This window comes from Lissotriton helveticus, chromosome 6, assembly GCF_964261635.1.
Source record: "Lissotriton helveticus chromosome 6, aLisHel1.1, whole genome shotgun sequence".
Taxonomy (NCBI): domain Eukaryota; kingdom Metazoa; phylum Chordata; class Amphibia; order Caudata; family Salamandridae; genus Lissotriton; species Lissotriton helveticus.
The window spans coordinates 261,748,175-261,820,263 of NC_136067.1; positions in this window are offsets into that span (position 1 = coordinate 261,748,175).

A 72,089-nucleotide genomic window follows, 5' to 3' on the forward strand; every position below is an offset into this window, starting at 1 on the left:
CTTCGCCATCCCTGGACACGTGTTTCGGGGTATTTACCCCTCATCAGCAGGGATTAGGCCGTGTTCTGGGGTTGCCGGTGGCTGCCAAATATTGCCAGGTTTAGTACCACTCAGGCGCGCAGGTGCGGGGTCCCAGGCTCGTTAGCCAACTGCTCGAAGGAGCTTTAACATTACAATTGGGGGTGGGGTCGCACACTACTCACACACCAGCGGGATCGCCCCTAAGGACTGTGGTAAGTGTAGTTCGTGTTCCGCGATGCATCTTCTTTCGATTCTCTGCTATCTTTGCTATCTTCGCCATCCCTGGACACGTGTTTCGGGGTATTTACCCCTCATCAGCAGGGATTAGGCCGTGTTCTGGGGTTGCCGGTGGCTGCCAAATATTGCCAGGTTTAGTACCAGTCAGGCGCGCAGGTGCGGGATCCCAGGCTCGTAAGCCAACTGCTCGAGGGAGCTTTAACATTACAATTGGGGGTGGGGTCCCACACTACTCACACACCAGCGGGATCGCCCCTAAGGACTGTGGTAAGTGTAGTTCGTGTTTCGCGATGCATCTTCTTTCAATTCTCTGCTATCTTCGCTATCTTCGCCATCCCTGGACACGTGTTTCGGGGTATTTACCCCTCATCAGCAGGGATTAGGCCGTGTTCTGGGGTTGCCGGTGGCTGCCAAATATTGCCAGGTTTAGTACCACTCAGGCGCGCAGGTGCGGGGTCCCAGACTTGTCAGCCAACTGCTCAAGGGAGCTTTAACATTACAATTGGGGGTGGGGTCGCACACTACTCACACACCAGCGGGATCGCCTCTAAGGACTGTGGTAAGTGTAGTTCGTGTTCCGCGATGCATCTTCTTTCGATTCTCTGCTATCTTTGCTATCTTTGCCATCCCTGGACACGTGTTACCTGGCAGATATTGGCAGCAATCGGCAACCCCAGTACACGGCCTATCCCTGCTGACGAGGGGTAATACCCCGAAACACGTGTCCAGGGATGGCGACGACAGCGAAGATAGCAGAAGATCGAAAGATGATGCATCGCGAACGCTTTACTACATTGACCAGAGTCCTTAGGGGCGACACCGCCGGTGTGTGAGTAGTGTGCGACCCCACCCCCATTTGTAACTTTAAAGCTCCCGTGAGCAGTGGGCTGATGAGCCTGGGATCCCGCACCTACGTGCCTGAGTGGTACTATACCTGGCAGATATTGGCAGATATTGGCAGCCATCGGCAACCCCAGTACACGGCCTATCCCTGCTGACGACGGGTGATACCCCGAAACACGTGTCCAGGGATGGCGAAAACAGCGAAGATAGCAGAAGATCGAAAGATGATGCATCGCGAACACTTTACTACATTGACCAGAGTCCTTAGGGGCGACACCGCCGGTGTGTGAGTAGTGTGCGACCCCACCCCCATTTGTAACTTTAAAGCTCCCGTGAGCAGTGGGCTGACGAGCCTGGGATCCCGCACCTACGCGCCTGAGTGGTACTATACCTGGCATATATTGGCAGCCATCGGCAACCCCAGTACACGGCCTATCCCTGCTGACGAGGGGTGATACCCCGAAACACGTCTCCAGGGATGGCGAAGACAGCGAAGATAGCAGAAGATCGAAAGATGATGCATCGCGAACACTTTACTACATTGACCAGAGGCCTTAGGGGCGACACCGTCGGTTTGTGAGTAATGTGCGACCCCACCCCCATTTGTTCCTTTTGTCTGAATGCTTCTTTTCTTCTTTTATACTTCTTGATAGTTCTACGTGGATTATGAATCACTCTACTATGGAACATTCTAACTCTAATTTATTTAAACTGCTTCTGTCTCCTGGTTAAACTCTTGACATTTATATTTTATTTTTCACTCTTCACATCAAGTACTTTTTCTCCTTTCTTAGTTGATCTCAAACTTTATTTTTGATTTACTTGATTTTGCTGTCTATCAAGTTCTCCACATAGTAGTTTAAAAAATGTGTCTATGTTATCTTACCAGCAGCTCTTTTCTCTTTCAATATTTTTTCCAAAGGTCCCCATTTTGTTTCTCAGTGTCTTTGTTTCCTTCTTCTCTGACTTTTAAATGGCATTTTAGCTGTTTGTTCTTTAATATAAATTGATGCCTGAAAGAAACAAATAATGATATTTATCTTTTCATTATGAACTATGAGATTACACAGTTAAAGTATTCACCTACTAACATAAATAGTAATAGTGTTAAAATATAGGTCTCTAAATGTGTATGTAACTGGACTAAAAAATACTTTAGTGTCTCTCTTAGGAAACTGATGGATATGTAGGTGTCTGTGCAACTGCCTTTGATACCAGTACATATATAAGCAGTGTCTGAATATGTGAGTGAATGTAAAACTCTGTCACTCGGTGACTGGGAAGACAGAGAGGCCCTATGCTTTGGAAACATGTATGTTAGTTGCATTATGGATAGTATTGTCTATGTAGTGCTTGGCATAGGGGTCTGCATGTGCATGAGTACGTTCCTAAAACTCAAAATGACACTTCTCAATCTTTGAAGCACAAAGCATCAAGCTATATGGTGTACCTACAACAGATCTCAGAGGACTTTTATTCCTACTGACACGTGCATATAAGACTTGCCAAGCAGCTTTTACATGCTAAGTGAAGCTTGTTGTGAGTGTAGCAATCCAGTTATAGTAGTGCTATGAGATGTTTAAGTAAATTTGCCAGTATGTGACTCTATGTTTCAGTACCTCAAAGGCTCTCTAAATGGGTATGCAAGTGACCTGACAAATACCTCAGTGTCTCTGTTAGGGAATAGATGGGAATGTAGGTACTTCTGCATAGATAAGTGCATTCTGATTATGTGAGTGAATGTATAAATATCTCCATCACAATATGCCTGGGTGACAGATAGGCTGTATCCTTTGGAAGTTTGTGTAAGTTGCATTATGGATGCTTGGTGTAGGGGTCTGGAAGTGCATCAGTAACTTACTACAACTCAAAAGGACACTTCCACATCTTTTAAGCACTATGCCTTAAAGTATAACTACAGCATATCCCAGAGAATAATTATGCGTACTAAAACGTGGATATAACACTTATCAAACAGGTTTTACATGCCAAGTCAAGCTGGCAGTGAGAGTAAAGAGACAGGGTCTGCATGAGCAGGCCTGATCCATGTTTAAATCGGTATTTGATTCGATGGAGGATGTGTTGTGACACTACTTGCAGACATATCTGAGTGAGTGCAAGAGTCCAGATATAGCAGTACCATAAGGTGTTTAAGTAAATGTGCCAGTATGTGACTCTCTAGTTTAGTGCCTCAATCGCTGTATAAAAGTGCATGTATGTGACCTAAGAAATACCTTGGTGCCTGTGTTAGGGAATAGAGTGTTCACAGGTGTCTGTGAAACTTCCTTTGATACTAGCACATACATAAGCAGTTTCTGAGTATGTGACTGCATGTATAACTTTGTCTGTCGCTCTGTGACTGGGAAGAGAGAGAGGCTATATGCTTTGAAAACATATATGTCAGTTGCATTATAGATGGTATCCTCTATGTAGAGCTTGGCTTAGGGGTCTGCAAGTGCATTAGTAAGTTCCTAAATCTTAAAAGGACACTTCTCAATTTTTCAAGCAGAAAACAGTGTACTTTATGGCATACCTACAGCATATCTCAGAGGACACTAATGTGTACTAAAAAGTGTATATAAGACTTGCCAAACAGCTTTTAAATGCTCAGTGAAGCTGGCAGTGAGAGTACAGGTAACAAAAGAATTAAATCTGGTGGTCTACAGAAGGGAGAAAGAACTGAATTATCAAATCACGCAGACAGTGCCAGCACCCAAAAATATCAAAAAGAGTAAAGCAAAGACCTTTGCGAACTAATTGGATTTCCATCAACTACCAAGAGAGGTCAGTGTTATCATCTGGATACCCTTCCTTTCTACCACTACTCCTCTAGTAGTAAGTAGTAGTAGTAATTTATTTAGCATAGTTACTTAAAACCAATGCAGTACAAAACAGATTAAAAGAAAATTTTGTTGAAACTACATATTCAGTAAAATCAGCATATCACAGACACATTTCCTCGGTTCAGTTATACACAGGATGTCTTCCTGGAGCGGTTAATTATTATTATTATTTTTTTTTTAATTTTTAAAGTTTGATTCTGTTTTCTGTTATAAAATGTTTTTGCTGTCCCGGTATCCTCATGTTCTTATGAAGTCAGCAGTGACAGTGGGTAATGTAATGTTTAGTCAAATCACGGCCCTTGGAGATTGGTTTTTTGGCATCTTCTTTTCCACTGCCTTCATAAATTTTACAAAACTGCAGTTCAGCTGAGGATCTTGGGATGAGAAGCAGGCGAGAACTGCATTCCTTCGTGTGCGTATCTCTCGTTGGTTGAAGTGATGTTTCAGCAAATATTTCCGTTCGTCCAGCAGTTTCTCGCAGGAGCAAATCAAGTGCAGCATGTCCTCTTGCACTGAGCCGCATAGCCGACAAAGGGAGCCAACTTTGGTTTTAATCCAGCGTGGGAAGTTTTGAATGCAGGGTAGCAAGCGTAACCTATACTTTAAGAAGCACATTTTGACGGATTTTGCGTAACTCACACCAAAGTAGCTCTGTGGTGCTATCGTTGAGTAAGTGTTCAGGGTCATCCAGCCGTGCGTTCTTTTTGAAAGGGCTGCCTTATCTTGGACCCACGATAGTTGTTTGATCGATTTCTTGACCAGCTTTTTGAATGTTGTATGGTTTACTGGGGTGTCCCAGAGCTGCTTCAATCCAGTATTCACCAGACTGCCTGTGAGGTACTTGGCTGCTGGTGAGGACGGATGTTGCGTTAGCTCCGTCCATAAATGCTCGTTTAATGTTCCATGTTTAGATTTCCTCACTTTGTCCCAGGCTGAGATGTAGGCTCCCTGTCTTGCCAAGAGTTGTTGTTCAATGCCGAATTCTAGCCTGATTTGTGCTGGTGAGGTTCGCTTGGGCAGGCTAAAAATAATTCTGTAAGCAGCTGTAATTGTGTTATCGAGGATCTTGGCATCCCTTCCTCTGAGTACCTCACTCCCATAGGTTATTGTTGGAAGGAGTTTGGCGCGTATCACTTGCGCCAGGGGAAGAAGAGAAGGACCAGAAAGTTTGCTGTTTAATGTTTTCAGTGAGATTGCCAAAGATAGCCCTTTTCCTTGTATGCTTGTTCTCTGAGTAGAGAACTGCCCGCCATTGTCGATCTTCACTCCTAAATATTTGTATATTGGGGTATCTCCGATTCTTATGTTGTTCCAGTACCATGATGTTCATTTTCTTTTATTCTTGCTGATGGTCATCGTCTGGGTTTTCTACAGATTTATTGTCAGCTCGTTTTCGTTTGAGTAACTGTATGTTGCGTTCAGTAGATGTTGGAGCTCTACCTTTGTGTGGCTTATTAAGACAATGTCGTCTGCATATAGTAGGCACGGTAAATGGAGTCCTCCTAGCTTTGGAGCGTGGGAGTTGCAGTTGTTTAGAAACGGAACAAGGTCGCCTAAAAACAGGTTGAATAAAGTGGGGGCCAGGACACAGCCCTGTTTCAGGACCTTGTTGGTCGGTATGCGCCTGGACAAAACTGACCCATCCCCTACCTTTATCTGTACCCAGGTCTCTGTATGAAGGTTGATCAGCAGATCCAACAGAGGTCTCGGTATCCCCCAGCCATTCAGTTTAGACCATAAAATGTTCCGATTTATGTGATCAAAGGCAGCCTTATAGTCTATAAAGCAGAAATGGATGGACATTTTGTTTGATTCTGCCTTGTCTATGAGCATGCCCATGGTCAAAATATTGGTCGTTGTACCTACTGATTTGGCAAAGCCTGTCTGGTTAACCGGGATTAAGGATCTCTCTGTGGCCCATGACAACAATTCTTCTAAGAGGATGCCTGCAAAATATTTTCCCTCATTATCGATTAAAGCCACCAATCGATAATTTTGAGGGGAAGCCTTATCTCCTGCCTTGTGGATCAGAGAAATGATGGAGCCCTTCCAGGAGCTTGGCAAGGTGTTATAGCGTCTTGTCTCCAGAAAAAGCGGTTCAAGAGCTGCTGCCCAGCCTTCCATGTCTTGTTTGTAAAGAATAGGCGGGATGCCATTCGGTCCCGGAGCTCCCTCACTTCTTCCTTTTTTAATTTGGCGCCGGATAGTATTTTGTAATTTCGGCAGATCATCATTTATAGTCTAATTATTGCTTTCTTTGAGGCTGTTGACCCTGTTAGGTGATAGTTTTTTATGAGTGACCCTCTCGCTGTCCGATGTTAACACATGGTTTTTTCCCATTGCCTGGTTAAAATGGGTTCCGAGAAACTTTGCCCATGACTCCTCTGTGATGTTGGATGAGACCCCGTGGTGTGTAGGTCTTATGAACGAGTTTATAGATTTCCAGAACCTTGCCCCATCGTTTCCTTTGATGTCAGAGTAAAGTCTTGCCCAAAGATTATCCTCCACGGATTTGTTTGCTTCCCACTTTAGTTTTTTTAATGTTGATTTTAATTTCCGTAGATGGTCCTGCTTTACTGTATCCATGGGTTTCTGTTGGAGTTCTCTCATTGTACGGTAAATTGATGTTTTTATGCCTCTGATTTTTACTTTATGCTCTTGGGTGAATTTGCTTGATCTATCATAGCCTGATTTTGTGTGAGGCTTAGGTCTTGTGGCGTAATTAGACATGTGTTTGTAAATTGTTCCCATTTGGCAGTTTCGCTTGATCCAGTGTGGGCCCGAAAATGCTGTTTTGCCCTTTCAACTAGGGTTTCATCCGTTGCTGCTGAGTATTTGATGTTTTTAAAATTAACAGTGTGGGCTGACTCTTTTGGTTCTTTGGACGGCTCAAAGTTTGGCTTTGGAGTTTCAAGAGTAGTTTCTTGGGGACAATGATCACTATCTCCGCTTCTGCCTATCCGATAAGAACTTATGTGTTGAAATAATGGTAGTGAGATGAAGGTATCATCTAAAATGCTGCTATTTCTTGTTGAGTGAAATGTTGAGGCCGGAGGATTGTCTCCGGAAGTCCTTCCATTTAGGGCCCTGATGTTGAAATGTTCCAGTTCTTCTAGGGTCTTGTTGCCTAGTTTAGTTTGTTTGGATATTTGTGACTTCCCTTGTGATGGAATGTCCCAAATTGAGTTTTGGGTTAGGAGCTCATCATCTTGCGTGACGCCCATGAGGTTGAGATTGAAGTCCCCAGTAAGCAAGACGTTAGTTGAAGGTCTTTCTCTTATGCATTCCTCCATGTAGTTGCATAGGTCTTTGACAGCTTTCCTCTTTCTTCTCGGATGAACATAGACGTTGATTAGAGTGAAGTCGGTATCAGCGATGCCTGTTTTTAGTTACGCCAGGGGAAAGTTTACTGCCAGAGAGGCTTTAGAGGATGGTCCAACTTCTTTTGCCATCAGGAAGCTTGTGACTGATACATAAGTTGCTAGGCCACCTTGGAGATGCCCATATTTAGCTGTCCTTTTCGCACCGGTGTAAAAGCGCAAGTATCCCTGAAGGTGCGGGGGATTTGCAAGCCATGTCTCTTGAAATGCCACGACATCGAAAGTTCTGATGTAAAGGAAGAACTCTGAATCAGATATTTTAGAGGCTAAGCCGTTGTTGTTCCACGAACATATTCTTAATAAATCATGAGAGCCCTCACTTGTCTTAGGACCAGTTTGTCAATTGTTGTTATTTAGAGTTCTGGCTATCCATCTTAGATCAGACAATCCAGCTGTTCGTATTTTTTCCTCACTAGTTCGTCTGGAGGTGCCGGTATGTTGGTCGTTGTTTATTCCAACTGGCCCTACCGCTCCTCTCAGAACTGAAGTTCTTGTGCTTTTTTCAATAGCTTCATCTGCCTCCTTTTCCACTGGGATTAGTATTTCTGGGTATCTTGGCTTTGAGTGTGGTTTTATTGTGATCCCCCAGTTTTTAAAGGTCTCTGCTTCGGCTTGTATTTTCTGAAAAAATTGCCAAAGATGTCCAAGTTGCTTTTGTTTGTTCTTTGCCCGTGCCTTCTTCGTCTATGAATTCGATGGATACCAGGTCAGAGCTTTTTACTTCTTCCAGGGAGGGAATATGGGATAGCAGCCGTAGGATGTTGCCTCTGTAGAGTATGTTGTGTCTTCCCTGCGAAGTGTAATCTGGAATAAACCATGTCGCGCCTGTTACATTTCTTTGTTCATTTGTGAACCCACTCTCTGTCTTAAATTGGCTTGATGGCATATGCTCTACTAGTCATGTTGCAGTTGAGTTGGTCTGATTAATATTAGCTGCAGTAACTCTTAGCTCTTGGCCAGGTGTGTGCTAATTTGGTACAGGCGGCTTGACCGGTTGGTAGTTCTCACCGGGCCAATTGTGGTGGCGCGTTAGATCCACTGTCACTATGGTTGCCTGTTCTTCTTCTATTTGTACGATCGGTCTTGCTTGAGTAATTATAGATAGTTGGCTGTCTAACGACCCTTTGCCAATCCCCATATTCTTTGGTCCCTGATTGTACCCAGGCTTTTTGCCCGAAGTGTGTTCTTGCTCAGTAAGTTGAGGACGATTAGTGCCAGACATCTTGCTGCTTTTTGGAGCCCGTTTCGAATTGGGTTCGAGAGTTATTTTGCTGGCCTCGCAGAGTTGGAGACGTGAATCTTGTAGTCCGGCTTCGGAGTCTTCTTGTATGATGTATCCAAGTATTTCCAAGTTCTTGATTTTTTTCCCCTTCCCGTCAGTTGGTTGGGTTGGGGCTGTTGCCTTGGCGGGGATCTCAGGTGTACTAGTGCCTCCCTCAGTCTCTGATATGCAAGTGCCACCCTCAAATTGAACTATGCTTTGTTCTGTGGCTGGTATATTCCCAAAGAGGTGCATAAAGCCTTCGCGATTCGAGTGTATCTTGTGTTTCCTACCTTTGCGTTTTTTAGCTCTTCTTTGTTTAGCATTCATGTTTGTGTGTGCTTGTTCTTCCTCCAAGTCTTCAGAGAGAAGAGGGACGGAAATACCAGTTTCGTTGGCCCCTGTTTCAGATTTGAGTAAGGGGGCTCTTGTTTTGGAGTTTCCTTGTTCATTAATTACCGGCACTTCCTTTTTCCTTGAGTTATCTATCTCTTCTTCGGAGATATCGTTGCAGGGGTTAGTTTGTTGGCCCTCGGCAGACCTTTTGAGCTGTGTGCACAGGTCGCTCAATATTGTTGGGAGTGTCGACAATTTGTCGATGATTGGGCCGCATCCGCATCCATCTCTGTTATACCTGGTTGCGTGTTGCGGCTGATCCAGCTTGTTTTGAAGAAGCGTATTTAGCGTGCCCAGCTTCCCGTCAATGGTGACCACAAATACAGCCAGTGTGTCCAGTAGCATTAATTGGGTGTCCATTTTGTCCGATTGATAGCTGAGGGCTTCTACCAAGAGTTGTATTGTTTTGAGCAGACTAGGCCATGCACTTTCCTGCATTGTGTGTTTTGGGGTTTCTGCATGGTTTTCTGAAGTAGTGAATCTTTTATGACCCCTCTCTGACGCTCCTGCACTCGTCGCCGGTTGTTCGTTTGTGCCATCACTTATCGTGATACGTGTATTGGTGCTTGTCTCACTTCTGCTTTTATCTTGGAAGTACACAGCTAGTAGATCTTCCCACTCATCCTTTCCCAGGTATGAGGATATTTCTATCACCTTTGACGGGGAAGTTGATGGCCTGTCTGTGTTTACTGTATCACTCCTAGGCCTCGATGTTCTGTTATAGACAGTCTCTTGTGTAATTTGAGTTGGAGTTAAGCCTCCTAGAGTTGGGTCATTCTCCTCCCAGTGTTCCTTTTCGGTGCTTGCGTTTGCCTCCTTGGGGTCGCTAAAGCACTTGGTTGCTTTTTGGCTTTTTGGTTCACAGTTCGTTGGTACGTTGGTTTTGCTGCATGCGCTGAGTATATTTTCCTCACAAGGTTTGTCATTAGCAGAGTTGCTGAGATATGTGAAGCTCCTGTAAAGTTTGTCTGAAGACAGGTTTTTTGCGTTGTTTGCCCTGTGCACTTGGATAAGGTTTGCTTTTAGCACAATTTTCGTTCTGGGCCTTGTCCCATTAGTTATAAATTCCTGAGTAATGCAACTTTTATCGCGCTGAGGGGTTGATGTCACATGTGGTGAGCCGCTAACTGTAGGGCTAGTGCTTCCCTTACTATAGTTGTCTATCAATGTACCAATGTACTGTGCTAGCTGGGGAAGGTGAGATGGTTCAATAGGTTGCTGTAGACCTGAAGATTCGTTTATATTCGAAAGTAAAGTGTCCCCCGCGTTTTTTAAGAAGCAAAACTTTGTATAGATTTTTGGTTGAAACATCGCGTGGCTGGTTTTTAGTTTGCTGCTCTTTTCTGCTTTTGTTGTCTGCTCGCTTCTTGGGCTGTTAGAGTCAGGTTTATCAGTTTTTATATTGATTAATGAGCATTCGCTCTGTGTTGTCTGCCGGGTTTTGGTCGGTGGTTCCCCTCTGATTTCCTCAAACGCTTTCGGCGTTCGTTTGCATTTTTTTTGTGCCTCCTTTGCCCATGAGGCATCCACGGACCCTCCCTGATCTCATACTGCTCGGCCTATCTGCAACCAGTGACGTCCGCTATACAACAAGCAGCGGCAGAGGGTTAGTAGGCAGGGCAGTGGGCAGTAGAGGGGCAGTAGGCGGTCTTGATATGCGTGGCTGAGGAAATCTTTGGAAATCTTTGGGGCGTACGTGGCTGGGGAGTCTTTAGGGCCCCTTGGTGATCCTTGGTGATCCCTTCCCCCCTCCTCAATCCTCGCAAAGGTGCAGCGACTTATCTCCAATTGCCAGCAGCCGCAGAGGAGTCGCAGGATCCGCAGGATGGCCTTGGCAGTATCCAGTAAAATCGGAAAATGATAGTGAGGTGTGAAGGTGAGGTGGCACAGAGGTTCAGCCCAGTGTTAATAAGTACCTGAAGCCAGGTGCCTGTTGTCCAGCGCTTGGTACACAGAAAGGGTCTTTTGCAAGGGTCTTTTGCAAGCCTCACTTATAGCTTGCCTTGCTTTGTTTTAGCTGTTTTTCGCTTTGTTTTTCTCTGCCTCTTATGCACTTATGCTCAGCTCGGCATTCACCGCTCTCACCCCGGGCTCCCAGCTCCCGGCAGCATCCAATGGCTCTCACCTGCGCCTCGGCTCCGTGGCTGCGCCCTCCGTGGTCTCCAGCTCCAGCGCTCGTGCTCCAGCGCTCGCAACCAGCAAGTCAGCGGGGTCGTGTCTAGGCGTTGGGGTGCCCAGCGCTGTGCAAGGGGATCAGAATGGGTCGAGTGATCCGACCCCCCCACGGGCACCTTTTTAGCGGTTTCGCGGCAGCTTCGCGGCAGCTTCCAGCACCCCCAGCCGCGGCTCCGGCGGCTCTGATAACGGCCTTGACAGCGGCTCCCAAAAACGCCGATCGCCAGCAGCGTTTGGAGCGAAACTCCTCCTCCAAGGCTGAGCAGGGCACGCAACAAGCAAGCACCACTACTCCTCTAGATCACAAAGGTGGGCCATTTGGATCGGATTTCGATCAGGTCACAGAATTCTCGACAGGAGGAGGTGAAAGAAAAAAAGAGAGAGACCATTTGCTCACCTAGTAGCAGGCCTCTACTATAGATATTAGATACTTTTGGTGATGGAATTATAAGTGCAGTGCATGTGAGTGAGGTTAAAAAGGATTTAGAAGAGAAAAAACTCATTTTAATACAACTATCTCTGCCAATCCTACTTTAAAAGTAGTGCAGAAGCAGCTTTGAGCACATAGGCCGTTTCACAATATTGTCAACATGTTTCAGCCTAGTAGGTCACTTGCCCAGGCTTTCTTCAGAACCTAAACAACAAATTATATTGCTACTGCATTACCAATTTGGTCATAGAACTTTTTTGTGTGTAAAGTTGTCATAGAATACAACCTTCTACATGATCGTTCCTCAGTACAAGCGGAGTATTCTTCACACCTTTCTTGTATAAGTTCTAAACCTCACCTCACCCGGTAACAACTCAGGTATGTGAGACCCCGCCCACTCCGTCGGTGCCTCGGGCTCTCCTGAGTAAATAGGAGGTGGGTGAGTGAGAGTACAGAGACAGGGTCTGCACGAGGAGGCATGACCTATGTTTAAAGGACTATTTGTCTGGAGGGATAATGTGGTTTTGTCACTACTTGCCTACATATCTGAGTGAGTGTAGGAGTGCACCTATAGCAGTGCCATGATATGTTTAAGCAAATGTGCCCATATATCGCTGTCAATTTTAGTACCTCAATGGCTCTCTAAATGTGTATGTAGGTGGCCTGGCAAATACTTCAGGGCCTGTGTTAGTGAATAGAGGGGTATGTAAGGGTCTGAGCACCTGCCTTCGATACTAATGCATTCATAAGCAACTTGTGAGTACTTGAGTGAATGTATAGGTCCCTCTGTTGCTCTGTGACTGTGAAGAGAGAGGTTCTATGCTTTGGAAACATATATCTCAGTTGCATTATGGATGGTATGCTTTATGTAGTGCTTGCCGTAGGGGTCTGCAAGTGCATGAGTAAGTTCCTAAAACTCAAAAGGACACTTCTCAATCTTTTAAGCACAAAGCACCATGCTTTCTGGCATGCCTACATCATATCTCAGATGGGAGTGATGTCTACTAAAACATGGATAAAAGACTTGCCAAATAGCTTTTACATACTAAGCAAAGCTGGCAGAAACAGTACACAGTATCTGCATGAGTACATGAGTAGGCCTGACCCATGTTTAAAGGACTATTTGTCTGTATAGATGACAAGGTCCTGTCACTATTTGCCTAACTATCCGAGTTAGCGTATGACTTCAGCTACAGCAGTACCATGACATTTTTAAGTAAGTGTGTTATGAATAGGTGGGATAGATCAGCCGGACATCTAAAAGACGGTGTATGGGAACAATCCAGCACCTATGCTGCTTGTAATACCTTGTACAAAAAAAGAGGAAATGATCGTCAGGTTTTCTGAGCACTTTTAAGACATTATCCCACAGTCACCTTCCCTGGGCACGCATTATGCAGATTTTACTCACTACCCTGAAATGTAAGTGCGAAAAAGCAGTAGATTCCCAGCTTGTGGATGTGCAGTTAGGGAGCCCTGGGTCACCAATGCCAAAGGACTCCAGTTATTGCAATTATGGCATAGCACACCTGTCTGCATTGAGAGCCTGAAACCTTATGACTTAGATTTCTTTGAAAATCATTGCAGTGTTAGATGTTCTCAGTTCTTCCCTTTTTTGTAAAATAAATAATCAAAAACTCTTGTGCACCTTTGCTTTTTAACCCAATTAGTTTTATTTCAGAGATGTGACACATGAAGGGCTTGGGCAAGCAGAGATTATTTTATGCAAATTAATATGAATTTATTTCTGTAGGAGCATAATTGTCAATCACTACAAGACGCCATTGCTCGTTTTTAACTCCTCTAATTTCTCCCAACCTATTAAGAAGGAAAATAAGTCTTCCAGATGGTGGAGTCTATCCTGACTTAGCCATTTGGAACATCACTTGGCCAACCCGTAGGCAGTCTTGAAAACAGTGTTGGAATGATTCCTATAGTGCATGGAGGACTGTTGTAAATCATGGTGGTCTTGTGTGGAATGTCATAGACAAAAATTTAATGGATACATCGATACTTGGGATTTGGGTACTGGCAATCTACTTACGCTTCAGAGGCATATTTGTAGTACTCACATGTGGTTGTTGTAATTCTATCCTGTCGCACCGGCACTCACAAACTTTTTCTGCTAGGCGGCTCCCCGCATATTGGTGAAGGTGACCCTAAAAAGGAACCAAAACATGGAACCATGGATGGATGACACTTCCATATGCATAGTATACAGTGACCCATTGACTCTCTCAACTAGCATGATCTAACTGTGTTTAAATTGTATTAAATACTTATTTTAAGTTTCTTTTTTAAATGATTTTACTCATGTTTACGAATGTTGTAGTGCTTTTATTGCAATGGTTTTTAATTAACTATGCTAATAAACTAAACTTGAACTTGAACATATGCTGTGAACCATCCCATGCCTGAATTATCTCCTCCACGTGGGCAGCTGACCTATTTTGTGTACACAACTTAAACTGATACCTTCAGGCCCCCATTCTGAGAAGCGCATTAATCCAGAATCAGGTGCTACCAGTTGAATCAGGGTTATAAGTCCATCACGTACGTCACATTTCAGAAAAATGGCACTCTGTATTATTCATAAAATTATTGTGAGAGCCGTACTCTCTTATCTAAAATATCTTGATCAACTTTAAGCTCAAAAATGTATTCCAATTATTGAGTTGTATGCAGGCCTGGGGAACTGCCCATCTCCCTAACATGTAATAAACTTCACTAATTCAGGATCAATTTGGCACGGAGTCACCTGTATGCACATGCAGGCCAAAAGGGAGTGATCACTGGGGGGGGGGGCGTGTGATTCAGATTCACGAACACTGATTCCTGTGGTAATTCCCCTTTTATCAAGGGATAATTTGGGTGAAAATCTGAATATCATGGTATTCCCACATCAGAAGGAGCATATATACCTTGATATGCACCTGACAAGCAGAATACACATTTTATGAGGACCATAAACAATCAACCTAATAAAACAAAATAATGGAGGTTAGCTATTTAAGGTCAAAGTGAAAGAGGTTGCGAGGGATTTGAATAGCATTAATTTGCAGCAAAAAAAAAAAAAAGAACAAAAGCCATGAAACTGATAGTATAACAAAGCTGGTAAAATGTCATTTGCATGACTCATAAGAAGCACAAGTCACTGAGCTTTATAATGCATGGTATTTTAATGTCCCAATTAAAAACATAATTAAATGAAGCGAATGTCTGAAAGAGTTACATAATTGATGTGTTTGTGATGACAAAAAGAAATCGCGTTATTAAGAGTGCTTCGATGGAAACGTCTTTGATTCGAGTTTCACTCAGGGTTGATAGGGAAGAGGGGCTTTCAATTTATGGAGGCAGGTGTAGTGTCCTGCCAGGACACAGTCTAGTTGTTTTAGATGTAACCCTACACTAAACACCCACCCACCACAGACGTCACTGGGTCAGGTGACGCTGTCAATAAAAGAGCCAGAGCGCACGTGCTCGTGGCCAGATCTACCATTCCCTAACTGGTGTCCCTGTGTCATGCTTTCCTACACCATGTGGGCCTAAGGCCCAACACTACATTGGCGACGAGGTCGGAGCCGTGCCCTAGCGTGCAACGGCCGAAAATCAGGGGGAAAAGGAGGAGAATGCTGCCGAGTGAGGAGCAACCCCCCTGCAGCAAGAGATGAGTAGCAGAGGCCCGCGGGGCGTGCACTGAGCCCCGCCCCGGGCCGAGGTGATGATGCCGGAGGTGACCGGGAGCCTACCCCAGCACCTCCCGTGCCCAGCGTGTGTGCCCCCCTGCCTGGGGCGAACAGAGAGCCGTTCGGAGCCCACCCGCATCGGCTGCCACCGAGCCGGACTGCCAACTCGCCAGCTACCGCAGGCAGTGAAGCATCGCCGACCGGAGCCCACCCGGATCGGCTGCAAGTGACCCCACCGAGGAAGGCCCGTCGGCCAGAGGTGAGCCCGGGCGATATCAACTGCCTGGGGGGCCGCGCTAGCCTGAAGCGACCCCCCCTTGTGACTGTATCGCAAGCGGTGCCCACCCGCATGGCGAGGACGTGAAGGAAAAGTCTAGCGGAGCCCACGGAGCCACCCGCATGACCAGGGCGCAATGCAGCCGAAAATGACCTTCATATAAGGCAGGACCGGCGGAGCCTACCCGCGGCCTGCCCGGAGCGCTCCCTGTCCCCGCCGCGTGTGTGAATGGTGGCGGTGGGAGAACAATTGAAAGCGGTGCCCACCCGCATGGCCTGCGTGCAACGCGGCCGACAACAAACCACGGCGAGGGTGAATGAACATTTGAGGCAAGACTCACGGAGCCCACCCGCGGCCTGCCGTCAGCGCCTCCTGTCACCCGCACTGCAGCACCGACTCCTGCAGCGCCTTTTGTCACCCGCACTGCAGCACCGACTCCAGCAGCGCCTCCTGTCACCCACACACGCAGCACTACAAGGCCGACACTGCAAGGCCGACGCTCCTCCCCCACCGGGCCACGTATGAAATGCGAGGCTGCTGGGGGGAGGAAGGAGAAACTCACCGCACAGGAGACAGTGTGGCCTGCGGCACCAGAACCAGCCCTGCGCAGTCCGTGTGGATTGAGGCCAGCTGCGAGGGGCACCAAAGAAACGGGCTTTTCCCCTCCCCTCCCTTCACGAAGCCCATGCAAAATAAAGATTTAACTTGCCCTCCACGAAGCCTGCACCTCCCTCAGATCGTCCACTGTCCTCCAGCATACCAGTGAAGCCGTAGTGGCTACAGCACCACCTGCACCCACGGAGCCCAGCACTGGCAGCACAGCTCCATCTAAGAACACCGAGGAAAGCTCCACAAAAGCACACCAAGAGGTGGACTGCTAACCGATCAATCCAGCATTACTGCCACCCAGTGGCCAAAAGGAAAAGCGCTCCTGCCACCAGAAAAGCATTGCACAAACCCAAGATCAATCAGCAGCAGCAAGGGGCAACAGACTGAATAGCGCCCCCAAGGAAAGCATCTAAACTCCCACAGCAAGTAAGTGCGCAACCATGCAGAAGACACCCACACACACCAGCAAAGAGTCTGCAGATGCCACTTCCAGCGCGACGTGGGAAAGAGGCACGAACGCCTCACTAAGCATCCAAGCACTGACAGAACATCCGGAGGAAACGACTGCCAAGCACTGGGAGAACGTCCAGGGAAAACGAGTGCTGAGGTCAAACGACGGAGAGAGCAGCGACGCCTTGTGGCCACAGGTGTACACCGCAGCATCAACCACTCCCGCCAACGGTCCAAAGCAGCAAGTCCCTGACAACAGCCAAAGCAGCAAGTACCCAACGTCTCACAACAAGCGTCCAAGAACTCCACACCCGCACGCCAGGACCGCGCAGCACTGCGCCGGAACGTGCCAGGAATCAGGAGCGCCAGAGTGACGCTACACAGCGACACGCCAACGCCACGGGACCGCACACAAAGGTCCCCAACAGAGACAGCGATGTCTCGCAGCAACCGGAGCGCCATCGTCAGCACGCATGGCAGCATGCACCAGAGTTGCACCAGAAGCGGTGACGCAACCCTCCTCCGCGCAGACAAAGCGCGCCAACGCCAAAACACCGTGACGGTGAATAGCGACCACAAAGAAAATAGCACAGCATGACAACTCATGCCCAAGATGAAAACCAACCACCCAGTCTGGTCACCAAGGAAAGAAAAGCAACAACAGAGAAGATACGACGACAGGTCTAGTCACCAAGCCAAGTGAAGACAGTGTCCTACCACATGGACAAGACCACGGGGACAACATGTAGAGGGCCCGCTACATGGAGAAGCCTGGTTAGCATGAGTAAGCAAGAAAGATGACCGGACCGCGTCGAGGAAGTGAACGAAGAGGAAGAATGGAGTAACACAACATCACTCCACAGAGGAAGAGAGAGAACCACAGCACACAGGAACATCGGTGCTGTCCAAGGAGCATCGCAACAGTCAGCACACAGAAACATCGGTGCTGGCCAAGGAACATCGCAACATCCGTGTGGATCCCAGTAATCCCTACAACCTGCACTCGAGGAGACCAACCACTGAAGAACTGCATGGGTGCCCCGTGAACCTGAAGCTTGCCGAAGCAGAGAATACCCGAGCACTAGACAATCAACCCTTGTGGACTACACAAGACTCGACTGTGGCCATGTCCGAAGTTCCGCAGCGACCCGCACAGCCCACGCGATCAAGTGGCAGTCCAGGGGACAAGGGCCTCGGCCGCATGTCCTGTGACAAAGGAATCCGGATGGGAGAGGTGCAGCAGTGGCAGCTCCACGACAGGCAACAGGAAGCATGAAGGCCCCAGGTAAACACCTGGCACCGAGAAACGGTCTGAAGAAGACACTGAACCCATGTCCTAACGGCAAGACCATCCTGGCGGATGACAGCAACACCCCGAGGACATCATGAGAGACTTGGCGGTGAGTCCGTTGGCAGTTCGGCAGCGACGCCTTTGCGCGGCTCATGCGAAGCCCGCACGGCCCACCCGGTCCCATCGTGTCCGGCAAGAGGGTCCTCCCAGCGTCTCTAGTGAGAGAAGAGTCCAAGCAGGAGAGGCCAGTCTTCGAGGCTCCAGTGAGAGAGGAGTCTGGCAAGGAAGGCCAGTCGGAAGTTATTTGGCCGGACGGAGATGTGAAGGTATCAAGATCAGCAAATCCAAAGAAAGACCTCTCATGCCATAGTCGTCTCCTACAACCAACAAGCGTTGTCATCCACTGGACTAGGAACACCTGCGAGACCCCTCAAGGGACACACCCATTCTGCTCCCAATGCTCCAAGTGATGAACACTGTATATAAGCGTCAACACAGCAAGACAAGGATGATCTGAAGTACACCGCCGAGGTAAAGCTCATCTTACTGACTTTGTAGTCCTGGAACTTTCAACATTCTCCCAGCTGATCGCCTGAAGAAGATCTGTTGGGGCTATCAAATGTTATTGTTCTGTTTTCTTGCAGGTTGGACATTTGCTTTTCCTTTCATTAAAGTTTGGGAGGAATGGAGTGTCCTGCCAGGACACAGTCTAGTTGTTTTAGATGTAACCCTACACTAAACACCCACCCACCACAGACGTCACTGGGTCAGGTGACGCTGTCAATAAAAGAGCCAGAGCGCACGTGCTCGTGGCCAGATCTACCATTCCCTAACTGGTGTCCCTGTGTCATGCTTTCCTACACCATGTGGGCCTAAGGCCTAACACTACAGCAGGGAAGGCATGAAGGAAATGGAAACAAGATCTGAAAATTGTTGGAATGCGGTTCATTATAATCACGAGCTAGAGTGCAAAACGTACAGGAATATTTGAAAACTATCAAGCCAAGACCAGAAATATTTGCGGAATTGGGAAATGATATATGGCGACGAAGTGGTAAGTGAGGCTAAAAGTGCGCCTAAATGGTTTCAGAATTTAGCATTGACTATTGAAGAATGTAATCGTTATAATTGTAAAAAGGGAGTGGTAGGGACCCGTTGGTACTTTAAACCATGGCGCTAGTGCAAAAATATGTCTCTGACTGTTTAGGTCGAGCGTAAGCCAGCGCGCAAACTCTGCGAAGATCTGTGATAGTTCAGTACGGAGAGAAGCTTTGCCCACTCCCCCTGCCATAATTTTTCATTGGCTTTTGTGTTTGTCCTTTGTAAATACTGGCTTATGATTCATTATGAGGCTTGTTAGTTCGTCCTTAGTACAGCCATGTCACCATTTGTCAGCGTCGGATTGGTAACGCTGGCATTCGGGCAATGCCTGAGGGGCCGGCGTCCGAGTTCTGCTGTGGGCTGCTTTTTTTAGCAGTCTTGCGGGCCATTTGGGTGCTGTCTCTATTCGATCAGCCACCGACTCAGTGGGTGCCTGAGTGGCCTTTCCATAAGCAGATGAGTGTCATTATCTCCGTTTTGCAACAGGTAGAGGTGTCACTCCCTTTGACTGGCTGGCCGGCCCCTTAATGTGGGCACATACTGAGCGGGGCAGGGGGCCTGAGTAGAAGTGGCCTCACTTGTTTCACCATTGTAAACTAACAATTTTTTTTATAAGATTACGCCAAAGCAGTCAGTTGACTGAGGAGTGATTATGCAAATGTGGGCCGATTTTTTTTTGGGCGCCCGGGCCGATTTTCAATCCCAATTCAACCCTGCCATTTGTATCCTCCCATGGATACTGGCTCCTTTACTTGGTTGTTACACAGGGCGTGTACTATTTCCTTTATTAAGTTTCTCCATTAGGTGGACGACGTGCACACATAGCGTCAAGCAGCTTTTTCCATGATCTCCTCTCCTCCCCACTCCCGCCCATGCTCCCGTTGTCCATGCCTTCTCCCCCCTCCCTCCCTACCGATGTTCGTGCCTTCTCCCCCCCACCCCCGCCGTCCCTCCCGTGGTCCATGATGTCAAGTTGCCAACCATTTGCAATGAAATAGGTCTCGCGTAAATTGGTGAACTATTGCATTGCAAATGCTTGTTTCTAAAGGTGGAAATCTAGCAAGTTTCACTTTCTTTTCCTTCTCTCTGTGGTAACAAGGCGACGCTGTAAACACCAGCTCGGCCGCGAAGGACGGTGTGTGTCCACGGCACGGCAGAACGCTCTCGATGCGAATCCGGACTGGAAGCAGATTGTTTCCCTAATGCGGACTTCATCCCAAATTACTGTGTTGGCGCTGGACCGCTCGCTTTCAACAGAGGCTGAGTCCGGGTCCGCCTAATGCAGCCGCAGTCACGTAAAAACAGTGTTCAGGAAGTTCGGTGGGTGACTGCACCTGCCGCAGCCATCCAGCAGCCTGGAAGTCACGCATTCGGTGCTGGAATCTGAAACACTTTACTCCACGAACCCATAAATTGGGGGTCAAGGTGTGGCAATAAAAAGAGGGGAGGGGGAAGTCATGAAAAGCAATCTGACAATTTATACATTTACAAAACCACTGCTACTAAAAATTTAGGAACAAGGAGGGATGTGACAGTAAATCTGTTTGGGCTTCAAATGTTGATAAAGCTGCATTCTAAAATATCTAATGGGGTTAGGGAAACCTGCTGCTGAGAACTTTAGCTTGCCCACTAAATATCAGGGAATAATGATAATGGCAAGATAACTATTGTGGAGAATGCACTGGCTGCAGAGTTCTATGTTTTGTCTAGTCAAATGTTTTACTCATAAAGTAGCATAGAGCGGTAATACGTACCCTGCACATGCCGATGACAGATTTGCGTTGGATGTACATAAGTAAGTGGGTTACTACTCTCTACTCAGAGATCCTTTTATTAGTACAGACGACCCCATGCTCTGCGTTACGTTTTAAAGCTTGACTTTGGTTTTCTCCCAGGCGTGCACTTTTACCATATACTCCCTAACAATGGAGACGAGGTGTGATTCCTACAGTTGAACCCATCCTTTACATTGATTTACACACTTGTGTGATTTATTGGCAATGTGTGCATGTGTTGTAAAGCGCTCTGACTCCACCCTCCTTTGGCGTGATTAGCGCTATAATAGAATTAAATAGAAAATAAATGTTAATTGCTATTCTAATTGTTACTCTTTTAAATACTCGAACTGATTGAAAAATTTGACATTTGTACAGCGCATTCCTAAATCTTAAATATAGTGGTTGCACAAATTCAAAACCTGCCTCCAAATCGTAGTTTCTCTTAAAAGTGATAATAAACTGTGTGCCTTTGTTACCCTCTGTAGCATCGTGCTACAAAGAAATACAGACTCCGGTTACTGTTTTACTGGAGCTTTATTGTATACTTCTATTACCTTCCCTGTCCCTACTCTAACTGCCTTCATCCTGTCCTGACCCCTCCTCTTCCCCTCAGCCCACCTAGCTCCGCCCACCCCAGCTACTAGACTGTCAACTATATTACATCTCCCCCTTTCTTAACAAAATGAGCTTAATGTCTTCAGTGTTCGCAATTCTTCAATCCACCACACGGGTCGGCGGACAGCCTGTTATTCAAGCCTCAGTAGTGTCGAATCAGTAGTGGGCTTGGCTTTGGTCAATCTTTCCGTGTCTTAACCAGGGCATTCTTGACCACGTTGCGTGTGAACTGTTTACTCTCACACTCCGCAGTCATCATGTTTCCTTCCTGTGGTGTAACTGATGGTTCAGATGCTCGGTCTCTTTCATGAGTGGATAATGTTCTGGTCCTCTTCTGAGCACCCGCATCTACTTTTACTTCCTTTTGTCTGGTCCGGTCGAGGGCAACACTGTCCTTCAATTCAGGGTCATGTATACCAGATAGTACGGTACTATCTGACGAGACTGTCTTGGTTTGGTTCGATAACTCATTCGCGGCCTCGGGTTGTCTGGCGAACTCGTGGGCTATCTGTGCATACGCATGTCTCTCTCTCATCCGATGATGATCTCTCTCTACTGACACGTCCAGCTTTCCTTGCGGAGTGACTGGCTGGTCCCTTCCCATCCGGTGACTAAGGTCCACTGTCTCTGTTTTCCTTTTGTAGGTCCTTTGAGTCAGCCTTGCGGACCCCTTCAGCGGTGACGGAGTCTGATCTATGTCCGGATATACTTGTGACTGACATGACAGGTTGTCTTGTGGAGTGACTGAGTATTCAGAGACCTTAGTGTGTGACATGTTGCTCTTGACGGGAAGGATGTCCTCTGTTTCCATGGTGCGTTCGGGTGGTTGACGCCATGGCTGTTGTCGGGACCATGACTCGGTCGACTCACGGGGTTGAACAGACGTGCTCTCTGGGTCAGAGAAGTCTTTTGTCGACTTCCAGGATCGGACAGACGCGCTCTCTAAATCAGAGGAGGTCCTGGCCATACCCCTTTTAAAGGACCGGACAGACACGCTCTCTGAACCAGAGGAGTTCCTGGCTATAGACGTGCTTTCTGGGTCAGAGAAGTCTTTTGTCGACTTCCAGGATCGGACGGACGCGCTCTCTGAATCAGAGGAGTTCCTGGCCATACTCCTTTTAAAGCATTCCTTTGAGAGTGTATCGAGTAATGGATTTTTGAAATGAGTAGGCCGTGACACGTTGTTCTTTGACTCAGGGTTGTCTTTAAGACGGTTCTCCGGGTGCCTTCGTAGACTTGTCTTTGACGTTGTTTCATTTGAGAAGTTGTTCAACAACCACGTACTTGTTCTTTGTGTTTAATCTTGAGCTTTTCCATCTTTGCCTTTCTCACATATCACCGACTTTTTCTCGGTTTCTTCGTTGTCCCAGGTGCCATTGATGCATTGGTCTTTTCCTGTTCGTTGTTGGGGAGGGTCAGTTCGTCTTATGCGACCTATTTCTTCTTCCCACTTATTTGGTGCTCGGACACCCATGATACGGGTGTGATGTGTTCTCCTGCTGGATGTTCCTTCAGACTCATCTTCACAACTTGGCGAAGAATGTTCCTGCACCAACTTCCAGGTTTGACCATTTTGATCTCTTCTTCTATAGTTTGTCTTCCTTACTCTCTTGTTGTGCAGGTTACCATCTTGTCCAGGAGTGCGATCTGTCCCACTTGACGCTCCCTCCTCGTCAGACTTTGAATGACACCTTGAGGGTGAAGAACTCCTTGAGGTTGTCCTTTGACTGATTGACTCGGAGTTCTCCTTGTCACTTTGTCTCTCCCGTTGTCTTTTCACTGGTCTGCCTTCCCTCTCTCTCCTTTTTGTTTTGTGTATTTGCCGAGTTTCATCCGTCCAGGCATCTTGATATTTTGCCTCCAGAGGCAGGTCCTTTGATCTGTCTCTTGCCTTGACGTGTATTCCAATTTCAGCCTTCCTAATGATTTCTTCTAATGACCAATTTCCTCGCAGGATCTTGAGCTTTGTGTCGGGGTTTGCGCAGCCTTCAATTATCCGGAGTCGAACTGCGTCCTCATTCGTAAAGGTGTTAAAATGGCAGCCTTGTACCAGGTTTTGCAACCGAATGATGAAAGTTGGCAATGGTTCGCCTGGTTCCTGCCGAGCTGTGTTGAAAGTGATGCGATCATGATCCACTTCCGCTTGTGCGGAGAGCCGGGCACATAGCTTCTCTTGGAGTCTTTCATAGATTTCTGTGTCTTCTTTGGAAAATGTTTTGATTGGGCATCGGCCCTCAGGACCCACCAAATGGAGGAGCAGCATTAGACATTTCCTCTCTTCTTGTTCACCATTGGCGTCCAGGAAGTCACCCAATGTTGCCAGCCATTGGTTCCGTTTGAGACACAGACTCCAGGTATCCGTCTGCACCCCTGGGGGTGGTACTTCAATGCAGGGATTGAACCGTTGTGCTACTTCTTCCCCTGCCATGAGAGGAGGATTCTGATAGATTATATTTGCAAGGCACGGGCTGTTCACTCGTCTTCTCGTCTTCTTGGCTGATCCTCTTTAGTCGAAACCTTCGGTCTGGTCATATGCTGGGACGTTGATAATCTTTGCAATCATCACGGTATGTGCCAGTGAATCACTTAGATTTCGTGCGTTCCGAAGTGTCCATCACCCAGCTGCACTGTGCTAGACACAAGGTTCCTTTTCTTTTGAGTCGCATGCTAGTGGCAGGTGGTTACCAACTCTTCCGCGGTGATGCTGGGCACGTTTGACATCTTTGTTCGTTCGGGCGTTCCCTGTGCACTGGCGCAAGTCCTCCAGTCACTTCAGTGTGTGTTGTGCTTGTTCCTGGGACTGTCTTTCGCAGTCTTGCCCTCTTCTGAACCTCGTGCGGTTCTGTCCAGCAGCTCCTCCCTTTTACGCTCTTCGGTATGTTTTCACCATCACCTTTACCCGTTGCTTGCGTTTGCTTGCGCTTGTTCTCTTATTATACTCCTTGCATTTGCTCGTGATTATTTGTGTCCACTCGTCGTTTTTACCTGGCTCTTGCATGCGTCTGTGCTCGTTTCTTTTTCTCGCTTGCGTTGGCCAATGTTTGTTGTATCACCTTTGTAGGTGCTCGTGCTGGTTAGCTGTTTCTCGCCAATGTTTGTTTATTTGCTTTTCCAATGCTTGTTTGTTTCTTCTCGCCACTGCTTGTTGGTTTCTACTCGCCACTGCTTGTTGGTTTCTACTCGCCAATGCTTGTTTGTTGGCTCTTGACAGTGCTTGTTTCTTTCTATTAGTCAATGCTTGTTTATTTCCTCTTATCAATGCTTGTGTGGCCTTCGCCAATGCTTGTTTGGCCTTCGCCAATGCTTGTTCATTTGCTTTTGACAATGCTTGTTTTCTTCTATTAGCCAATGCTTGTTTATTTGTCCTCATCAATGCTTGTTTCTACAAGGTGCCTGACTTCAAAATGGCCGCTCTGCAACAATCAAGGGTCTTGTCCTACAAAGGCACCTGACTTCAAGATGGCCGCCGTCACTGCAGGCATACACGAGGCTCTCTCTCTCTGGGTTCATTCACCTCCACTGCACTCGGGACTCACCGGCGATCGTCTTCAGGGGCAGTCCACACCAGGATTCACTCCTCTTCAGTCACTGCGACCACCAGGTGAGGTTGGGGTGGGCTCCCAGCTCACTTTCGCAGTTCCCGCTCTCCTGCGCCGACAGCATGCCAAATCTCACGCATTGGGCGTGAGGTTTTCCGACCTCCGACGGCACCCGGGCTCGAATTGTAGCGCGCTCAGCGGCGCTTGATGGCAGCACGTCGCGGACGATGTCCGCTGCTCTGGGGCACTTCTTCTTCGTTTTCTGGGCTCAACACAGGGTCGGAGTGGGCTCCCGATCTCTGTACACAGGCTGCTCACCCAGAGCACACGCTTCCGGCGTGAGACGCGTTTTAACGCGATTGGCTTCTTGTCTATCGAGCGATTCAGCGCTCGTTTCTGCGGCCCTTCTCAGCTCCCTCGCAGACTCTGGAGGGGCAGTTTCAACAGCTGCTGGCCCCGTCCTTCAGGCGGCAGCGTGGCTCCACTCGGCAGCGTTTTCCTCGACGCTGCTTGGGACAGGGTGTTGCAGGCAGTGAGTTTAGTATCCCATCCTCGTCGCCAGTTGTAGCATCGTGCTACAAAGAAATACAGACTCCGGTTACTGTTTTACTGGAGCTTTATTGTATACTTCCATTACCTTCCCTGTCCCTACTCTAACTGCCTTCATCCTGTCCTGACCCCTCCTCTTCCCCTCAGCCCACCTAGCTTCGCCCACCCCAGCTACTAGACTGTCAACTATATTACACCCTCCATTGCATTGACGTCTAACTTCCAGGCTCAAGATAGCTTCCATCTAGGGTTGTACTCGCACAAAAAGAGGGCTGTTGGCCCATCAAATTCGGCCTTTGTTTTGAACCTAGCTGGAATCTAAAATAGGGAAGCCCGCACACTGCCTGCACATTGTTGCTCTGAACAAAAAGCAGACAGCATGCTGACTCTGTTGAATTGTGTCCCATTGTTGGCAAATTACACTGGGACAAATTGAGCATATTTCATTGGGTCCAGACAGATCCCCAATCCGGCTCAATAATAGGTGCCCGATCCAGAACTCAGCTGCATTACCCTTCATTCCAACACAGCATGCATTTCAATTCCTACAGGGTTAACCTAGCTGTATGTCCTTTCAAAGCTGATGAGACAGCTGCAACATGGTATAAATATATGTAGCAACTGCTATCCTTCAAAGCTCTGAAGTTTGCCAGGTCCAGTCTTGGAGAGAGTAGCTCATTGGGAAGAATTTTGCTATGCCTTCTGGGACTTGTAATCTTGTTTTGAGCCATTATGAAATCACAACGGCAAGCCCCAGAAGGCAAAGATAAATTCTGTAGTCTTGGATAATTTTAATTCAGCCAATTGGACCAACACTCGTGTTAATGATTTGAAAAAGCAAAGCCCAGGAATGGAATGAAGAAGTAGTGTAGAGTGACTTGAAACTATCTGTTAATCCTATGGCAAGTGTCCCTTAAAATGTCTGCATGCTGTCGCAGTTTTGGCTTTTAAGGTGATAGCACTTGCATGCTAGGATTCGTTTTAACCTGCACACATAGTATTAAAGGTGTAACTAAATTTTCCAAAATGCAACTTGGTTTTAGCTAGTTTTAGTATCAGTATCACACTTGACAACTTGCTACATGGAATATGGAATTTCATAAGAGGCACAGAAGCAAAGGGTTATTATCCCCCATGCCTTGCAGGTTTGGAAAAGAGCGCTTTCACTTGTCCTGCAACATATTTGTTGGACTTGACCCTCCCTGCAGGCTCAAACCCCAAACCTTTTACCTTCACCCCTCCTGTTTTCTGAACCCGTTTGAGGGGGCTTTTTGGAGTCTGTGCCCTTTACCACTGATAACCAGTGCTAAAGTGCATGTGCTCACTCCTCTAACATAATAAAATTGGATTTCACACAATTGGTACATTTAATTTACTTATCGGTCTCTATTAAAGTAGTACACCACGTACCCAGGGCCTGTAAATTAAATGTAATGGGCCTGTAGCACTCATTGTGCCACCCACTTAACCCCTTCCACGCTCATGACGAGCTCAGCTCGTCATGAGGTACGCCTGTCGTACGCTCATGACGAGCTGAGCTCGTCATGTAACGCGGTAATTGCGAATCTTTAGCGCACAGCGGTAAAACGCTTAGCGCGGATGGGGTTAAGAAGCCATTTCAAACTTGTCTCAGCCTGCCGCTGCAGTCTGCATACAGTGTTAAACTGCTATTTAAAAATAAACCTTTTGTGAGGCCTAGAACAGTGCTTGAAATGGAAAAATAGTAGTGCAGGTACTCTGTACCAAACTATCTGCTTATTTCTGAGCAGTGTTGGTACTCTCCAATTAAAAGTATTACGTTTTCTTGAGAAGGGCAGGTACTCTCCCTCTCAAAATACAAAAGTGCTGGTTCAGTACCAGCTCATTTAAAGCACTGGCATAGATCTTCCTTTTGTAAATGTCCAGTATTTGTAGAGCGTGAACAAATACCCGAGGGCGTCAAGGTGCTGGGGGGCATTGGCAAGATTAAGCAAATTATTACCCCGAGTCACATGGTATTGGGCTAATCTGCCGCAGGGGATCGAACCGTGAGCCCCCGGGTTGCAGAGTCGGCCACCCTGGCTGCTGCACCACACCGCTTCCCTGCTGCTAATATCTATAAGGCACTCCTAGGGTAGGCCCTAATCAGCCCTCAGGGTAGGGTGCTTTGTACTTAGTTTTACATGTCCTGGTAGTGAAAAATCTTACATTCGTGTTTCACTACTGCAATGTGTACATCTCTCATTGGATAATATTGTGATACCTTATACATTCAATACATGATAACTTTTGATTGGTAACTGGTAGGAAAGTCAAGTTTGGTCTATAATGAATTGTAAATGAAAACTCTCTTTGATGGTAAAGTAGGATTTTAAGTCACTATTCTTAAAATACAACTTTTAGAACATCAGCATTTTCTTAACCAGTTGGTGCATGCCTGCACTCCATCACGGTCAGTCTAGCCATGTGACTTTATCCCGGTCCGGCGCAACCAGATAACCACAGATGGCTCTTTGGGCTTTTGTGTAGGTGTTTCCACTGAGAACTTTACACTTGCATAGCTCTGATTCTACTGATTGGATTTAAATTTTTTGGGTGTCAGGTAATTTATTACATTTTGCTCTGGTGATGATCTGTTGTAGTTCAGTACTGGAGAGAAGCCCCGCCCACTTCCCCACCCATATTTTTCATTGGCTTGTGTCTATGCTCTTTGTAAATGCTGTCTTAGGATTGCTAAATAAGCTTGTTACTCCCTCCTTAGAACGGTCATGTCATCATTTGTATCCTCCCATGGCTACTGGCCCTTTTATGTGGTTGTAACACAGATCGTGTACTTTTTTCTTTATTGAGCTTCTCCTGCTGCAGGCATGACAACGTGCTTTGCTTACATTCAGCACGCCATGCCCGTTTTCACTTTCGAAGCAGCTGGGACAATAGTGCCGCTTGCTTGCAATGCCATAGGAGACCTGTAGCATTGCAAATATTTTTTGTTTATGGCTTGAACATTCTTGGACAGTCCCAGCCCACCATGCAGATGGTCAGCCCGAGCCGTGGGCAGCAGTGCAGGGGGGCAGCAGATGGAGAGGAGCTCGCAGCAGTCCTGGCCTGTGTCAGTTTCACCCGCCTCCATCACATAGTAGCTCGGGCAGGAGGAGACATATTCTCTGGTTAGTACCTGCTTTGTTACAAAGAATACTCATCTGTATTTTTGAGCTGAAAATAAGTGTTAATACAGCGAATTTCTATTTGCCTACTTTTCCTGCATGAGTGTGGAGCTGGGAAATGTGTCATGATATGCAGGGGATTCACACATCTCAGTGACATCTGTAATTCCACCATATGATATCTGGCCAAAGAAATAAACATGCGTCGCAATGAAAATATAAACAAGAATAGACCGATGAACAACATTTTAAGACACACTTTCGATTTTAAGGTGTACTCTCTGTCGGATAACAGAGATTCAACTTGTGTATGCTGTGTTCTTTCCCATTCAAAATTCAGTTTTAATGTTGGAATTTGGCGCTGTTGTTAGTAAGATACTTTTGTTTATATTTTTCATTGGCTGTTGTTTGGAAAACTGATTACTTGAAGTCGTGGCAGTTCGGTGAGAGTGACGGGACCGCGTATTGCAGGTATTAAGTGCCTGGTGTTATTCACCTCCTGGAAAATTAAGTGGATTGGTGACGTTATTTTTCTTCATATAGAGTGGAATACAGCTTCTGAAGGATCTAAGGGCCAGTGTTGGTGAGGCAGCAGTGGGACTGGCCCCTGCCGGCCGGGCGTTTTGCCTTTAGAGAAACTATAACATGCCCAGAAATATTGAATCCCCTGTCCTGATGATTCCAAAAGGAATTTCTGGCTGAAACGCGACCGTGCCAGCGTCGACATTCCTAAAGGAGTCCCAGCAAGTAGAGCTGTGTGAAGAGCGTAAAGCGCCTTGTGTATTATTTTGGAGGTGTTATTCCTCAGGCGCAATAGGGACTATCTTGGAGTGTATTACTCTGATTTAAGAGTGTACACACTGGTTGTTTTGTTCTCAGTAGGGGAACCAATTATTGATTTATTGTTTTTTTGAGATATTTATATGTTGGATATATGATCTATAGGTTGTATATATTGTATATATGTAGTGTATTATATATATGATTGTCATTCATTTGTTTTTGTAATGAAATATATATTGTGTATATATGTAAATTGTACATGTGTTAGTTTGTTGTGACTATACTGTGTTTCCTTTCCAGTCACTTGTAACGTACACAAGCTAAAAATAGTAGAAATTAATTTAGCTTCAATCAGAATTAGAGAACAGCAGGGTAATTAATTGTACCTTGTATGTAAATAAATATTTTTGATTGATCCCTCCTTACCATTTATTTCTTTAATTATACATCATTGATGTTTATGCTCAGGTATATGAGGGTAATTTGGGCATGACCCCTATCACTATATATACATGATATGCAGGGGATTCACACATCTCAGTGACATCTGTAATTCCACGATATGATAACTGGCCAAAGAAATAAACATGCGTCACAATGAAAATATAAACGAGAATAGACCAATGAAGAACATTTTAAGACACACTTTCCATTTTAAGGTGTACTCTCTGACGGATAACAGCGATTCATCTTGTGCATGCTTCATTCTTTCCCGTTCAAAAATCAGTTTAATGTTGGAATTTGGCGCTGTTGTTAATAAGATACTTTTATTTATATTTTTCTTGTTGTGTGTGTCTTGCAGAGTGTGCTACTTAGCTTTGCTTTCTTCAGAATTTTGTAATCACAGTCCGGCTGTTCCGCTGGCAAACTTGACCATGGCGCTAGGTAGTAGAGGACAGTAGAAAAGAACATCAGTGTAATTTTTATATTTATTTGTTGACTACGGCTTTTATAAAGTACGTTCATAAATTCCGAGTGCAACAAAGTAATTTGTGAAAGTTAGGTAAAGAAAAACGACAATAATCATATACATGTTGAAAGGACCTAAAATTTCAAGTCAGAGCGCTTAATGTTGTACTTTTTACCACTTCTAGGCGCTGTACATAACAGGTGTTACTATTACCCGATTGCATGGTGGTTGGTGTATTGACCTCAGAAGGATGAAAAAGCGAGTTTGACTTTCCTTGATTCTAACTGCCACAGGTTCATCAGAGAGAGTTTAAAGAGATACACTATTGTACACAAGACGTATACCTGAAGTAAAGAGGCTTAAGGCAGCCCATTGTAAATATATACGTGCTAGTGGAATGGGAAAAATCAAATGGAAAACAAAACAGACAGACAAAACTTTGACTGGAGTTTTAGAAACCTGATTCGGAAGTAGAAGGTTCTGTGTATATATGTATGTAGGAGAAAGATGCATTAATGTAATTTAACCACATTGAATCTGCACAGACGTATTATGGTAATGCAGGTGTTTTTTGGCAGACAGTGGTGTTAGGACAACGCTGTAACAAAGGGTGGGGTGCAGGGTTCTAAATCCCAGCCTTCCTTGCGGGGAAGGTTTTGCGTGCTTTGGGTTACCCCTTGGTGATCCGGGCTCAGAAAGTGCGGATTGGCTTTGTGCGTGCTGGTAGGGGTTTTGTGTGAATAGCGGCAGGTTAGTTAGTTAGTTAAGCTTTATTGTTCAATTACTTTAAATCGTTACAATATACTATTATTACAATAATCTAAAAGAGAAAAAGAGTTAAAATCCTGCACAACTTGCTACAAACTATAGGGGAGTTTAAAACATTAAAAACAGATTATCCAAACTGGCAGTAAAGTGCAAGTGCATAAACTTTGTGGGAAGTATTGTCAAAGTCTCTCTTGCTTGATTGCCAGCTGGTTACTTTTTTGGGAATATATTTTCTGTGACAGGGCCGCCCGGATTGATTCTGTAAATTTCCCTAGCCGCACAACTGTTTGAGCTGTTTTAGCAGAGAAACACAGGTCTGAGGCTTCTCTACATTGTACAAGGCAGTAGGACCTGCAGATGGGAAGAACCAGCCGGTGCCGCTCGCTAGCCAGCTTTGGGCAGCAGCACAGCAAATGGAGCCAGGATTCACAATTATAGCTACAAAGACGACATGCAGCTGAATTATCCTTCCGGGCCCAGGCTTGGTTAAAATCCGCAATAGGCAGAGCGAGAAGTCTCATATAGGTGATTTTTTTCTGGGCCGGGACTGTCAGTGCTTGCTCAAAGTAAGGCTGTGGTTTGCTCACTGTGTAGGAAGTGTCCAATGCTTAGAGATTGGGATGATGGTGTAAACTTTCCAGATCTCTTTCATAGGATATTTTCTTAACCTGTGTATTCACTATTCTTTTCCATACTGGAATATTTAAATTGTGCAGATGTTGAGCATCTATTTCTAGCAATTCTATGGCTGCTGCCAGCTGAACCTGCCATGGAGATCGTCCTTCTTTAAAGATTGTTTTGATTAGCATTTTCAGGGAGGTTACTGTGGCACGCAGGTTGCTAATGTAGTATTTTAGAATATCCCCCAAGCAGCTGATGTCTGGACGGGTGAGACCCAGCTCCAACCTTACTCTTGCTTTCCTGGCCTGTCGTGGAAGTTCTAGAACGCTCTTATAGGAAGAAATGTGGTGGTTTATGAGAAACTTAGTGAAGGCTCTGGGGAAGGCTAGGTGGCCGTAGATAAGGGAGGGGACTCATTTTGCTTTTAAAACTTTCAACATGGGTTCAGCAGTCGGACTCTGTAGACGTCTATTGAGATTTCTCAAGCTGTATATGATGCTGGCCCCCTTGCTCCTTAGATGTTTCAGAAGGGCTGTGGGTTTGGGCCCGTTCAATAACCTTAGACCCAAATAGTTATAACTTCTGCATGTTCTAATTTGCAGGTCACCTAGGCGCCATTTTGCTGTCTTCTTTCGGTGGTACTTCCTAAAGATAATTATCCTGGTCTTCTCTTGGTTCACCAAGAGATTGTTCTTTTGATTAAATCTATGCAGAGCTTCTCAGGCTTTCTGTAGGCCTGTCCTGGTGTGATTCATTATGCCTATGTCATCCGTGTATTGGAGAATTTGGAGTCTCTCTTTCCCCAGCCTTGGTGTTAATAGATTTGCCTCCTCGAGGGCTTTGCCACAGTTGGCTGTATAAAGATTAAAAAGTAGAGGGGCGAGAACGCATCCTAGTTTGAGACCGTTATTAGTTGGAACCTTGGTTGTTACAGACGATTGACTGGTTTTGATAGGAACCCAGATCCCCTCATGAAGGGCGATTATTGCCCTTAACAGTTTTTGAGGAGTCCAGTTTTTCCCACAGCTTCCAGTGGTCAACTCGATCGAATGCTGCACTGTAGTCAACAAAACAGCAAAACAGGGGTAATTGTGATGGCTGGGTCGTACGGAGTGACAGGTGTCCCAGTGCTAAGATTTTATCTATAGTGGAGCTTTGAGGCCTGAGACCAGATTGGAAGAAGGGGAGGATGTTGTTATCCTTTACCCAGGTTTCAAGTTCTTTCAACAGAATTCTGGCATATGCCTTCGCTTCTATGTCCAATAGGCCAACAAGCCAGTAGTTTCAAGGTTTCGTGCTGTCCCCTTTTTTATGAATGGGAAAAATTATTGAACCTTTCCATGACAAAGGAACGATAGAAGTGGCAAGTGCATGCTTAAAAAGTGATGTCAATTGTTCTGCCCAGAATCCATGAGAGGCTTTAAACACTGCTGCAGGGACTCCGTTGGGGCCTGGGGCGCCGTCTGTTCTCATTTTTTTTAATTACGTTGATTATCTCGATCTTAGTGATGACAAGAGTCTTGGTGCCATTTTGTATTTCTAAGGGAGTTTGTTGCGTTTGGGTATAAGGCCTGTTCTGATGTGTTGTATATAGCTGCTTTGTGTATTTGATCCACTCCGATGCTGCCAACCCGCTTTCCTTGATCTGACCGCTATGGCTGTGTTGCTTAATGTATCTCCAAAGTTAGATGTGTCCCTTTTCTTTGAGAAGAGTAAATATTTTCAGCCACTCAGCCTCGATTTTTTTTAGTCGTATTTCCCATACTTACTTTCTGTGCTCCCTGCGAAGCGCTGTTATTGCTGGTGTGTGTGAATTTGGGACTTTTTGAAGAGTCAGGACACAAATATTCTTGAAGTAAATTGTAGGTTTATTGATAGAAAAGCAGAGACCCCTGGGACACTGCTTCTCTTTCTTCCAACAGTCGTGTTCTCCCTTGAAGATTCCCCAGAGCATCAGAATAGAAAGGTTGCTAGGCAACAACAGTGTTCTACAACATTTTATAAACAAGCAAATGTGATTGAATGGCAAAGGATAGCAAAGGAAGATATAACACATCTCCCTTCTTAAAACAAATTTCATAACAAAACATTTATGAACATACATAATCATCAAATCTTTTTGGCATTACACGTGAATGCTCCGAACACCTTCTAACAAGAGAACCAGGAACATTGCTTGACCTTGTAACCACCTTGTTGGAGCTTGTTCCATTTTGAGAGCAAGCAAATGCCGTAACTTCAGTGTCAGAACAAGGTGATACCTTTCTGGTGTTCCACCAATTGCCATCATCAAGCTTCACACTGTTTCCCTTTACAAAATCCACAATTTTAGGAGATGACCACTTCAAACAACCTTTCCTAGATTTATCACCTACAAACACTCTAACAAACATGCCTTGCGAAAACAAGCGTTTTGACTTAACTATATTCTTATTATGTCTATGACAATAGGCTTTTTGATACTTCTCAACTCTCTCCTGCACTTTATTTAAATTCACCTCATGTTTACCAGCTCTATTCATCCAACCTGGCAAACCAACCGAACACGCTATTCTCCCCTTGAGAAGAGAAAAAGGTGTCTCCTTCGTCACCGAATGAGGAGTAGTGCGATATGACCATATCATATCTTTAACATGTTGTCTCCAAGACTCACCATTCATTCATGCTAACTGGACACATTCTACCAACACTCTATTAAAGCGTTCTTCAAGGCCATTCCCCCTTGGATGATAAAGTGGAGGAGTACTGTGTTTGATGGCCCATTTATCAAGAAAAGACTTGAATTCTTCAGAAATAAATTGTGGCCCATTGTCAGTGATGATCTCAGCCGGACATCCCTCCCTTCTAAAGATATCCTCACAGAATGAAATAACGCTTCCTGACTTGATCTCTTTCACAAAAGCAACTTCCGGCCATTTGGAAAAATAATCAACCATGACAATGGCAAATTTCTCCAATACACCCAAAATATCAAAGGGTCCACAAATGTCTATGGCCAACTTATCCCAGGGACCCTTGGGAAGGGGAGAAGAAACTATGGAAGTTTCCCGGGGGCAGTGAGTCTTGTCACTACAGGCACATGCAATGCAATCACGAACATAACGCTCAATCTGAATATCCATGCCTGGCCACCAAAAATTCTCCCTACACCTCCTTATAATTGCAGACATACCTCCATGTCCCTCGTGCATGATCTTCAACAATCTCTCTCTTATACTCATTGGCACAATCAGCCTACTACCTCTTTTAAGAAGATCATCAATAACATTCAACTCTGACCATATCAATTTGAATGACGGCCAATCTTCGTGTGAAGTCCACCCTTACTCATCACACACAACACTTCTAACCTTACATAAAGTCTCATCCTCATCAAGGGCTTTTTTCCATTCCATCTGACTAATGGCACTGCACACGTCCTTGACTTCAGCCACCATCCATTCATCCTCTTCCACATCCTGAACGTCATCCAAAGGCAGTCTCAAAACATAATCCACATTCACATTCCTGGCACCTGGAATGTATTTTATGTCAAACATGTATTCCTGAAGGCGATACAGCCACTTGGCAATTCTTGGAGTAGCTTTGCTGTCACCATTCGTGGAAAAAAGGTCCACTAACGGTTTGTGATCTGTATGTAATCGAAAATGTGTTCCCCACACAAATGTTCGAAAGTACTGCACACCCCACCAGCACACCAAAGCTTCTTTTTCGATCATGGAATATGTATGCTCTGCCCCTTTTAATGTGTGAGAAGCAAAGGCCACTAACCTTTCGATGCCTTTATGAACCTGGATGAGCACAGCACCTAGGCCATAGTTGCTGGCATCCATGAAAGTTATGATTTGATCAGCAGGGTTAAAAGGTTTCAAAGTGACAGCACAGGCAATGCAAGTCTTTACTCTGACTTTGCAACTAAACTTGCTGTTTGGTCACCCATCGATGACATATCCTTTGCTCTCTGTTTGGAAAGTATTAAATCGGGTTTCCCGCGTGACACTTTGCCGATTAATATTCTGAAACAAGTTGGTCCGGACTCTAGTGGTGTCTTGAAGGAGCTTTTGAACTCTTCCTTGAAAGAGGCTTTTGTCCCACCGGAGTGGAAACATGCAATGATTATTCCTCTCTTGAAGAAGGCTGGAGCCGACGCTTCCAAATTGTCAAACTGCAGGCCAATTTCCCTCTTGCCCATCCTTTCCAAGATCTTAGAAAGGCATATTAATACACAGCTTACCCACTTCGTGGATAACTCGGGCTTCCTACATCCGTCTCAATCAGGTTTCAGGGCAAATCACTCCACTGAAACAACGCTTTTGGGAGTTACAGAAGGACTGCGTCACTGTATTGATCGCGGATAAACATCTGCACTCATATTACTTGATTTGAGTGCGGCCTTTGATACGGTGTCACATTCCATCCTCCTCGCATCACTTCGGTCTTTAGGAGTTGAGGGTCCTGCTTTGGCTTGGGTGGCTTCTTTTTTAAGTAACCGTACCTTTCAGGTCTTTTCTGCGGGAGCCTCCTCCAAAATTTGCTCCTCAGCGTACGGTGTTCCCCAGGGGTCTATCCTGAGTCCTTTACTATTCAATATCTACGTTAGACCCCCTGGCCACTATTGTGGAGGAAGCTGGTCTTACTCTATTCTCGTACGCTGACGATACGCAAATTATTTTTTCCTTTTCTAATGTGGAAGATTGTAATATCTCAACCCTTCAACAAGGACTGATTAAGGTTTCTGAGTGGATGCGAAGTAACTTTCTAAAACTTAATGGAGACAAGACCGAGGTTGTCATCTTGGGCAAAGGGAGAAACTCATGGGGCCCTCAACATTGGCCTAAAGAAATGGGCGCTACCCCCAAACCTGTTGCCCAGGTTCGCAACCTTGGATTTCTCATTGATGAGAATATTTCTATGCGGCAGTAGGTGGTAAAGGTGGCTTCTGTCTGCTTTACCATTTTAAGATGGCTCCACAAAATTCTCTGGATGCTCCCCGATTCAACTCAAAGGACCAGGCATTGGTTGTTTCCCGCCTGGACTATGGCAATGTTCTTGATTTAGGAGCTGATCAAGGAACCTTAAAAAAACTTCAGGTTGTGCAGAATGCGGCTGCACGACTTCTATGTCATGTTCCGCGGAGAACCTCTATTTCTCAATCACTTTATGATCTCAACTGGCTTAGGATTGCCAGCCGAATCAAGTTTAAGGCTCTCTGCTACATATTTAAGATTAAATAAGGCACGGCCCCATAATACCTACACAAACTCATCCACGCCTACCATCCTACTCGTTCCCTCAGATCTTCAGGTAAAGGTGATTTTGTGACCCCGAGATTTAGGTTGGTGAAGATGGGCGGCCGCTCATTTTCCCACCTTGGTCCTAAACTCTGGAATGTCCTGCCCGTTGCTTTAAAAACTGAAACAAACCTTTCCCGTTTCCGCAAAGGACTCAAGACCTGGCTCTTTTGGCAACGATCTACGGTTGCTCTCCCTTCCCTCTTTTAATCTGTCCCTTGGCGCCGGGAAACCCATTACGGGTAGCTGTGCGCCTTATAAGTTAAAAAAATAATAATAAAAGAATCAAACTTCTGCTGACAAGCTTCCGACCGTTCAAATTTAGCACCTTTCTTCATCAATTTCCTTAATTCATGTACCTTATCAGAAAAATGATGTACAAATTTTTAATAATATTCAGCAAGACCAAGGAATGATCTTAATTGATCCCTATCTGTAGGGGCAGGTGCCTTTTCAATGGCCTCCACCAGATTCCGTTTAGGTTTGACACCATCACATGACAACGTGTGACCCAAATATTCAACCTCACACACATCAAATTTGCATTTCTCCACTGCAACGGAGAGACCAGCATCCGATAGTTTCTTGAGAACTTTTCCCAAATTGTCATCATGATTAGATTCATCTCTACCCCATACCAATACATCGTCTTGAAACACAACCACATTTTCTAAACCAGCTAAAACAGATTGCTTCACTCTTTGGAACACAGCCGAAGCTGACGCTAAACCAAAAGGCCTGCGTACAAATTGGAAAGCGCCCTCAGGAGTGATGAAAGATGTGATATGTTTTGAATCCTCGTGCAATAGGATTTGGTGGTATGCATTGGATAAGTCCAAAGTGGTAAAATGTGTCCCACCTTTCACAATAGCCAACATTTCACAAATGCGGGGAAGAAGATGGCGGTCAATCCAAATATTATCATTGACATCTCTCAAATCGATGCACATCCTTATATTACCATTGGGTTTCCTGGCCAAAACAATCGGACTTAACCATTCCGATGCCTCAATAAGCTTAATTACTCCCTCATTGCAGAGTCTGTGTAACTCTTCTTTCAATTTGTCTCTTAATGCGAAAGGCACATTTCTAACCTTGTGTACTTTGGGAACAGCATCTACTTTTAGAATAATCCTGTGCTTAAACTTCCTTAGACAACCCAATTTTTTGCTGAATAATTCGGGAAATCTGGTGCACTTTTTAGAAGAGTTGTTAGGAGAAGTTATTAATACTTGTTGGGGATGAATAGGGTTTAATACAATGTTAAGAGCTCTTTGTTCCTTCCAGCCCAAAAGAGTTCTACCTTTGTGCAGTAAGTACACCTTTGCTATGGTTTTCCTATTCAAAAAACCCATTTCAATTTCAATATACCCAATAACAGGTAGTTGTTCCCCACAATAACCTTCAGGAATTACATATGTGGACTGTAATTCCTCCAAAATGGAGAACAGGAATCTGCCCAAACCTGTACATCTTTGTCTCTAATTTTGATAATGCATTTGGAGGACGATAACCATCTTGTTCATTCGAATCACATTTAAGTACTTGTTTGGATTCAATAACCATAACCTCAACACCATCATCATCATAATCACTGTCATATTCCAAATCTTCCCTACAAGTTGAATTGTTATGATCAATCAGATTAACAGATTTTGAAGCAAAAGCAGATCCAGAGCTTTTGCACCACTTTGCAAAATGCCCCAGTTTTTTACATTTGTGACATCTGCTTTTGATAGCTGGACAAAAAATTGCATCAGCAGTATGTTTGGACTACCACACCTAAAACAAAACTTGGGTTTTGATTTAGAGAATTCCTGTTTGTTCTCAGAGGGAGATTTTTCAATTCCCTTTTTAAAACTCTTTTTTAAAACATGAACAGTTTCATCATCTTGAACAACTTTCTTCAGAAAGGAATTGAGTTCTTTAATATAGCTAGAAGTATTTTCCATCCTTTTGGCTACTGATAAGGTTTTGTCTAAAGTAGGATCTTTTAAACCAAGAAGTTTCTCTTGAATTTTTAAATTTGACATTCTATTAATTAATTGATCTCTTATTAGATCATCTCTCATGTCATTGAATTTGCATGTGACAGCTAACATTCTTAAATTTGCCACATACTGTTCAATAGTTTCCCCCAAAGATTGTGAACGTGAAAGAAACTTGTGTCTTTGGACCACAACACTTACTTTTTTGCCAAAATTATCTTCCAAAGCTTTTAGAGCTACCTCATATACATCAACATTACTATCCCCTGTAGAATCACTGTCAACAAATGTATCAATATGAATAGTTTCCATCAAAGGTAACGTTTTCAAAACATTTCTTCTTTCTAAACCCAACAACTGTTTTAAAATGGCTAATTTCCTTTGTGAAATATAATCTTCACACCCAATAGCCTCTAAGTAGGTCTCAAAAGTTTCCTTCCAGTGTTCCCACAACATACATGGTTGCCCAGGACTTTGTAAGAAAAATGGTGGTGCAGGAAGGATTTGGGAAGACATCTAAAATGACTGTATCAATACAGAAAATAACTTAAATAATACTTTGAAAATAAATCCTAAATAAATGATACCAATGACAGGTTGTACAGTTCACAAATAGTTACACAGAACACAGAATATTGTTTAATTTGCTAAAGCATAGGATAATAAAAAGTGACTACGCCGGAAAATAAGGTATGTAAAATAAAATCTTAACTGACACGCTTAAAAAAGGTGAGTGTATCACCGATGAGAAAAAGTCAACTGCAGGTGCCACCACTTAGCAGAATCATTTCACAAATGATATACACTTATTCGCTAAAGTACATTATAAAAATACTTTTGCATGGCACCTACTGGTGTGCGTGTCACCGCAGAAACAAAGAAGCACTTCAGAAAATGTCAGCAGGTAAATTCTGGACACGCTGCTACTGGTGAGCGTATCGCCACAAAACAAAAAAAGAAGAAAAGTACACCAAAGATGGCGGCACGTTTTTCATGCACGTATTGAACGTGACGTCAACGTAAGAACCCGTATTCAGTGTTAGTCACGAAGACTCCAGAAGATGCCGATGACCGAGACTCCAGATGATGTCAATCCACCTCACCCGCTAAATTCAAATGTAAATACTGGGGGCGATGACCATTCACAAACGTTGCTGTTTTCACTTGCTGAGTAAAAATAAAAAATACACGCTGAATAAACGCGCCGAAATCAATAATCGTCGTCTTCACAAGGCGAACTGTAAACCAGAAGTAAATTGTGCAACTGTTGCCTTAAAAATTAGGATAACAGTTTGTGAAAAACGGGCTCTGCTTACTTGCAAGCTCATAAAAGTAGCATGCCCCAACGTTGCTTAAGTTCAGTACATGCTGTCCTTAATATGCGATCACCGTACCTGAAAGTACCAAATCCTAAGCAGCATACAGAGCAGACCAAAAACAGCAATCCCAAATTTAATTAAGGGTGAAGCAAAAGGTATCCCACGACGTTTATGTAAGAACGTGGTTTAAGACCTTGCATCCGGGCCACGGAAGTAAACAAAATAGGTTTGCAGCAGGGAGCCGCCGGCTGAATGGTAGCACGGCGTGAAGATTACCTCTGCCGTGGTTACCCATGGAGCATTGACCCAACCTTTTGGATATACCGGGCTCCAGGTAATACTGTGAGTGCCCCCACGGGTAATACCGTGAGTAACGAAATAACTATTTGTCACTTTTTCACATTGACATCTTCACGGACGGGTGCGCCTTAGCGCGTGCACACCGCCGGGAGATTGTTTACTAGGTCCTGACGAATGCAGAGCGATTTTTTTGGCTCATTGCAGAAACATGTTGACCATTTTATTAAGGACTTTTGGTTTTCAATAATAGAACCACTGTAAAAGTCCTTGTTCACCTATTTTAACTAATGCGAGTTGGACTCTTAATAAAGTTGTTGGTAGTCACAACTCGACATTTTTTAATCTTTGCACATTCTCACACTTGTCTGGTTAGCACTACTCAACACACACTAAACCCGCTCCGCTGTAAGCAGGTGTAGTAGCACACTGGGAGGACATTCGGTCCTTCCAGTGAGAACCCAATGATGAAGCATGTCACTACCAGGTGGTGAGTGAGGGTTCTTTTTACCATCTTACTGTGTGTTGTTTTAATCCACTGGGTTTAGTTCCTTGTTTAGCTATTTTGATTGAGTACCTGTCGGACACTCAATTTTATCGCTCTTTTGTTGTTATTACATTAAGACCTTAGTGTCACGAAATAAAATTATCTTATCCAGGGGTCACTTACTTATTCAAGAGTTCCTTTATGTCCAAACGTTTCCAAAGATTTAAACATTGCTTGTAGCACAGCAGAAAAGCGGAAGTAATAGATGTCCTTCATCAAATTGGGCATCCCATCTTCGTCGCCAGTTTTGAAGAGTCAGGACACAAATATTCTTGAAGTAAATTGTAGGTTTATTGATAGAAAAGCAGAGACCCCTGGGACACAGCTTCTCTTTCTTCCAACAGTCTTGATCTCCCTTGAAGATTCCCCAGAGCATCAGAATACAGTGTTCTACAACATTTCACAAACAACAAATGTGATTGAATGGCAAAGGTTAGCAAAGGAAGATATAAGGACTCCTTTTCTTCTTGCCTTCAAGGCCTTTGAGAGACTTTGCTTGATCTGAACTAAACGCCTTGGTTTTATTTGTGCTGGTGGGCATTGGGGATAGGAGGTCTGTGCTTTAGAAAATCCATTACGTTCCCCAAGAACGTTTTTTAGTTCATCTAAGAGTTTTTCCAAATCTCCATGGGGGTTCAAGGCTTATGCCTGTGGAGCTCGACTCTTTATGTTTAATCCAATCCAGGAGTTTAGGACCTAAATTTGTGGACCATTTTATTCTCCCTAAAACTTCATGGTGCTCTTCTCCGGTTGGAGCCCCAAGTGTTTCCAATTGTTTTGCTAGTTTCCCGTTTAGCTGAAGAGATACCCTCAATGGTCTGTGGTCACTCTTGTTCCTATTTCCCACTTCGAAGTTGTTAAAAACTGGTGCCAGGTTATCCGTGATAATGATGTAGTTGATTGTAGACTTGTCCCTGAAGGTGGGGAGAGGGAACCAGAGAGGATCTGTATCTTTTTTGATGGTGTGGGCAGAAATCATATTGTGAGTGAGAAGGAGCCACTGCGGAGGGGCAAATTCGGTCCGGGCGGGGGCGTCCATTTTTGGGTGCCCCAACGCTCGGATGTTCATGTCCCCAACAATAATTGGAAAATATGACACGTATTTATTTATGAGGTGGTCCATTTTTGTTGACAATATTTTTAGTACTTGCTTTTTTTGCTGAGAAGTAGGGTTGACGTAGCAGTTAATTAACAAGAGACGAATTGGGTTATTGTTACTTTTTAATCCCCAAATCAGTACCGCTTGCAGATTAGCGGTGTTCGTTGTTAATAAAGTTGCCTCTATTCTGGGGGCTTGGCTAATAAAAATTGAGAGCCCACCTGATGCTCTCCCAAAGATGTTACGTTTTATGGCTGCACAGTGAAGTTCGAAAAAGCACGGTCAAATTAGAGGTTCGGTAGCCCATGTCTCTTGAAAGCACAAGATGTCATTTTCGCAAAGGTAATTGCTTACTGAATTGCACCCAAGCAATCTTTTTAGCCCCGCAATGTTCCAGGATATGATGGACAGCTGTGTGTTATTTCCCGGTGTTCCAGTGACGAACAGCCTTTATGGTGTTAGAGGTGCCGTCGTGGTGGCTGTCCATCAGGACCAGTACGAGTGCCATACGTGATGGAGTGCTTTGGCCCACTGATGAGGACTGTCCTGTGGTCAAAACGATTCAGAAAAGGGGGTGGTGATGGACTGCACCATCAGGATTCAAGGAAGCCGGGCCGAAGACGGCTGTAATGCTAGAAACCGGTCCCCGGTAGCTTGTTTCCTTTCCAGTAAAGAATTGCCTTGGTAGTTTGGTCTGCCCTGTTCCCATGATGCACTGGGCCAGGGACAGACTAATTTGCATGTAGCCAGGTTCTGAACTGGGATGGTGCAGTGAGCTAAAAAACGGTGATGGATCAAGCCCTGATCTTTTGACTGGGTAGGAGTGTTCTGCTTAATTAAGATACTCTGTCCATCACCACCCCCCTTTTTGAATCGTTTTGGCCACCACAAGTGTGGAAGGGTATGCTCAGATGTGAGTCCCTTGCTCACTGCACCATCAGGATTCAAGCAAGCCGGGCCGAAGACGGCTGTAATGCCAGAAACCGGTCCCCAGAAGCTTGTTTCCTTTCCAGTAAAGAATTGGCTTGGTAGTTTGGTCTGCCCTGTTCCCATGATGCACTGGGCCAGGGACAGACTAATTTGCATGTAGCCAGGTTCTGAACTGGGATGGTGCAGTGAGCTAAAAAACGGTGATGGATCAAGCCCTGATCTTTTGACTGGGTAGGAGTGTTCTGCTTAATTCAGATACTCTGTCGATCACCACCCCCCTTTTTGAATCGTTTTGGCCACCACAAGTTTGGAAGGGTATGCTCAGATGTGAGTCCCTTGCTCACTGCACCATCAGGATTCAAGCAAGCCGGGCCGAAGACGGCTGTAATGCCAGAAACCGGTCCCCAGAAGCTTGTTTCCTTTCCAGTAAAGAATTGGCTTGGTAGTTTGGTCTGCCCTGTTCCCATGATGCACTGGGCCAGGGACAGACTAATTTGCATGTAGCCAGGTTCTGAACTGGGATGGTGCAGTGAGCTAAAAAACGGTGATGGATCAAGCCCTGATCTTTTGACTGGGTAGGAGTGTTCTGCTTAATTCAGATACTCTGTCCATCACCACCCCCCTTTTTGAATCGTTTTGGCCACCACAAGTGTGGAAGGGTATGCTCAGATGTGAGTCTCTTGCTCACTGCACCATCAGGATTCAAGCAAGCCGGGCCGAAGACGGCTGTAATGCCAGAAACCGGTCCCTGGAAGCTTGTTTCCTTTCCAGTAAAGAATTGGCTTGGTAGTTTGGTCTGCCCTGTTCCCATGATGCACTGGGCCAGGGACAGACTAATTTGCATGTAGCCAGGTTCTGAACTGGGATGGTGCAGTGAGCTAAAAAACGGTGATGGATCAAGCCCTGATCTTTTGACTGGGTAGGAGTGTTCTGCTTAATTCAGATACTCTGTCCATCACCACCCCCCTTTTTGAATCGTTTTGTCCTGTGGTCAAGCGTACTTGTTATCCTGTAGTCGTTATAAAGTCTTGACTCTGCTGCTGGGCTTTTCCCTGCTTGAATGCTCACTGTTCCACTTAGGACAGAGTAGACTTCCTTCCTTGGCGGCGGTGCTGCTAGTATGTGTGGGTATTTCTCAGGTATGGGGAAAGCAATGTCAATACCCCAATCTACCATTTGGGCTATTTCTTCTGGTGTTAGCCCCACCTGAGAGTAATGACTCTGCCCGATTGAGGTTGACTCCCTGTGAGGGACACAAGAACTTAACCCAGGCTATGTCGTTTGAGTGTGTTTCTGAGAGGGACGGGATGTGCTTGAAAATCGGAGGATATTGCCCCTATTTAGAAGGTCATGTTGTCCTTTGATGAAGTATCTCAGGGTGAGGATTGCCTCATGAGTGGTTTTGGTGTCTTTGATTGCTTTGGGCTGAAAACTAGGACCCGTCTGTAGGATACTTGAGTTAGAGCTTGGGTCTGGGTCCCATAGGTGTGGCTCAGGGCAGTGGACCGGGTTTTGGAGTAGCTGCATGGTTTGATCACGAGGCCTTTGAAAGTCCGAAAGTAAGAGGCCCTGCAATATCTTGTCCCTGGAGCAAGGTCCTTGTTCCTTGGTTGTGCATGGTAAGCTTCTCTGCTCTAATTTCTTAATGTTTGATAAGTGGGGTGGCAAAATTGATGTAAGCGGGCAAGCTGAGCTGTGCAAATCCCCCGTACTGGGAATTGGCTGTGATGGAGCATCAGACTTTTGTTTGGCATCCGAAGGTATAGGTACTATGGGTGTTGAATTGCTGGAACTCTGCTTTTTAGTGAAGATTGAAAACATCTGTGTTTTGTCTTTATCTATTTGTAAATTTTGAGGATTAGTTGGCAAAAGGAAGGCGACTTTTTTTTTATGCCTTTGCCTTTTTCTCTTGTTTTTTAAATTTTTTCTTGACCCTCCTAGAGAGGGGTTCTCCTCTCCTTTTCTCCAAAGAGGCATTACCCTCATCGTTCTCCCCTGGATTTCAGATTCGGGGGCAGGATATGGGACTGGGTGGACTGGTGGAGTGTTTAGTGGGTACAAGAAGACCTTGGATGACTAGCTTTGTTGAAGATTTGCCCGGGTTGTTTGTAACTGGATTACCGCGAAGATCGGTGAGATTTGAGGTTGGTGTAGTACTACTATTATTCATCGGGCCTGTGATGCTTCCTGTTTGAACTGTTAGTGAGACTACCAGATCTGTTAAAATTTTTGGAAGTGTTGTGCATTTATCCATGAGGTCTGCACACGAACAGGTGCAAGGCAGATTATTCTGCTTGACACTGAGCTTGTTCTCTATGAAGTCCACCTTATTACTCAGTTCTACTAGCCGTTGGGCCATGGTGGATAGGAGGTCGATTTGCAACTCCATTTTATTCAATTGCCAGAGTAATGTCCTTGCCACTGAGCGGTTTATTTCACCAGATGAGGTTGGTCCTGGATCGTTAATGAAACTGCCATCATAGCGACTATGGCTTTGGGAGCTTTGTATAGGGGATGGGGAAGCAGGGTTACACTGGCCGTTCTGAGGAGCTTTAGGGTAAGGTCTAGCGTACTTTGTATTCTTGATTCCAAGTTTTGAAGAAATAATGGAGATGGGTACCCAAGGTTTTGTTGGCTCTTTGGTTCATCAGGCTTAGATTGTCCAGGATCTATGGATACAAGAGGTTGTGGCTGAGCAGGAGCCTGCAAAGTAAGTTGGTGCTGGTGATGTATTTGAGCTGTCACTACCTGCATGTGGTTACCACGGGTAAGAGCAGTAGCGTCAGCAGGTGGGTCACTTGCATATCTGTACTTGATTCCGGCCAGGAGCAAGATTGGGACCGGCGTCTTTCGTAGTTTATGCTTCCGCTATTTGTGCTTTGTACTTGTGTTGCATGTGCCTTGTTGTTGGTAAGGCTGTCTAACCCTTGGCTTAGTCCTTTACTGGCTTTGGTCCATCCTGATTGGAGTCAGTGAACATGTGGCGCAGTCATGCAATAATAAAGGACAGGACGTCTGCATATGGTTCTTCTATCTGTTCCAGATGGGGTAGCGATGTTGTCATCGATGGCCGGGCTCCCTGTGTCTCCCTCAAGATCTCATCAAATGCACCCCCCCCTGCTGCACCAATCGCCCGACGCTGCTGCTGCTGTAACTGTTAACCAGCAGTTGACCAGAAAGGGTGCTGCCTGGAGAAAGTCAGAAAGCAGACGGTCTAATGCTGGTGCTAATACAGATAAACAGATCCCTGTTTTTTTCCCTGCAGCAGCAGACCCCTATAAGGGACACATGGAGCGTCACTGAAGTGTAACTTACACAGCAGCTTCTCTCTGTTTGGTCTTGCTTCTGTCCCGCACTGAAAATCCTGGCTGGTACAGCTACTCCGATTTTGACTTTAGCTTTAATATTTTGCAATTAAGTTTGCTGACAGCTACAAGCAACAAGAGACAGTAATGTACTGGAGAGCTGGATACTCAGTGGCCCGCCTGATGGATGGCGGCCTCACGGTGCGGTGTGCTCTCAGGTACGATAGAGTAGGCGATGCACTTCTCCTCGCTCACATGGTGAATGGCAGCAACAGCAGCAGTACCAACTCCATCAGGTGCTGGAAGGCTGCCATGGTTAACTGATCTCCCGAGTTACTGCCAGCAGGGCAGGCTCTAGGGCGGTGAGCTTAGAGCTACCGTACCGGGCGCTGACTTTTGTACCGCTTTGTTCGTCTGACGTGAGTCCCTTGCTCACTTTGCCACTGGATTCAAGCAAGCCTGGCTGAAGACGGCTGAAATGCCAGAAACTGGTCCTAGAAAGCTTGTTTCCCGTCCAGGGAAGGCATGGCTTGGCTTGGCAGTTCAGGCTGGACTGTTCCCATGAGGCACAGGGTCAGACTGATTTGCATATGGCCATGTCTGAACTGGGGTGGCAGAGTGGGCTAAAGAACGGTGATGGATTAAACCCAGATCTGTTGACTGGGTGTGAGTGTTTGATTGGTTTAGATGCTCCGTCTATCACCACCCCCTTTTGTACCGCTTTTTTCACCATAAGTTGGCAGGGTATGCTCAGACGTGAGTCCCTTGCTCACTTTGCCACTGGATTCAAGCAAGCCTGGCTGAAGACGGCTGAAATGCTAGAAACCGGTCCTAGGAAGCTTGTTTCCGGTCCATGGAAGGCATGGCTTGGCAGTTCGGGCTGGACTGTTCCCATGAGGTACAGGGTCAGACTGATTTGCATATGGCCATGTCTGAACTGGGGTGACAGAGTGGGCTAAAGAACGGTGATGGATTAAACCCAGATCTGTTGACTGGGTGGGACTGTTTGATTGGTTCAGATATTCCGTCCATCACCACCCCCCCTTTTGTACCGCTTTGTTCGGCGTAAGTTGGCAGGGTATGCTCAGACGTGAGTCCTTTGCTCACTTTGCCACTGGATTCAAGCAAGCCTGGCTTAAGACAGCTGAAATGCCAGAAATCGGTCCTAGGAAGCTTGTTTCCCGTCCAGGGAAGGCATGGCTTGGCAGTTCAGGCCGGACTGTTCCCATGAGGCACAGGATCGGACTGATTTGCATATGGCCATGTCTGAACTGGGATGGCAGAGTGGGCTAAAGAACGATGATGGATTGAACCCAGATCTGTTGACTGGGTGTGAGTTTTTGATTGGTTCAGATGCTCCGTCCATCACCACCCCCCTTTTGTACCGACTTGGGGTAGGGGGTGTCAGTTTGCAAGTATATTCTCATTTTAAAAGCACCTGCTGCCGCGTTTCTTGCCTCCAGCAATTTTCAGGCATCAATTATAATGTCAAGATAACTCCGGTGATTATGGAGAGAGACCGGAGTTTTGTCAATGGGAAGTTTGACTGCTGGTAAGGTAGGGCAGAGGGTTAATGTGTCTGCTGCAAAGAATGTTTACCATGCAGATCACAAAATGCATGTCATGTAAAATAGGTCAGTGTGTTAGTGCTTCTATAAGAGACATCATTTTGTTACTGGCAGTTTGTAAGTTAAAATCCTTATATAGAACACTGAGCTATTACTGTCATGTAATGTAATGTATGTATACTTGTAAAGCGCACTGTTACCTCGTTAGGTGGCGTCCTGGCGCTGTATACCGCTGGGGAACCCGTCCTGGCTTTCCCTGTGAGAGGGCACCCCAAGGTGAAGCCAGGCATCCTCGGCGTTGCTGGGGCCGTTGTGGAGATTAAGCAAGCTATTGCCCAGAGTTGCAGAGTGGGACCCATGGTTAGCGTAGGCACCTAAGCGAGAATTACCGAGTCCGTGGACATTGACCCAAGACCCTGCCGCGTCGGGAATTGAACCCTGGTCCCGGGCCGACCTCTGCTTCAGGGTCTGCCGCTTCTAACCAGTGAGCCACACTTCTTCATCAAAGAGATGCTATTTTTGCCCAGTCTTTCATTATCCTAATCTTGCAAAATGGGTTTATTTGGGTAGAAATCAGTTCTTATTGAAGAGAACCCTTAACAATGGTGTTAAGTTTTAAATTCTGAATTGCTGCATTTCCAGACTTAGGACTCTTAAACTATACTACCAGTATTGATGACAAGTGACTCCTAAACCTTGTAGTCTTATCTGATGTAACATTTCCTATGCACTGATTTACACATGTATTATTGTCTCAGTGCAATGTGTGTATGATGTAAAGTGCTCTGACACCTTACACTGGTATGAGTGGTACTATAAAACTAAATGAATCTGTGAGATATTGGTTATGGAGACTTGAAGGGCACAGTTATGGGGTAGTAGTGAGGGAATCCGTAGCAGGGGTGGTCATTGGGGGCAGCCGCGGTCAGTAATGGCTGTACCTGCAGGGCAGTGACGTGGGGAGGGGGAGGTGCAGGGTGGGGGGTAGTATTCTATGGATTAGGGAGCTTTACAGGTAAGTAAACATTTAAATAAATAAAACGAATTTCGTTGCGCGCACTGCATCGCATTTGGGGATGCAGTGCACGCAACGAAATTCGTTTTATTTATTTAAATGTTTACTTACCTGTAAAGCTTCGTAATCCTCAGATTAAGAATTACGTATAATTTGTGCCTCCTGCGTTCTACACTCACTTGCTGCCACCAGTTTTTGTTGATATATTTAAATTGGAGTATAGTGCAGGAAAAGAGGGTGACAACATATTAATGTACGCTATTCCCCATGTTTGCCCTAATTAGTCACTTTGGTGCAAAAATACTATACACACCCTTGCAAAATTTTATTTTTGCCGTTTGTTTACCTCCAGAATTACTAACTGAGTCCAAGTAAATAACTCCTCAGCATAATGACTGTATGTTCTTGTGAATAAACATTGAGCATGTGTAAGCCTGGGAACTGACATACACATTAGCTGAAGCGGCTCTAAAATGTCAGAAGCGCACCGAAAACACATTCATTTTTTAAATAGATTAGGTGCAAACCTTTAATAGTGATAATAGTGAGCACGTTTGTATTGCACATTGTAAGTGAAATTGTCACTGGGCATTTAAAACAGGACATCTTATTGTATGAATTAGATCGGCTTTTTTAATAAAAAATGAGTTACCTGATTCATTTAAACATATGACATTTAGGTCCATATATTGACTTGTATTTGAGCTTTCTGATTAAGAATATGTGAAAACCGACTTTTATCATGATAAGGGCTGTCCCGCTATACAGTTATTCTTATCTATATATCTTATTGGTTATTGTAATCGAAGGACGTTGAGAAATTTGTGACAAAGTACATATGGAAAGACTTTGAAGTCTCAATCAGTGGCTCTTGGGGGTGAAGGCATGGAACAGTGTGTTTTTAAGCAACATATGTATTTCCTTCTGAGAAATGCTGTGGAGAAGGCCAAAGAATTGAATTAGCACAGTCACTGCCTGGTCGTAGCTAAAATATTCTCTCGATTTCCTTCAAATATGTCAGGAAGTGTAAACCGCCAGCAAGAAAGATGTGGGATGACGGGAACTTGAAAAATGTAGTCGGCTAGATAAAAAGGGTCACAGTGTTAAAAAAGTAGTCGGCTAGATAAAAAGGGACACAGTATTAAAAAAGTAGTCGGCTAGATAAAAAGGGTCACAGTGTTAAAAAAGTAGACGGCTAGATAAAAAGGGTCACAGTGTTAAAAAAGTTTAAGGTGCATGAGTTAATTTTGGATAGTGAATTAATAATATATGTGAAGTGGCATTTGAAGTCAGTAGCCGGGGCCCCTAGTCATAAGTGAGAAACTAAATATCTGAGTGAAAGGAACTTTATATTGAGAGTGTATTGTATGTGTATTCCCCACTCTAGATCTGGGCTCTGCCTAAAGTTAGCTTGCATTCCTACGTGAGCCCACATTATGGAATCAGCTGCTGCATTTGAAGACTGTGATGGTCCTTCGATTTATACCCTGTATAATAGCAATTTAACCCACCGGCGCAGTGCCCTGTCAATGCTTTATATGCTTATACTCCTGTGTTCACCGTGTCTATGTGAAATCAATAAAAATATTTTTCAAAAAAAAGAAAATCAATAACTTTGTGCTGAGTATTAGACTGAACAAAAGTAAATGAATACGTGTAGTGGGATTCGCTTACAACTCGGAGCACCTACTACTAATGTTACTTAGGTCCCCACTATGGCAGCTCTTACGAAAATGTTGCTCACTGCAAGCGGATGTGTGCAAGGGAACTGTTGGTTGAAATGGAATGTCAGAGATTGGTGGTGGCTCTGGGGAGTTTTTTTTTATATCAGCGACCGCACGCAAGCTGTGCAGAGAAATGCTGTGAAATAATGAACATTTTTTATGATAATTAAATCATTTCCCTACCAGTAATAAACAGGCGTGTAAGATTGGTATGCCAATTACAATCTGGAGGGGGAGGGGCTTCGGCAGTTTTACTCAAGAATGCTATAAAAAATAAAATAATAGAAAGTGGTATGTTTTGTGCATGTTAGGTCAGGAAAGTCAGTTAAAACACCTAGGGCCAGATGTAGGAGCCCAAATACCGGTCGGTAACGGCCGATTTCGGCTGTTACCGACCGGTATTTAGGAATTGGCATGTAGGGGGCCAATTTTACCGATTTGGTAAATTTACCGAATCGGTAAAATACCGAATCGGTATTTTTACCGATTCGGTAACTTCCAGATGTAGGTGGGACTCTTCTGAGCCCCAAAGGCCTTTCAGATTCGGTATTTTACCACCCAATCCAATTGGGTGGTAAAATACCGAATCCAGGTTGTCATGCACATGTGTGCATGCACACCTATGCCATGTGACAGACAGACATGCCCTGAGGGCATGTCTGTGTGCCACATGGCACACATGCCTGTATTCAGGGTGCTAGAGGGTGTCAAAGTGACACCCCCTGCACCCTTGCTGGATTCGGTATTTACCGAATCGGTAAATACCGATTTTTACAGAATCGGTAATTCAATTACCGATTTTACCTAAATCTCCCTCCTTCTATTTTACCGATTCATAAATACCGAATCGGTAAAATTCGGTATTTATGAATCGGTAGAAATAGAGTTACCTACATCTGGCCCCTAGGGCCTTATTTATGAAGGCCTTGCGCCGCCGGTGCGTCACTTTTTCCCATTTTAAAAGTGGTGCATCGGCGGCACAAGGCCTTCATAAATAAGTCCCCTTGGGTTCGATGTACTAACAGACAGGTCGCAAATACTGGATGTAAACCGTGCAGTGACTTTTTGAGACCTTCTAGTCATTTTGTGAGGCGACCTATGTGCTAAAAGGCCATGACACTTGACTTTTAGGCGCAGGAATTTACAGCACAATCTGTTAATGAATATTAGTTAGGGCGCTTTTTGAGACCCCCTTTGATTTGGTACAAACAGGAGGCTTGGGCCTGTAAGGAACTGTAGACCACCATCCATGCATTTATATTCCAAACAAGGAAGACATTGTTCTTTAAATCAAGGCAATATGCAGGAGTCCTATAAACAAGTGCCTATTCCACCATGGCTACCTGACACAATTACCAATCTCGGCAGCTCCCCTTTGTGAATGAGCAGCCCCCCCTTTGAGATGTCTGCATTTTTTCAATGGTTTGTGACTGCGATTGGTTTTACAAACCATTGCTACATCTCAATGAAACTCGCAATTGATGGGATTTCGACTTTCAATTCTCCTCCTAATTAAAATTCAGAATGTGTAATAAAACCCATTTTGCCATTGGAAAGGCTTTTCTAAATTGCAAAGGGGGTTTAATGCATTTGAAAATAAATACCATTTTGTAGTCACAAACACCTTTATTTTGTGAAAAAACAAAAAGATGCAGGGTGACGATCCCGTTGGATAGCACCTCACTATCAGCCTGATTCATGAAAAACGGGATTTGCGATTCTCAAATAGCGAAAAATTGCGAATCGCTATAGAGAAATCGCAAATCGGAATTCATGAAGATTAGCGATAATAAAATGCGATTCGCACGCGGGCGCAAATTCCGTTTGCGATTAACGATAATCGCAGAAAAATCGCTATTTCCGGCTACTCGCGTCGGGATTGCGAAATAGCAAATAGCGATATCGCTAATTGCGAGATCGCAAAATCGCGAGATCGGGAAAACGGGAAGTCGCATTTCGAGCACAGTGATGACATCACAACCAGGAAGCAGCCAGTTCCCACCCCCATTCACCACAGTGAGGCAGACCTCGAGTCAGCAACTGTGAGAGCTCCTGCTATTCCATTTTTGATTCCTACTCTGCAACAACAGTGCTGCCATGTCTGAGGAAGCTGTTCCTGGCCCCTGCAACACCACAGGGCGGAAGAGGAAGCTGAAATTCTCAGAACAGGAGCTTGAGCATCTGATAGAAGGGGTGGTGGCCAACCACTCCAAACTCTTTGGCAAGGACTCCAGGAGGGTGCCGGAGCAGGAAAAAAGGAGGATCTGGCAGGGAATAGCGTCCACCGTCAACTCCGTGGGTGTGGCCGATAGGTCACTGGACGAACTGAAAAAAAGATGGCACGACCTCCGAGGTCGTGCCAAAGAGAAGGTGGCGGAGCGCCTTGGAGAGGCATCGGGCACTGGAGGGGGAGGACCTACAGTCCCCCCAAACACAGCCTTGCAGGACCAAGTGGAAGACACGCTTGAGAGGGAGGCGTGCATTGGATTCACGCGTCTGGACTCATCCCGCCCCACCCAAGACACCCAAGGTAAGTGGCATGCGACTGCGACCCTGTCCCCTATGAATGTCCATGACCATATAGGCTCCCATAATCTTCCATAGTCATGCCATTGTTGCACATCAGGTAATGCCCTGAAGCATTGTGGGACATGTAGTGTGGCCACAATGTAGTAGTACGACAATGCAGCCAGGCAGGTTCCAAAGTACGCAAAGCCATAGCCAGTCAGGGAATGTCACCCAGCATGCATGTAGCAACTGCACGTCTGACAGATACATGCAACTAATGATCGTCCACTTACCCTCACAGGTGGAGCTGAAAGCAGCGACAGCGAAAGGCTGCTAATTGATGAGGAGGCCCATGATGATGAGGAGGTGCCGCCACAAACACAGGCACCAGCCCCTGCCGCAGCAACAACACCAGCAGTCAGGTCCACGACTAGTGTGCCCCCAGCCTCAGCCGCACCAACTGCAGCCGCAGCCAGGCCCACGACTAGTGTGCCCCCAGCCTCAGCCGCACCAACTGCAGCCGCAGCCAGGCCCACGACTAGTGTGCCCCCAGCCTCAGCCGCACCAACTGCAGCCGCAGCCAGGCCCACGACTAGTGTGCCCCCAGCCTCAGCCGCACCAACTGCAGCCGCAGCCAGGCCCACGACTAGTGTGCCTCCAGTCCCTGCCGCACCAGCAACGCCTGCTGTGACACCACCAGCAGCTGCTGCGACTACATCAGGGCCCGCGACAGCGGCAACACAGCGGCCAGCCACTGTGTCAGGCCAGCAGAGCAGGCCTGGCAGGTCTCGCCAGCACACCAATGCAGCAATCAGCAGGAGGGGCAATGGACAGCGGCTGGCACGAATGAGCGTCGAAAGACGCATGCTGCGTATTCATCAGCGGCAGGCACGGCAGCAAGGTGCCATACAGCTACAGCTGTACAACATTGGGCGCAATGTGGCCGGAGTGGGGGACCGCATGGACCGCATGACGGCGGCCATGGCAGGTGTGGGGGACCGCATGGACGGCATGACTGCAGCCATGGCAGGTGTGGGGGAGGGAATGGCCCGCATGACTGCAGCCATGGAGGCCAACACTGCAGCGATGACAACTCAGCGCAACGCAGCACGCCGGCGCCACCATCAGATTTTGACCCGGCTGGCGGCCTACACCAGGTCCAATTATGTTGCAGCCAATGCCACATCACAGTTGTCGCGGCGGTCCCTTGCACAGCAGCACCAACTCATCCAGTGCTGTGAGGATATGACCAGGGTCCTGGAGCACCTGACCACGGCGGTGACAGCACTACACCCTCCAGCTCTACCTACCACTGTTGGGGGTGATGATGTCAGTGAGGGGACATCGAGCATGAGCAGCCACTCAGCCACACAAGTAGGGTCACTCAGGCGCAGCACCAGGCCAACGGCAGGAACACGTGCCTTGGAAGAGGATGAGCCTCATAGGCGCTTGGGTGGTACGCGCAGGAGGCGCAATTGACAACATATGACTATTACAGGCACAGGCTGAGTATAAGCCTGCCCTGTCCTTTCACACAGCAGTATGCAGTAATACTGTTCGCAATGACGTTATTCAAAGTGGTACCATTATTGTGAAAGAAACAATAATATATGTTTTTGCAGCACACATTGGCGTTGTGTCTTTATTAGATTTTGCATGCATTTGTGATTTGTGGGGTGAGGGAAGAGGGTGCACTAGAAACTGTTCACTGTGATGTGGTTGCGACGTCTGTGGCCTTCAGCTGGGTTCTCCCAGCGTGCATGGTGCGCATGTGCAGGTGGCCGGTCGTCCCCTTCAGATTCACTGCCAGAGATGTCGACAGGTATCCGGCGCTTGGTTGCAATGTTATGTAGTATTGCGCAGACAGCCACAATGCGGCAGCACACTGCAGGACTGTAATACATGGCCCCACCTGTCTTGTGCAGTATGCGGAACCTGCTCTTGAGCAGCCCAAATGTCCTTTCTATGCAATTCCTTGTCCGTATGTGTGCAACATTGTAGCGCCGTTGCTGGGGTGTAGCAGGGTTGAGGTATGGGGTGAGGAGGTATTCACGGAGGGTGTAGCCACTGTCACCTGAATGAGAGGAGCAGAGGGTGAGTGCCTGTGCTGCGCTGCTACTTCATAGCAATGTGACATTGTCGACAAAGTGTACTTACCAAGTAGGTGTCCTTCCCCAAAGTCTCCCCTGGCCAGTCGTGTGTGGATGCCGCTGTGCCAGAATATGAAGGAGTCATGGGTACTCCCTGGGTACTGGGCAACAATGTCAGTGATGTATGTCTTAGCATTGCAGACCATCTGTATGTTGAGGGAGTGGTAGGACTTCCGATTGCGGAAGATATACTCCGTGGCAGCTGGAGGGCAGATGGCGATGTGGGTACAGTCTATGCATCCGAGGACATGTGGAAAACGGGCTACGTTGTAGAATTGTAGCTTAGTCAAGTCCAAATCCTGTTGGCTGGTGGGAAATTTGATGTGTCGGTGTAGCTGGGTAAGCATGGCGTCAACAAAACTCTTGAGGCAGCGTGACATGGTGGGCTGGGAGATCCCCCCAGCAACCGCTACTATCCCCTGGAAGCTCCCGGAGGCCAGGAGGTGCAGGCTACACAATACCTGCACATGTGTAGGCACCGCATTGGTACGCCTTGTTGGGTGCTGCATCAGGGGGTCAAGGTCCTGTATTAGCTGGATTATCATTTCCCTATTCAGCCTGTATTTTGCATATATCTGCTCTCTGGTTTGGCCCAGCAAGGTGACCCGCTGGCAGAATATCCTGTCCTGGATCCTGCGTCTCCTCCGTGCTGCTCGCTGTAGCGTTCGCCGCCTGACCACCATGTACATTCCTGGCATTGTGGAACTCCTAATGCTGCTGCTGAATGTCCTTATGTGTGATTGGTCAGGCCTGAACCTGTTACTGATTGGCCAACGGTTTTTTGAAAGCAATTTTGTAATGGCTTTTATGGTTACCACCTGCTTTGAGTTGTCCTTAATTTGCGCCGCGCAAACTGCGATTTTTGGCTTTTTCGCTATTTGCGATTTTTCATGATTACCAATTGCGATTGTTTAGCGAATTCGCAATTTATTTCGCAGAATCCGTGGATTGTCGCATTTTCCGATTCGCTAATGCTCTCCTCCCGGGATTCTGCGAATAATATTGCGATTTCGCTATTATGTGTTTGTGATTTCGCTATTTTCGTGTTGAATGCCGATTACGGACATTGCGCCCGCAATTGCATTTTCGCAGCGATTGCGGGCGCAATTTTGCTTCATGAATCAGGCGGTATGATACTGCAAATGAATTTTTGAGAATCGTGCACAATGCTCCAGCACCTGTCACCCTTTGGTGCCACTGAGTACAGATTATAATACAAATTAAACAAAAGGAGGTGCACCGAAGAAAGTAAATCTAGCCCATTATGATTTCTTCAAATTGTTTCTTTATTCCAGTATTCATATTCACTCATAAAAACAGTCAACGCATTTCGTTCCCAAAATGAAAATTGTGCAACTTTATCAGGGCTTTTTAAAGTTGTAATCTATTGCGCCATGAGGATATATTTTGAAATGCAGTTTCTCCTTATGGTAGAGGTAAGTGCCAAAAGCCAAAGTTTAACACCTTATTACCTGTCAACACTTTCCTTCCTTGGCACCATGAAAGTTTTATTTTGTGAATTGCTTGGTTTTCAACCTCAAAATGTGTTTCTATGTCTGGCCTCTTTCTATGTCTGGCTCTTCCGGAATGGCAGAGGGGTGTGGCCCCACTGTTCAGAGCCAGCAAATGGAAAATAAAATTATAATAAAACAAAGTTATCATTTTCTTTTTCCTTAACTACTGACCCAATGAATGTCTAGGGCGGGTTCAGGCCATGGCAGGGAGGAAGAGTGGTGGGCATTTCAAGCTGGCGGTCAACGCCCATTGGACTCAAAGGGCTTCAGTCCCCCCATTGTGTGTGGCAGCCCGGGATGAGACAGCTTCCCGGGCACACACAGCTGCAACCGAGTACCTCACAGCTCTTTAAAAGACCTTTTGCTTGTTAATCATGCTATGATGTTTTCCACCCCTACAGCTCCACTTTGCCTTTTGCTTGATGCATCAGCACCCCTGAAATTTTTTCTTAGCCCCCACCATGAAATTTGGCTCTAGTTACGCCTCTGATTTCAAGTGTGTAGGTCGGTTTGGCAGGCCGGCCAAACCGACATGCACACTTAGATTTCTCCAACCCAGCTGTATTGCACAGCCGGGTGGAGAAAAGGCACAGGCTCCCTGTGCCTGGAGCTGGTGTCTGACCAGACCGCTAAGGCCAATCCCGGCGCTCCTCTCATCCTGTGTTGTTTAGCTCATGGGCTGCTTGAAGGAGAGGAGCACCGAGGCCGCTGTCAGCGTCAGTGCCAGGTAAGTGTTTATTTATTATTATTCCCCTAACCCCCAACCCAGCGCTGCACTACCACTTTAGATTGGCAGCAGCTGCCAATTCCCTCCGTCAGATGTAAATGTCACCATATAGGTATTAGCAGGGCGAATCTGGATTGTCCTGCAATACATTGTTAAAAAAGAAGATACAATTGACAGATATTAAAAAGTTCAGTCAAACTCAAATTGTTTTGAAGGAAGCTTACAGGAAACAGGCACAGCCATAGACATACTTCATCATGTATAAGTGGTTGTTTTCATGCTTCAGGTTTATTGCATTTAAGCCAAATGCCACATATTTGGCAATGCAGCTCAGTACACATTTTATGGGCAATGTCTTTAAGACCCTAGGGTCTTTTTCAACCTTTACCCTCCGCCTTTTGCTAAATTTCGGGTTTGATGACTCTATGACTAATTACATTTATTAAGTGCTAACATTTGAGAACAAGTGAACATTTTGTGTTTGGTGTCTGAGAAATCATAATTAAATATCGTCTTTAGTTGTAAAGTTGGATTTTAAGTTCCAATTTTGAAAATGCCACTTTTATAAAGTTGGCAATTTCCTACCCTAAATATTTGGTGCCTGCAGCCAGTTCCTGGGTCACATGACTGGGTGTAGTTGACAACTGTAGTTTGTTTATTTCTTCCAGACAGCAACATAATACAGGGATTGAAAGTGCCTGGATGGGCCATCAACTGGCACGATGGGGGCGGCAGAACTGGGCACAGTCCTGCTTGCAACTGAATAGGCTCTGCCCTACCTTCACACAAAAGACTGGTCATCCCTGTAATATTCATGCAGCCAGCTTAAAGACAAGGCAGATGATGCAGGAAACATCAAGCACTTAAAAGAGAACTCTCTTGAAACTCACCCTACTCCAAAGAAGGCAGCAGCTATAAAAATAGGACCCTCAGACCCATTTTTCGGTACACTCTCTGGGCCAGCAGAAGGACTCTCAGTGGACTGTCTGCTGCTGTGGCCTGCTGTGCACTCCATAAGACCATTTCGCTGCACATAGAAGTGCTGCTTTGCTTCCTGGAGGCTGCCGTGAACCCTCAGAGGTCGGCCATGTTGCCTGAGCCCTGCTTCATCACTTGAGCCCAGGGCTTCCAGAGTGACTCAAAGGGCTACTTAGCTGGCCTCTTGATCAGAGTGTCAGGAACAGAAAAGGCTCCAACCATCTTAAACACACACCTGGACCGTGCCTGAGTGAGTCTTGAACATCCATGTGGTGCCCCTCCAATTCTGGAACCTTGGTTGTGGTGTTAAATGTGCCCAAGTAGTCACAATCCAAAACTTGGGACTTTAGGATCTGAGATCCAAAGGAAGGCTGGGACCAACCTGCTTGTTGTCTATCCACCCAAGGTACATCACAGGTTGGCCTGACTTCGCAGCAGCTCCCATTACATTTTTCTCCACAGCTGGAAATCCCATTCTGCGTTCCTTTGCCAAAGGGATATCCAGAACTCTCATCAGCTACTGTCTCCAGTCTCGTCCCACTGGAGATTTTTGATTTCCCTAAAAAAACTATGTCCAAATGAAGAAACCTTCACCATGGACTCACCTAGTCGCTACCTGACAATGACACCCCCTCCTCGGACACCCTCTGCAGGCTTTCCCCCTCTGAACTTCTACATTGTCAGAGACTTTTAAAAAACGTTCTTCTACGTCTGAAGGTAAGCGTCGACTGGGCCCAATCCACTTTTTCATCTGACTCAAGCTCCATCGCAGTTGGCCATATTTATTTTACCTTGACCTGGTCTCGAGCGACCTAGATGTCCGCACTTGGTGCTTTGATCATTTTAGGTGATATTTTTTACCCTAAACTTTAAAGGTTCATACCTCCATTTCCTCTGATAAGATTTTTGTCATTTTGTGTCAAATAATTTATTGAAATGTACCCTATTTTTCTAAAGTGGTGTAGGGTTTTTCTTTAGTTATGTTTTCCCTTGTTTAATGTTTGTGTACTGCATAAATACAAATTGCCTCTAAGTTACGCCTGACTACTTTTGTGGCAAGCTACCAGAGGGCTAAGCAAGGGTTAATTTAGTGACTTTTGTGGTTTACCCTGTGTAACGCAGTAGGGGCTCAGGGCACTCGTGAATGGTGGAAACCGTACCACACTGACTCTGCACCCCCTCCTTCTTTGCAGTCAGAACGATGGAATGACGGACAGAGCGGACCCGACAAAGAGGACAACTACAGCGGCTCCTTTAATTGGGCGTATACCCCGGAGGAGGAGAACACGCCCCCGCCAGACGTCAGAATGTCCGTATTGGACAAAAGACAGGAAGTCATGTACGCCGGGTGTGCAAGCAGCTCGGAGGAAGACCAGCTGGAGGAGAGCGGAAAGGAGAAGCGTGGCGAAAGCGGAGAAGGTGAGGAAGGAGGCAGACCGAAGGAAGAACACGGGAGAGGCGGCGAGACGGAGGACGGAGTAAAGCCAGGAGGCCAACGACCCTGTGGACCGCCGTGCCACACTCCCGAGGGAGGAGTGTGGCTTTCCCAGGTACGGCGGCGTTGGGCAGCCTGGGTGGGGAGGCGTAGTGACAGCGTGTAAATAGTGTACAAAAGCCCCCGGTTTGTTCCTTCCCTCTGTAGTTACCCTCCCTTCGTATTCCTTTTTCCTCCCCGGTACCTCACTTCCTCCCCCTCCCTGATCACCGAGCACTGTACAGAGGTTAAGCTCGTCTCACTGGGTTACCCTCACTTCCCTGGACCCTCGTGGTGCAACACTCGTTGAGGTTTGCATTCTAACGGCTTCCCTCTCTTGTGGTTTTTGTTCCATGTACTGGAGCCGGAGCCGGAGAAACCCTTGAATCCATTCCACCTGCTCTCAACTTGAACCGGAGAAGACAACAACCACGGACTCCAGTGCATTTGCCCGGGAAAGACTTACTCTAAGACATAGAAAGACTCTGATGTCAAAACCCCCAAAACCTATAAAAATAAAACCTTCTTTAATCCCACTACTTGGTGTCAAGGTCGTCCCTACTCCCACGCCCACACTGGTGTCAGAAGTGGGATTTACCCCTCAGGAAACGACCATGTCCATGGAACAAGTAATTCAAACCCTCATCGAAGGGCAACAAAAATTGGAATGGGCAATCAGTCAACAGATTACCACGGCAGATGCCGATCGAGAACTATTCCGTACATCAATGACCCAGCAGTTGGACAGTTTCCAAAAGGTCGTACACACTCCAGGCCCACCTATACCCAGGTCAGTCGGCCCACATCCATCAGGAGTGGCCTTGCAGAAGTACATAGCCGGGGAAGACCCCGATGCCTTCCTGCTAAACTTTGAACGCGCAGCTAGGGCGTGTGGATGGCCAGAGGACAAATGGCCTTTCTTCCTAGCCCCGTTATTGACTGGAGAGGCTCAGGCGGCCTATCAGGTGGCCAACCACGCTGGAACCTCCTCCTACACCGACATAAAAGCGGTGATACTAGATCACCTGGGGATGGACGCAGAGGCATATAGACTCCGCTTCAGAAAGGAGAAGGGGGTAACCGGGGAGAATCCAAAAACCATGTACCTGAGAGTCAATATGGCCGCCGAGAAATGGCTAAGACCTGACTCGCGAAGTAAAGAGGACATCATGTCCTGCATCATCCTGGAACAGTTCATGGAGGCCTTGCCGTATGGCACCCAGAGATGGTTACGGCAACATCCCGGGCTAACCGCGGCCCAGGCTATAGAGATGGCCTCCAACTACAATAGAGCGGCGCCCCGAACATTCCCTTGGGACACGGACAAGAGCGGCAAGCCCAACCAGACTCCTACCAAACCGGAAAAAAAGAAACCGGTCCTGGAACAGTTCAAACCACAACCCTATCGAATGGAAGCACCCCCTGTCATGAAGGGCCCCCAATGTTTTGAGTGCGGAGAGTGGGGACACATAGCCCGGATGTGCCCCCACAAAAGAACCACAGAGGAACCCATGGAGGTTGGCCACATACCCAAAGCCGTGATGTATGCCGCGGAAATGGGACCTTCATTCTATGTAAGGGTACGGGTAAATCAGAGAAAAGTAAAAGCCCTACTAGATTCTGGATGTAGGCAGTCAGTCATCCAAGAAAGATTGTTGAGCCCCGCCCAGATAGGACAGGAGGGCACCGTTTACATTAGATGCGTGCACGGTGACGTCAAACCCTATCCCATGGCCCGCATAACCTTGCACCCAATAGGCAGAGAGCCCTGTTCAGTAAAAGTAGGGGTGGTAGGGACTTTACCAGAGGAACTGATAATCGGAGTGGATAACCCTGACTTCCTCACCTTATTTGAAAGAGAACTAAAAGACCACTCTGCCAATGCATACCTGTCGACCGAACCTTGGGTTATGGACCGGGGGTTTAAGTTTGCTCAGTCCAATGACCCAACCCTCATGAATGCTTGGGAGGCAGCTCATATCTCTCAGGCCTCTCCAGCTCCAGGGTATCCCAAATTCAGTATTGTAAACGACTTGCTATATCGGGAAGGTAAAGCGGGGGACCCAACCCAACTAGTAGTGCCAAAAGAGTTCAGGGAGCAGATTCTTTTCTACGCCCACACCCACCTTACGGCTGGGCATAGTGGGACTGAGAAAACAACGCAAAAATTTTACGTCTTTTTTTTTGGCCTGGGATTTACAAGGAGGCCGAAAAATATTGTCATCAATGTGAGGTATGCCAAAAGAAAAACCTGACCAGACCTCCAGCAGTTCCCCTACAACCACTGCCCATAATAGGCAACCCCTGGGATAGGGTGGGGATGGACCTGATTGGTCCCCTGCCTCGCACTTCGCGAGGACATACCTATGCCCTGGTGGTTATAGACTATAACACAAGGTTCCCAGAGGCTTTCGCCCTCAGCGCACCAACCACAAAGAACATAGCAGAAAAACTGGTAGAGCTGTTTTCACGGGTGGGGTTTCCCCGAGAGATCCTAACGGATCAGGGTACCCCCTTTGTTTCACGGATGATGGTTGAGGTATGTAGGTTGCTGAACCTCCACCACATCCGAACGTCCGCCTACCATCCGCAAACGGACGGCCTCGTAGAGAGGTATAACCGGACGTTGAAAACAACCCTGAAAAAACTGTTAAGTGCCGAAAATAAGGATTGGGACAAGATGCTACCTCTGGCCCTCTATGTAGTGAGATCCCAAGTACAGAGTAGTTTGGGGTTTTCACCGTTTGAACTCCTGTACGGTCGGCAGCCGAGAACTCTTCTGGAAATAACAAGGGAGGCCTGGGAAAGGGAGGAAGCAGCCGAACAAAGAAACCTACTAGACTACACCCAACAGTTGCGATCCAGATTAGGGAAGCTGCGGGACTTGGCATACTCAAACTTAGAAAGAGCCCAAGGTAAACAAAGACAGTACTACGATAAAGGCAAGAAGTGGAGGACCCTTGAAAAGGGGGACTGGGCCCTTGTGCTCCTACCGTCTTCTACCCAAAAGTTTAGGAGCGAATGGAAGGGTCCCTACAGGGTAATAGACACCATCGGGCGAACAACCTACCGGCTACAAATCACTCCCACCCGGAGACAAACCTTTCACATAAATCTCCTCAAACGGTAGATTGGAAGGCCCCCTCGATCCGCCAATTTGGCGTTACCCTCCCGTAGCACCACCACTACTTTGGAACACCTTCCAGTAAATACCGAATTGAGTAACACCGAAAGAAAGGAGTTGTTGTTGACACTACGCCCTTTTTCTCCGATATTCTCGGACACCCCGGGGTGTACCCATTTGGCCGAGCACCAAATCAGAACAAAAGAAGGACAGGTGGTGAAACAGAGGGCATATCGCATACCTGCGGCAAAAAGGGCGGATGTAAGGAAGGAGATCCAGGATATGCTCAGGCTAGGAGTGGTAAGACCGTCGAAAAGCAACTGGGCGTCCCCCATAGTCATGGTTCCGAAGCCCGACGGGTCTACCTGTTTTTGTATGGACTTTCGTGCGCTGAATGCCATTTCCTCTTTTGACGTTTTCCCTATACCATGGGTAGATGAATTAATTGAACGGATAGGGGAAGCCAGGTACATTACAACACTCGACCTGACCAAGGGGTATTGGCAGGTGCCCCTAAGAGAGGAGGACCGACACAAAACCGCCTTTGCGACCGAGGATGGGCTCTTTGAGTTTACTGCTCTACCTTTTGGACTCCACGGGGCCCCGGCCACCTTCCAAAGGTTGATGAACACAGTGTTGGCACCACATACCCAGTACAGTTCAGTGTATCTGGACGACATCGTCATCTTTAGTACCACCTGGGAAGAACACATGGGACACCTGACCAGGGTTCTGACGGCCCTACGGGAAGCCGGTTTACATGTGAATGCGAAGAAATCAAGAGCTGCTTTCTCGAAAGTAAAGTACCTAGGATTCATGCTAGGGGAGGGCGTGATAGCCCCTCAAGAGGAGAAGATTAGAGCCATAACCAACACTCCGTTTCCTTCAACGAAGAGAGAACTGAGGGCTTTCCTAGGCCTCGTTGGTTATTATAGGCGATTCGTTAAGAACTTTTCTAGCCTTTCTGGCCCTCTAACCGACCTCCTACAGAAAAACGTCAAAAACACCCTTCCGAACCCTCCCTCTGAAGAGGCCTGGGCTGCATTCCAGTCCCTGAAGACAGCCCTCACTACGAGTCCAGTCCTCATTCCTCCAAATTTCGAGAAACCCTTTTCCCTGGCTACCGATGCCTCAGACACAGGCATCGGTGCGGTGTTGTCCCAGGAAGGGGATGACGGAGTCGAACATCCGATTCTCTACGTGAGCAGGAAACTTCACCCAAGGGAACGCAAGTATCCCACGGTGGAGAAGGAGTGCCTGGCAATCCGCTGGGCTGTGGACAAATTGCGGTACTACTTGGAGGGAAAGCCCTTCATTCTATACTCAGATCATGCCCCCCTGCAATGGATGCAGAAAAACCGATCCCAGAATGCCTGTATCCTTTGTTGGTTCCTCTTCCTACAGCCCTTTGCCTTTACGGTACTACAAAGGAAAGGAAGGGACAATGGGAATGCCGACTTTCTTTCTAGGATGCCAGTCCTCCCCGAACGGGCGAACCCAGGGGGGGAGGAGTGTAACGCAGTAGGGGCTCAGGGCACTCATGAATGGTGGAAACCGTACCACACTGACTCTGCACCCCCTCCTTCTTTGCAGTCAGAACGATGGAATGACGGACAGAGCGGACCCGACAAAGAGGACAACTACAGCGGCTCCTTTAATTGGGCGTATACCCCGGAGGAGGAGAACACGCCCCCGCCAGACGTCAGAATGTCCGTATTGGACAAAAGACAGGAAGTCATGTACGCCGGGTGTGCAAGCACCTCGGAGGAAGACCAGCTGGAGGAGAGCGGAAAGGAGAAGCGTGGCGAAAGCGGAGAAGGCGAGGAAGGAGGCAGACCGAAGGAAGAACACGGGAGAGGCGGCGAGACGGAGGACGGAGTAAAGCCAGGAGGCCAACGACCCTGTGGACCGCCGTGCCACACTCCCGAGGGAGGAGTGTGGCTTTCCCAGGTACGGCGGCGTTGGGCAGCCTGGGTGGGGAGGCGTAGTGACAGCGTGTAAATAGTGTACAAAAGCCCCCGGTTTGTTCCTTCCCTCTGTAGTTACCCTCCCTTCGTATTCCTTTTTCCTCCCCGGTACCTCACTTCCTCCCCCTCCCTGATCACTGAGCACTGTACAGAGGTTAAGCTTGTCTCACTGGGTTACCCTCACTTCCCTGGACCCTCGTGGTGCAACACTCGTTGAGGTTTGCATTCTAACGGCTTCCCTCTCTTGTGGTTTTTGTTCCATGTACTGGAGCCAGAGCCGGAGAAACCCTTGAATCCATTCCACCTGCTCTCAACTTGAACCGGAGAAGACAACAACCACGGACTCCAGTGCATTTGCCCGGGAAAGACTTACTCTAAGACATAGAAAGACTCTGATGTCAAAACCCCCAAAACCTATAAAAATAAAACCTTCTTTAATCCCACTACTTGGTGTCAAGGTCGTCCCTACTCCCATGCCCACACCCTGATAGGGATTGTGGCTGCTGCTTGAACTGTGGTCAACCTCCCCCATTCAACTAACCACAACATCTCTCAAAACCTCCATTCTACATTAACTCGTTGGCAATTTTAGAAAGTGTAACTAGTTTGTAAAATAATTTACTGTATTCACATTTTATCACATAAGATTTTAATTCTTTACAATACTTAACTGAGGACATAGAGTTAAAATGTCAAAGAACAACAATACATGGGCTGAAGGTTGTACATTTTCAAAACAAAGAAGACACACCTGAGCTGATGTTTGAATATTTTTTAAGGTCCCATTAATTTATATATTAGTAGTCCCCTAGTCTTATTTCAGTATTCAGCTTCTCCTGAACATGTTTTATATAACACTATGGAGCAGATTTGATTCAAAATATTGCTGTTTTATAAACAATTTTAATCTTTACTTATAAACTATATGACGTAGGTGTGAGGCTTCTGGCAACTCTGATAGATCTAAATGTGTGAGTTTGAGAACTACATCCAGTTTAAAACTTTTGATTTTCCTGTTAGTTCTCCTGGCTGCAGCTCTTGGGTTGGGTTAATCTTTTTAGACATGACTCAGTATAAAAAACGCCCCCAGTCTGGACCTCTCTGCTGGACTTTGAGATTTCTGAACATTGGCAGCAGTATGTAACCAGTCTCTAGGACTAGAGGCTTCAGCCTAGCTGATACCAGAACTTCTACTACATTCCTGTAGTGCATCATTATATTCTCCAGTGCTAGCCAATAGGAATCCTCAGCTCCAGTGTTCTATTTCCAGTACCTGTCTCACCGTCTTTTTTAATACCTAACAGAAGATCAAGATCAATATAAGATTAGCTAGTCAATTAGGGAGTAAGTTTACCTTGTTCATGCTCATTTCCTAGCTTCATACCTGCAGATGGGACTAGTCTGCCAACTTCAGACTTTTACCTAGTGTTACAGTGCTATAAACCTGGACTTGTGGTGCAACATTCAGAACTCCTCTGGTTCCATGCAGATTGGCTGTTGTTTGTACGCTATGGGCACTTCTTTTTATTCTTAGTATTTTCAGACTCTCATGCTGATTATGAATAGTTAAGATCCTGACTCCAAGATTATGAGGTTTCCACCCACTAACACTTCAGGGCACCTGTGTTTTCAATTTATCTCAATACATGATGCAATGCATAAAGGCAAAGGGAAATGTAGAACCTTGTACCATGAGTGTGCTAGTATAAATGATGTTCATGTATAACATTGTGTTAGTATTACTTCATTAATAGCTTTAACAGGCCTTTGATCAGCATGCTTCATTAAGTTGACAGCACAATTGAATATCCATACACAATCGGTAAACTGTATACCGTGCTTTGCTAAGAGTACAGGACAAGCCCCTCTAGCAGGTATACACCTACTAGTTAAGAAATTCCAACATGAGTTGTGAAAGCTTAGACTGAGTGAAGTATTGATTGCTGTATGACTTGATGGTTTTTCACTGCAGCAATCTTATGTCCAATACATCACATCCAGCATACAGGGCATTCTCATACTAACATGTCATGAGTGTATCAACCCACACATGATGTGTTGGCTCTCTCTGCCGCTTCTAATTCCCTTTCCCCACTCAGGTGTGTCACATATTACGGGACACTACTTGGTTGTAGTTACAAGTGAATGAGGCAATGATGGATCCACGTTGCTACTGCAGAAACACCACACCATACAGGCTAGTGCATGTCATTCCCTAACACTACATCACCCAGTGAAATGAGAGCATACTTGGAATTCATGAGGAACAACATGGAGGGCATAAAGTGGAAATAGAATTTCAGCTACAAATGGCTAGACACTAAGAGAACTTGGGGGCATATTAACAAGGGATATATCTCTGCTTTTTTTGCTGTAAAAGCCAAAAAAGCGGAGATAAATGATCTCCCTATCAACAACAGGGTGCTAACATGCAAAATCACATGTTAGCACCCTCTTTCTCTACGCTGCTCTTTGCATCTCTAATGAGATGCAAAGGGGCGTTCCAGAGCAAAATAATAGGAGAAATGTCCCTAAGCGACATTTCTCCTATTATCAAGCTTCACGCTAACCCTCTTAGAGATAAAAAAAGCAGCGCTAACCACGGTTAACGCTGTTTTTTGAAGTCTGCTAATTTTCAGACTTAGGCATACCTGTAATGGTAGGTGGATTATGTGACTGCAACCACAGTCACTATCACCAAGGTTATCGCAGTTTTTCATTGAATATCGCGCGTTATTCAATGTAAAACGGCGATATTCCTGCTAGCCCTGTTTTTTTTTATCGCCATGGCGCTCAGTGTAGATAATACTGCGCTACCATGGCGATTATCGCTGGTGATATATTTTTTAACACTAACAGCGGTCAGCGATAATTTTCGCTGCCGATTGTTAATATGCCCCCATGAACTATAAAAGTCAGATTTAACTTTGGAAGATAATGCACCAGCATTAGCCTTGGAAGAGGGAAATATTGTATTGGCCCATGAAGACACCACGAGAAAGGTGCTGCTCAAGGCCCAGCACATCTCGGCACCCAGAGTTTTTTGATGGTAGCAAGCGTAGTGTGAACTGCAGGAGTGGAAACCATAGCAACAATTTCCTAAAGTAGTTGTATACAGTTATGTATTTGTCAATGATTCAGAAAAATTATTCCCATCTTGTAAGTTAGCTTGTTCGATTAACCTTGTAGAAGAGTAGCCAAAGTATTAGTTATATAATATTTATTGAAATTCAATATTCACCACTCGAAATATTTGATCATTAATATCCATATTTTATTGTTACACTAAAGCCAACTGTTTAATATGTGTTTCACAATGGTTTTAGTATCCTTGTTACTCTTTGGGGCAATTCAAACAATAATTCTAGAATCTGCTAAGTGGTTACAGAAAAACATTTGTGCTTTTCCATTGTTCTTGAACGTTTTCAGTTAGACCTCATAATCTTTCTCATAACTTGAAACAATTATGATCTGATTTCTGTTAAATCACATCTATTCTCGAATGTTATGTTTAAGATCTATTTTTGGGTGCCAGTTAGAAGAACACAGAGGTCGGGTGGCAACTCCAATCTGAATGTTGACTGCTCAATCTATCAAACTATGATAGTAATAGTTGCAAATAACTGCGACACAAGTGGTCTCTTTTTCGTATTAATGCCACTTGAATTTCTTTAATTGAACAATGGTTGACGGATCGCTCTAGTGCATATTTTAGTTGGACCGGATTATTCAGGTCATTCAGTCATTCCGGATGAGACAAAAACAGATGACTTGATCTCAGAAGAACATTGTATACACTGAGGTATTGGAAGATGAAGCAACATCTATGAAATTGTGGGCTTCATTGGTGTTCCGTCCCGGCATATGAAGCTTTCAATAATGCATGTTAAAAGTTTTTGGTTCAACTTTAAACTTTAAAAAATGGAGCTGTAATCTCATAGCGTTTTTGAAATAGTGGAACTGGTGCTAATGTACATTAGTAATTTTTTACTTCAAATAAGGAAACTGTTGAATGTGATTACACAGAAAAGTTAGTCACCCAATACCAATTGCGAGAAACCATTTCACTTAAACGTATTTCTCTCTTTGTTTAAATAAAATCTTTACAATCATTAGAAACCAATGTATAGAATATAATATTTTCAATGTTGCCTTTTACGTGGATTTTACACCATTAAAAATGTTTTCTCTACTAACATCATGTCACTAGGTGGTGATTTACTTTTATTTAAATTGCTTTTCAGGGGGTGGTGTTACCTCAATGATACTTTACATCTTTTCTCGGATGTTTTCTCCCACCATACTTTTCCTGTACTATGTTTGTGGATGTCTTCCCCAGTAGTCTTGCGCCACCTATTAATCTTTTCCCTATACAACCTCTATTTACCCATGTCTTCTTACCTATTTTTCTATTTTAATATTAACATTATATTACCTAGATTTAATATTCAATGTACGACCTCCCTTTTCAAACAAGGGGTCTGTATTTTGTTATATCAACAGTATTTTTTATTTATTTATTTATTTATATATTTTTAAACTAATTGCTAAAAGGTAAATCAATATTATTTTCTAACTATTTGATAAGGTGGTCTTCCCCAAACTTATTGCCTGCTTGCCTCATATTTTTGCTGATTTCTTAATGTTGCCTTAGGACTCTGAGCACGTTACCACCTCTAACCAGTGCAAAAGTGCAAAAGTGCATGTGCTCTCTTCCCAAAACATGGTTTGATTGACTTATCCACAAATGCCATATTTAATTTACCTATACATCCGTAGTAGAGTGCACTACATGTGCACAGGGCATGTACATTAAATGCTACTAGAGGGCCTGCAGCACTGACTTTGCCACCCGCACAAGTAGCACTTTAAACATGTCTCAGGCTGCTACATCAGAGACTGTGTGTGCAGTTTAAGCTGTCATGTCGACTTAGCATTTAAAACCCCTTGCCAAGCCTTAAACTCCCCTTTCTTTACGTATAACTCACTCCAAAGGTAGGCCCTAGGTAGCCCATAGGGTAGGGTGCTGAGTATTCAAGATGTAGGACATGTACTTTTAAATTTAGCATGTCCTGGTACTGTAAAACATCCACATTCATTTTTCACTACTGTGAGACGTACCCCTCTAATAGTTTAACATTGGGGAATTCCTTCTTAAACCTTTAAGCTGAAATTCCAGATTGAGAAGGAGTATATTCCTCATATTTCATATAATTGGAATTTGGAATTTTAATGATAAATCCACTTAATGCTAAATTCGAATTAATCATTACAGTTTTAAAAATTCCACTTTAAAAAGATTCCATTATTCTGCCACCTTTGCCGCCTGTTTCCAAAACACATCTGGGTGGGTGACAACTGGAGTTTGTGCATTCTGTCTAGATAGCCACACACAAAGGAAGCTTAGGTGTGACTGATGGGCTATCCATATACTGATGGGTCACCATGGGTCGGGAGGGGGGAACTCAGATTTATAACTGAATAGGCTGTGTCATGTCCCCACACTACCTACCCACATGTAGTGAATCTGGAGCCAGGGCAGGAAGAAAGGACCTCAGTGCACTTCAAAAACCCCTTCTTTGAAGTCACCCCCACTTCAATGCCACAACTGGGTATAATACTGAACCTCTGACCCTATGGACTCAGTACGCTACTGAACCTGTGAAGAACTCAGGAGAAAGGACTGCTGTGCTGCTACACGGACTGCCACTGTGCTGGACTGCTGCTCTGGAAGAACTGCTTTTCTGCTATTCTGTCATGCAGCCTTCTACACTCTGCCCTGACTGAGGAAGGAATGGACCCATCTCACTTGAACCCAGAGTTGCTTGAAGGGCTTGTTGGCTTGCCCCCTGTTCTAAGTCTCAGGGACATTAAACATTTCAACTAATCCTGCAACAGCATCTGGACTGTGCTTGCTGCAAGCCTTGCACTGCCAAGTGGTGCCAATCTAGTCCTGGGCCCTTGGAAGTGGGAATAAAAAGCTGCTACAACCGGACCCCACTCATCAATGCTATTGCGTCAATCAGAAGCGGCACAGCTCCCTCGATGCTGGCTCATCACCGCTGATGCAAGCACCACGGACACTGCTTCGCCGACTGCACGGCGCATCATCTCCAGTTTCCGATGTATCACTGACTTTGTGCTGCTCGACTGCAGAGAAGTGTGCAGATGGGAGCAGGAATTACCTTGTGACTCAACCACATTTAAAGTACCCCTCCTCACCACCCGTAGTGATTCAATACTGTTGGGCCTTTCTCAAACTTTAAAGATCACGTGACAATTGCCCACCAACTTACAATGTACAACCTGAGGTTTCCTGACCTTTGTAGGTCCTTTGCTGCCTTCATTTAGAGGGATGCCTAAGGAAGCCCACCACCATGCCGGGCAGTAACCTTTCTTTGTCCTGAAGAAGACCCTTTATGACATTATAACTAAGCGTTGTCTGGGTCAAAACATCAACGGCTATTCTTGGTTCAGCTTCAACAAAGCTCCTGGTCTAAATCACTAAGCAAATACGCTAGCTACCAGAGATATTGTGTTTCCTCTGACGAGTTTTTTAGATATATTGTTTCACTTTGTATATATTCATTGCACCACGATCACTGAGCACCTAATGTCACTATACCTATTGTCACTGCAAGTTTTTTTTTTCTGGCTTTGACAGCCCTGTAAATGTTTGTAAATATCCATGGGAACTTCAATTCTTTTGAATGCAATACTGCTACATGCATCTACTATTGAGTGGTGTGTATTATTATTATCTTGGTGTTCCCACATTCCTGAATTTGTACACTCCCGTTAATCTAAATGATTGCCACATTCATGTTATGTACTAAGCAAACAACTTTGATTAATTCT